Source organism: Vanessa atalanta, chromosome 19 (genome assembly GCF_905147765.1).
Source record: "Vanessa atalanta chromosome 19, ilVanAtal1.2, whole genome shotgun sequence".
Taxonomy (NCBI): Eukaryota; Metazoa; Arthropoda; class Insecta; order Lepidoptera; family Nymphalidae; genus Vanessa; species Vanessa atalanta.
Genome location: NC_061889.1, coordinates 5,440,781 through 5,499,171, shown reverse-complemented (window position 1 = coordinate 5,499,171; position 58,391 = coordinate 5,440,781). Strand labels below are relative to the sequence as shown.

The window sequence follows — 58,391 nt, the reverse complement described above, 5'->3', positions numbered from 1 at the left end:
GACTCTATTGATCTACAAAAAGATATAATTTCCTGAGATGCGAAGGTTACGACCGTGGATTCACAGACCGCTGATCCGTATTCAATTGTATAAATCAATTCAATCGTATAAATTGTATAGATAATGTGAAAAGATTCTACGACTATTTAAAAAAAAAAACATTTATCGCTTTACGTTTTAACATTAAAGCTTGAAACTGAAAAACGATTATTTTTATCTGTTTGATTAAACTATCATTATACAAAAAATATTATATTACATAGCATCAGGTTATTAATTAATACCTATAATCATAGATGAAAGTACAGATAATCTTTTTGGTCGAAGTATCCAACCTGGCAAAGCCTTCTTACCTTCCTTCATGGACCAAGATATTTCGATTCTATAGTAAAAATGTTGCAGATATTTACCAATTAAATGATAATGATTTAAATTGTATGTTAATTTAATTAATAAATAAGTACCCAATGTTAATTAGTCAACGCAAGATTACAATTGTAATTAATTACATTACATTATACCTACCCATATTATTTTATTTTATAAATACTTCACTGCCGAGTTTCATGTCGGTTCTTCTAGGTAAATCTTCAGTGCAAAAATTAGTGTAATGCTTCCACATTGGTAAAAAATATTTTAAAATGAATATTCCGAAGTGCTTGTAAGAGCTTACTAGAATAAAGTTTGTTACGGTTTAGAAATGTATATTTCTTGTGGTATATAATGGTTTGGTAATACGTGACACTTATTTTTGTAACGATTCCCAAACGAACAGAACGTTGTGAAACAATAGTAGGCTTGAATTATATTATATAAATTTAAGGTGCACTATAAACAGTAATTGAATCTCGTGAAATGATGAAATTAAAGGCCGATCTCCTGTTTGTACAGCTCTTGTAAAGTATTTTGCAACATCTTACCATTGAACGAGTAACAGCGAGACAAGTGAGACGTACTCACGAATTGCACACGCGAATTTATTGTGAATAGAAGCATGTGGATAAAAATTACTCTTTTGACTGTGTTCCTAGTGATTATAACCGTTGGTTCATTTAGGTCGACTACACCACTTATAAAGAATGTAAGTACATTAGTTACTTTAGAATGTGTGTTAAGGTTGAGTAAGTACTATAATCAGTACCAAGTTTATAACGATATTGAAGCTTTCACAGTAACTTCTCGACCTTGTCACACGTTCGTTAAGATCATATTTGAGAAACATTCAGATGTTTTTATATAGTTTAAGTTTTGTTTTAATTATTATTATTTCGTACATATTATAAATCTCATTGGTTGAAAATTTTCTGCTTCCAAGATCCTTGGTTCAAATCCAATATGTAAAAAGTTGTTTCTTTGTAAAACCACGTAAAGTATGTATATAGATACGTTGATACAGAGCCTGAAATATTTCCGGTTATGTCGGTTTTCTTTTTTTGTATCCTGTATGTGGTAGTGCTTTTGGCCCTATTGGCCTTTACAGCGTCACCGGACGTTGGGGCGCGTACTAGACTTAGCCGTTTGAAGTTTGAGCCCTTTCGACCTCTAGAGTGATAATCGTCCTGAGGATGTCTGTCTCCTACGAGATCGCACCTCGTCTCAGAACTTAGTCGGCGAGGACCGTCAAATTAATGTCACATAATATTATAAAGGGCAGGAAATAGACAGTGCACCTGTGTTTGCGCAAACATTTGGGATTGTGCCCCAATATATCCTGCAGGGAAGGCAATTCTCATTTACAAATGGACACCGTAATACGACGACAACAACAATTGACGACAATCGTCATGTAACGACATCATACCATACGAGTGTCTTGTTTTATGAATCTTGACAAAATTTATGTTTTATAGGTTTATCGTGGTGGGGAACACTTTGAAGGTCCACACTTTGCAAAGGATGAAGGAGCTCTGTATTGGGTAGACATTTCACAGCAAAAGGTTTATAGACTTGACGTGGACACAGGAAATATCACTAGAAAGAACATAGGTATTTTAATTTGATAATATTTTAATATGTAGGTATTCTATCAGGTACATTACCTATGTTTTATGTCGCACAAATATGTTGATATGTATTTATATACTTGGAAATATTATTAACATTATGTCCTTAAATATATACAAATGAATTAAAAATAATTACTGTATAAAGCTTGACCATGTCCACATGGTCAAGTTTTATACAGTAATTATTTTAATTTAGCATTGTCCTGTTGTATTGCAAATTCCTTTGGGCAAAAATCGAACCAGCCCTCCTGTCACCAGTGGAGACAATAAGGCGAGGTGTTATATTTTAATTAATTATTTAAGCCTGTGTGGCAAAATGTATATTGAGTCCCTCTTGGGTCTAGTGGCTACTTTATTAGTTAAAAAGCCAGAAATCGTGTTCGATTTACGTCATTATCGGATTATGAGAGCGAGGGAATAGAAAGTGCACTTGTGTTGGTGCACATACACAACAAGTTTAAATAACATGGTCTGCGCCGTTGGCTAGTCTCGATGGTCTCCTTGTATTAGAATTTTTCCTAATCATAAATTCATATATCACAAGTAACAGAAAAATTGTCTAGATTAATGATTGCTTTATATATATTTTATACATATCCAGTCATTAAAAATAACCACCGTAAATACAAAGAGAAAAAACTATCTTTATCGCAAAAATACTTTATTTTATCTATTGCGGTTAAGTTCAGTTATTAACTATTACAATCATATAATAGTTTTGTAAAACTTATTTGCGTACGTTAATTTAAAAATAAATTAAAATTGACGTTTTGACAATATACTGGCATTTATAAAAACGATATATACTTACAAATAGAAATTTACTTTGCTCAAATAGGTATACCGTAAATAAAAGATACTTTAATTTCTTACATAGGTTTAAAGTGTCTTTGAATTTTAAACGCTTTGTAATTATCTGGTACATAAAAAAGTATATATATTTCAATATTTTTATATACATTTATATATAAATAGAATTTAGGTAGAATACAATTTATCGACATTATGTTTCTTGTCTTTACCTACTAACCTACTTATGTACGTAGTACAGAAGTAGTACATACATTATTATTAATAAGGATTTATTTCTCTCCACCTATTCGTATGCGTGCGTCAAATCTTACAAATGAATCGTATCCAAGTACAAATTGAATGAACTGATATTTTACACACACTATGGTGTATAATGATAATACAATCTAATACATAAGCTTACTTTTTTTTTGCTTTATTAACTAAAATATATGAACGCTAGCTTTAATTTTTTTTTATTATTAGATTTATTTTTATTTAATCATAAGCAATATGATTACAGGATATGGTCCAGTTAGTCTTGTAATAAGAGTAAAAGATTATCCCAAGTTAGTGTTAGTGACGTCTAGAACAGAAGTATACTTTCTGTCGTGGGATGCGAAGGATGAAGATACGTCATTAAGACTACTTAGTGCTGTAGATATCGGCTTTCCTGACAATAGATGTAATGATGGAAAAGTTGATGCTAAAGGAAGACTTTGGCTTGGTAAGATATATATATTTTTATCTATAGTACAAAATGTAAACAACGGCAGAAATTAAAATGTTTTTTTTTTAATTATAAAATAAATTATGATGCAGTAATAATATATAAGCAGTATAAATATAGTACAATAACATAGTGTACCTAGATTATATCTATACTAATAATATAAAAAGGTAAATGTTTGTACGTGCTAATCTTCGGAACGCAGTAACCATGTAATATTTTTTCACTGTTAGAACGCTACATTATTCCTGAGCGCTATATATTATTTTATAGCGAGTAAAAATTATTTTTACATCATATCATTTTCTTTATTACAAAATATCAGCCGTGCTTAACTGGTGCAGGTCGCTTGTATAGAATAATGTAGATGGATAGACGATAAAAAGATAAAAGAAGATACTCATTATTTTTTTGTTGTTATTTTAACATACTTTTCCTTATCATATCTCATGTATGTGCATAAATATTTGTTTTCAATTAAATACATTTTATCAACGTATTTCTAATCGATAAAAATTCGACTGAGAGTGACGAGAAAAAGCTTTAAAATACAAAACTAGTTTTAACAATAAGATTTTTATTAAATCGATTTTTTTATGATAGGAACAATGGGTAAAGAAGAAATGGGAACAGTGGACAAAGATCAAGGATCACTGTATATGATAACAGAGAATGATTACATTAATCCTGAAACGAAAGTACGGCCCGTGTCAGTATCAAACGGTATAGCTTGGACTGCAGATAATAAATTCATGTTTTATATCGACTCGGCTACAAGAAACATTGATGTATTCAATTTCGATTTAGAAACTGGCACTATTAGTAAGTAATTTAATTTAATGTTTCTAGAATGTACGTTAACTTGTTTCTTTATTTGATGCAAAATTAGTTTTTAACGACTTGGTTGTCAAACTTAAAAGGGCTACTTTTAATTTTATTTATCAATAATATTTTTTTAATGTTATTTATCAATAATAATTGCTCCCTTCATTTTGAAGTATGGATTATATATTTTAAAAGGAAAGCGTAGCCAATATGTATCTTAACAAAATGACGAAACCAAACTACAAACACACCAATATAAATTACTAATGTAACACAACTTGTGTGGTAATTAATAATAACTGTCATTGAAGTGGTAAAATTTAAATATTTAAAATAACGAAAAAGGAATTTAATTTATTATTATAACATACATATATATTTCAGAAAATAGAAGAGTATTGTTCAGTTTCCAAGCAAACAATGTCACTGGTGTTCCTGATGGCATGACTATCGATAGAGATGGAAATCTATGGGTAGCGTGTTATGGTGGTGGACTGGTAATATCATAATTAAATAATACATTTTAAGTAAATATAAGAGTTTGTCACAATTTGCTAATATCAGGATCTTTCAGTCCAAGAAATATTATAATATAGTCATATATATTATAAAAAAAATATATATATTTACGTAGCATTTAAATTTATTATTATTATTTTGTAGGTCATCAAAATAGATTCAAGAGCTGGTAAATTAATGGAACAGCACAAGATACCAGCCAGTCAGGTGACTTCAGTGATGTGGGGAGGATACGACTATTCAATTCTTTATGTGACCACAGCTAATCGTGATCTCAATCCAGTTCAAAAGGCTCAGGAGCCGGAAGCTGGATCTTTATTTGCCATATACAATACAGGAGCAACAGGATTTCCTGAGAACCAATTTGTCTTCGGTAATGCTGATAAATATTAAGCTATGTCTAAATATATTTATTTAATTTACCATTAAAAAGTTACTGTTATATAGTAAATTACGTACAGTTACTAATTTGACTGAAAAACGATAAGTTGTATTAAAATAATAAAGAATAAAAAAAAAGTAATAAAAATTTTTTTTTACCATTTATATAATACCTTAATAAATATAATTTCGTCTAAGTATATGTATATGTGTTTTAAGAAACTTTAAATAGTTATTCATAAAACAATTGTGTTGTTATCAAATTAGAAATAAAATGAAATCGAATAAAAAACCATACAAAACTTTAATAATAATTTATTGAACATCTATATCTAAAACAGTTTCAATTTAAAGTAACGGAAGCATGACGCCATTTTTAATACCACGACTACATTCCATGAACATCAATTTTATTATTTCATAGTTTATTTTGTATATTTTGAATACGATATCTAACTAAACGTTTTTAAAACAAATCATATATAGTTTTATCTATTTGACAAAATATATTTGAATATTTAAATTACAATAGCAAGCTAAAGCATGGACTAATTTACCGTCGCTAAGGACGAAATTAATTTCACTAAACAATAGCGGAATTAAGTATATTATTGGAATTAAACGGAATTTTGAATTAACATAATTTAAACGTATAAATGACTAGCTAATGTTTTGTCTTTTATTGGCACTTCCCGTAGCAACAGATTATAAATATACGTAACAACATATTATTAATTTAATATCATTTTGAAATGCATACAAATACGTATGTAGTCATTACACAGAAAGTTACGCAAAGCCTAATAAACATGACAAAACATTAAATTTAATTGCTTATATGAGTAATATGGTAAACATGAGCAAACTGATAATAAAAATATATTTTACAGATAACATATAATTTATTTGACGTAAGCTATTCTCCTTTGCCAGAGTTCGGTTAAGTTATGAAACGAATAAAATGTACTTTTATATGAGGATTTTACCATTGCCAACGGGATAAATTAAGAAGTCATTTCTGCTATATTATTCTTTAGTTTTTATAACCATGATTTGTTATTAATGGACACAATAATCGACTTCATAATAAACTTTTGAATTGACACGGATTACTATCTAGAGGAAGATGTCTAATCAACACTTACAATACTTACGATTACGTCTGATATAATTTTATTATTATTATTGTCAAATCGGTAATTGAACGACATTGAAACCGAGAACGTACGTATAATTACACATCGATACATATATAAGACCACATAAATGTCACACATTTAGTAGAACCACATTAGCTTTGAAGCTATCTTAATATATTTAATAATATCAATTATACTGCAATCTGGAGTTGCCAGTAAAAAAAATTACATTATTTTTATGTTTTTATTTAAACTTTTAATATGTTCATTAATATAGGTTCCATTGTGATTTAGTATAATTATGTCATTGGACAAAAACTAGAAGGGTTTATGTCAAATAGGAACGGTATGAATACGCGATCAAACGTATACGCGATCATACCTACATAGTATATGTCATCATGATATTCAATATATTGATACCCTTCGGATAAGCTCTTTTACTATTAGATACACGTATTCGTTTTAATACCTTTAATTTCATCGACATAGATGTCAATTACGACGAGATAATTTTATATTTATTTATATATCCGATATTGAATTCATTTTTGTTATACAATTAAAAACAAACAATGTATATTGTAGTCTGTTTTTCACGGCAGTATAATTTAACGATGCCAAAGGCGTTATCTATTCTAATAAAAATAATAACTCTTTATAAAAATTAAATGCACACAATTTATCAAAAAACCAAAGCTAGCTGGGGACTAAGCGTTATATATCATCCGGTGAAAAAAACCAGTACATGCTGAGTATAAACCTATAATATCAACAAGTATTAGCTAAGTAACTAAAGTCCTGAGTTACAATAATGTATCCATTTATGTTTTATTTTAACAAATAAACAGATGATTTGGTTGATTATTGTTAATTTTTGATTGTAATATATACCTCTTAAAATCTTAATATTTTGTTATATGTTAGAGAGGATTGAATAAAGCTGCCATTTCTATAATACATCCTATTAACGTTCAAAAATAAGAACCATTACATACAAGTCCGATTATTAATATTAAATCACTTCGGACGTTAATAATATTATTGTGAGATCAGAAAACATTTAGAAACTGTAACTCAGAAGTGATAGACATTGTTTTTTTTTATAAATGGCTGTTTTGAAAGATACATTATTGTACTGCCAGTTCAAATAATAAATGTCACTTTAAAGCTTTTGAACTCCTACTGACATACAAAAATAAATTCCTATCAACATTAATATAACAAGCATTATATATATATCGTTTTAAATACTAGACACACAGATTTTTTTAGAAATTTTGCTATTTATTTAAATTTACGAGTTTTCAAAATTACCATGGATATTTAAACTTACGGACAATTTATTCAAACAGACAAATAGTTTTTGTCTATTGAGATAAATAATATACTGCCTACAAAATTGACAAGTAAATTAAACATAAATATTCATAAGTTAAAACAATAATCGCACAGCACAAATATTAAAGTTAATTTTTAATAATAAAATATTATAATTAAAACTGAGTCATGTTCAACGTGACTACACAAAAGTAATTTTCTATAATTTAACCTAAAAATTTGCTAATTAAAAAATATAACACATTCTTAATTTAAATTAAACAAAAATAGTGTCTTTGTCCTTCGAAGTACATAATAATTAAACTTGAGACATGGAGCAATGTGACCAAATTAAAATTACACGCACTATTTTATACTAACTAAAAATAAAAATAAACTCATTTCAAAAATGGAACCATTTTGCTAGAACATTCATTTGGTATTCAGACATTTTTGTCGAGTACATTTAATTTATCAGCCAAACTCTCTTTATATGTCCATCTCAAAACACTACAACTCTACGAATATTTTAGCTTTATATATGCCTGCCTTTATATATGTTTTTTTTTTAAATGCTAAGCAATACAAAATATAAATGTGCGTCTTTTAAAAATAAATGTTTTCTTATTGTTGTGTGGGGGTACGGATGCGAAATTATTACAGGCGGGGCAAGAATGGTTTTCATACTGCTGTTTGTTTTTATTTGATGCCGAGGTAGTTTTCGGCTAAACCTATGTAGTAAATAGATTGAGCTATGCCGAACAGCGGCGCAATTACTATCATTCGACAAGCTCCACCCTTAAAGAATGCCGTTGGACCTTCCTGCATCATAGTTTTCCTGAAAAATAAAATCAAGTATTTTTAAATAACTATAAATCGATATGATTAATAACTAACATAACATAATAACTAACTCTATTATTTATTAATATAAGCAAATCATGACAAAAAATTGTCAGCCTAACACTTAAGACTAATAAATGTTTTAATACATAAATGATTATTAATGTATGTAAAAAAATATTATATCTTGATGGTAGGGCTTTGTGCAAGCCCGCCTGGGTAGGTTCCATCAGATATTCTATGGCAAAACAACAATACTTAGTATCGTTGTGTGTTGTGTTGTGTGTACACCGTATAACTTATTCCAGTAGACGCAGCGCGATTCAGAGAAAGGTTCAGTTTATAATATTATTATTTATGTAGCTGCGTTTCGCAGTTTCACCACAGATTAAGAGTAGGCTAGATACGAAATGTTTATAAGATATTATGAAAACCGAGCGTGTCATCTTTTTATACCTACGATGATGTCATCGAAACCATATATGAACATCATAATAAATATTTTAAAATGACTACTGCTATTGGAAGAATAAAATTACTTTCCAATGGTAGGCAATACCTCCATTGTCTCGATTTAAAAGACTAAAAAGTGTGTAGTTTATAATGGCACAGTTACACAACTACAGAAGTTGCGGGTCAAGTTTTTGGACAGCTCAAACATCAGAACGCTTGGTCAGAAGGCTTGTAGTATCCAGCCTACTCCGAATCGACGTTTCACTCGCTTTTGCTATTGACTATTGCCGTGACAAGCGTGAATTTCTTGTTCTTGTATAAGTAAAGTGTAAAATAAACTCACGTGACGCAATCTACTATAGAAGTGTACTGTCGCTCGTTGGAGCCCTTTGTGATGGTCTGCATGCGAGTCTTCACCACGTCCATGGGGTTGACAGATAACGCAGCAGTGGAACCAGCAGCGCAGCCGGAGAGGAAAGACCACCTAAGAACAAGTAGAATTATTTAATATAATATATACACTCATAAAAAACTAATTAATATATTGTCAGTTCATGCCAGTATAGTAGATTATGTTATATTATGAAGCCATACCACGTTAACGCTTCATTGTACTCTAAGCCTAATTTTAAGCTAAAATTTGTAATACTTTTAGGTAGAACTTGTACGCCATGCTTTTTTATTCTGTTCTTTTTTTTCGACTATCTGAAAATACAAGCATTTTTGTGGAACAAATCGTTCGACACTCGTTATTTATCCGACACGTTCGATTAACGCCCACGCGATTAGGCCGCCGGTGCGAGCGCTATGACCATCATTTTCCTTCTTGCCTTTACGTAATTAGACCCCTGAAGTACCGCCATACTGGTACAAATGAACTAGTATTTTGTGTCATCATCTCCCGGTCTAATAGTGACATCCTGACGGATTTCGGCCGCAGCGGCAATTTTTAAGGGCGACGAGCCAACTACGCACGATATATCATAGTGCACAAGTGTGTGCGCAAACACAGCAGTAAACTATAGTCCCTCTCATAATCCGAAGGGACGGCAAACACGACCGGAAAGACTTCTGGCATGAACAACAGCTTTACGTGCTTTCCGGGACACTAACGTGTGCATCTTTTCATTTCCAGACTGGGCTGATACTGAGAATTTTTCTGACAGAAAACCCAATATATATATGTATATATATACAGCAAAATCAAAATATACTTTATTGAAGAAGGCTTTTTCAATCACTTTTGAGTCGTCATTTAACAAATTATATTAAGTGAAGCTACTACCGGTTCGGAATGCAGATTCTACCGAAAAGAACCCCCAAGAAATTCAGTAGTTTCTCTTTTTCAACATTTAAAAATACAAAGTCATGTTAGTTAAATACAATTATATATGTATATAATATTTATCCTGTCTGGAAGTCAACAAGTACTATTAACGAGATTTTAATTTAAAATAAGGATATTCATAAACAGTTTTAGTTTAAAACCGTGAGAATGAGATATAATCACGCAAAAGGGGGATATGATTAGAAATAATTTTAACGTAAGTATGTTCTATAATTACCAGAATGGAGGCGGATCATTAGGTTTCTCTCTAGGTCCGAGGTCGCTGAGTGTAGCGAATAACGGGAAGTACACGATACTGAATGATACGTCCCTAGCGGCGGTCGCGGTCACCCCCTTGTACAAGCCGAAGATGCCGCGCTCTTTTAAAAGCTGGCGCGTTAGCTGCATCGCTGTTATGCGCTCGAATTTGCGACCCTCTGAAAATAAATATGGATAATTTTAATAATTTTAGAAGTAATTTTAAACACTTATAACAGATTTGTACTTATATTACGAGAATCAATCATAAATAAAACAATGAAGAAAAACGTAAAAGAAACATCAATCACACTATGTCATTTCCATGTCATCGCCCCAAATGACGACTATCTATCAGCGGTAAAAGTAAATTATATAGAATGTCATATTATTATCATGATTTATGTGATTACGCAACCAAATTCGATTGCGCCTACCACCACAAACTTCAATCGGGGAATCCCCACTACTAAGCACTAGGACTAGGACTATTAGACATCATGACATCTCTCTCACCAGCTTTAGCTTGAGCTGCGACCCTCCCCGCGTCCTGCATCTGAATCTTCAGCAGCTCCATGGGAGTAGTGATGACGATTTGACATGCGCCTGCCATACCGCCAGCAGCCATTTGCCGCATTATTGGTAATGATCTGTACATGGAAATGACTAAGTATAAAAGTTTATCCCGCTAAAGTAACAATTAAAACCACCGTTACTGTATAAAATCTCCTCTAAAGAAGACGCTTACGTTTTATATTATGAAACCTAGTTCTTTCAGTCTTTTGCGCAAATATTATTTTATACATTTTTATTCTTTCGTGCATCGGTGTATAAAAAGTTATATTTGCTTAATGTTATCGACATTGAAAAACAACAAAAAATAGATCACGACGATTATCTTTTCATTGCAGGTATTTTTTTTCGATTTCATACCGATCAAATACCTACATTAAAGTTCAAACGATAAGCATCTTAATACTTAACCTTACAGTGATGAAATGTTTGAATGATTGTTAATAAAGTTTTATTCATTAATATCGGTTCGGAAATGTTTCATTAGTGACCAAAATCAGGAAGACTCAGGAATGTTTGGAGTTGTTTTGTTTTGGCCTTGCTTCAGTTTTGTTGCGAATTTTTCAAATTATTTTATAAAGTCAAATTAAAAAATTTAAAAAATCGTTGATATTTGCTCCAATTTATATCCAAGACGTCCGTTTCAGTTATACCTCGACTTTCATTTCAATACCGCACATGTTTAACATTTTTTTTCGTCTATTTATCCAAGCTGACGTATTTATCTTTTCTTTGTCCAAATCCTCTTCCCAGTCAGCCGGGGTCGAGTCTCTTTGTACATCAGCGTCAGAAATCTGTTCTGGCTTTACTGTTTACTCAGATTTTCTTTCTGGGCCTCCTTTTGCATGTTTGACCACGAGGTTGCAGGCGGTCGGTTTGGGATATTTAATGCTTTCTTGACGGGATGGTCGTACGTCTCAAGATGTTGCCGTACCAGCGTAGTCGATAATCCTTCAGTTTTTCGGCAATTGGTGTTATCTTGAACGATCCCCTGACAAACTCGTCCTTTACTTTATCCAGCCGGGTTGTATCGCAATGTAATAACCACGAATACGTCACATATTTATAGTTGAAAGAAATCATATTATAGATTTTTCAATCAATTAAGTCAATTTTTGTTAATAAATCACGTCGAATTCTTAAATCAGTCGTTTATTTTTAATAAGAAATAAGCAAGGAAATTCGAAATACGTAACTGCTATAAAACTAATTGTGTTATTTATTTTTAATATCTCATTTACTCTAATTTTGTTATCTAACGTGATATTTAATTCATCCTTGCTTTCTCTATGACAGCAAATTATATAATTTTAGTCGTTTCCTTAAGCTCGCTCTCTTAATATTTGTTGAATTTCGATGGCGGGAGGAGTAAAGAAAAATAAACGACTTTGGCATTGAATAGACATGTAATTTTTTTGGATCTAATTAATAATAACAATAATATCTATATAATAGTAATAAACATGGATCCCTGAAAAGAATGCGCGAAATTGTTACCGAAGTACAATTCAGCTAATATACTTATTTTAACTGTAATATCAATTCATTTGAATGGTATAATAAATAAATAAATATCAATCAAGAGCTGTACTCTACATGCTATTGAAATGTACATGGTAGATTGGATGTGGTGTCTCCCATTATACTTAATATGGGATTTCCCACTTTATCAGTTATTACTCAATACAGGCGCCGAATAATCTTGATATGCGAGAGGACTGATAATATATAACGCTATTCTTACACACTCGAAATTACTCTCGCATTCTTGTTATCTATATTTAGGCGGCAACACGATTTTAGATTTAACACTCGCTTTTATCATTCATATCAATTGCTAGGTGATGAAGCATAATTAAACGATTATGCGAAACTAAAAAAATTGATTATTACATTAAGAAGAATAGATGTATTTTCTCACTAAAGTACGCCACCTTCGCGCCATATTAATTAAAAAAAGAAACCTTAACAAAAATAATCTAATTTGTATTACTTTTAGCTGTCTCACGCACCCTACGACTATGTAACGGAATACCAAAATATTTAGAGGCAATAATCACAACTGGAGAACTCCTGCTGATGGAATTGGACGTACGATTAACGCTGAAGTATCAGCTGATATTCTACCTACAATTAGACGCTCAAGTACTAGTGGATAATGTTTTTTTATTTATAATTGTTAACATTTATTCATCTTCTATAATACATTTGTTGTTTTATTTTAAGATTTCGTTACACTCAAAATTAGTTCGTATTACTTTGAAAATTGAATTCCTGCCAGATTAAGATTACAATTAACACGATGTTCTTCAGTATTTTAATAGAAACGAGGACGAAACTCAAAAATAAAATGGTACAAATTATTGTTTCTAATGCAATAGTTCAAATCAAATCAATATCGAAACCAAACCAAAGACCGAAGCGTGAACAAAAAATGACATTGGAAACGCGATATGTGACTTCATTGAATGTCAATAAAGTTATCATTATAAACATTAAATCAATTCATTATTTTATTAATTTTATCCATAAAAAATGTGAAATAAATACTTGAAATGTTTTTCTAATATATTTTTTATTATACTCTTCTATCATATGGGTTAAGTTCTAATATTATAAAAGCCCAGGGATTCTATTCCGATTCAATTTCGATTATTCCTCACAAAAATAAAACTCAGGGCCTATCAAGTTTGAAAAATGAATTATATATACTCTATTCCAACCATTATAGAAAAAAAAACAAATAAACAACATTTGACAGCAAATTGATGCAATATCATTGGTTGAGCTTGATTAATTTATATTCACTAAGGATTTGCGAAAAAAATGGCGTTATGAAAGTCGACGAAACGGTTATCAGAATTTTGGATGTAAAATTAAAATGTAAATAAGTAGTTAAGTGCAATAGTGTTGTATTATAAATAAATATATATTAATCGTTAACTCTTAGTAGTGCACAACATAGCTGAGTTATTAGCAAATCGCATGAAATACGTAAATCTAAGGTTTGTTTATCTTTTTTCATAATTCCAATAGGCTATAGGTTATCATACGATCCCGATTATATTCCGACCGAATTTCGACCGCACTGCGTCTGTTTGAAATCGTTGGGTTCGTAGGGTAGGAAAACGATTGAATTCTGATTCGATTTGTGTGTAGTAAAATTGGCGCCAGGTCTTGTATGTTACCAACTTTTGTAAGGTAATTAAATATTGTACCCATCAATATCATAATCAGCCTGTATTAGGCCACTGCTGGACATAGGACTCCCTTCTTCGGCCCGAGCCCGATCTTCGGCCCTTCTCATCCACTTCTTACTACCTTCCGTACATGCGCCGATTCGCGTTCCCACTCTAGAACCTTCTTGCCCCAACTTCTATCGGAACTTCGAAAGATGTGACCGGCCCACTGCCACTTCAGCTGGCTAATCCCAGAGGATTGCGGCTGTTCCACAAATTTAAAGTCACTCAGCGGGCTATGAAGAGAGCTAAACGTGATCCGACAGAGAACGAAGGTGATAGACATAGCTTCTGAGCTAAGTGAGTGACTTTAAATTTGTGGAACAGCCGCACGGTAAGTGTCCACGTTTCGGCTGCGTGGGTTATGATCGGTAGGACGTACTGGTTGAAGACTTTCATCTTTAGACACTAGGGTATTGGCAACGTGAAGACTCGACGTAATTTCCCAAACGCAGCCCAGCCCAACTGAATCCTTCCATTGGCTTCCCTCTCGAAGTTGTTTTTACCCAACTGCATAGTTTGTCCGAGGTATACGTGCTCTTGAACAACTTCAAGTGGCTCCGGACTAACAAGATCGTTAATCATGACCTTGGTTTTATCCAAGTTATCCGGAGGAGAAGCGTCAGCCAAGCTGTGCAGCATCTGTTGCAAGCCCTGCAATGCAATAACTCTAGAACAGCCCAGATTTCGATAGAGTCTATAGCCTTTTCATAGTCCACAAATGCCAAGCATAGGGGCCAATTATACTCCTCGGCCTTCAGTATACTCTGCCTCAATGTGTAGACGTGATCTATGGCGCTAAATCCTCCTCGAATCCGACCTGCTATACTGGCTGAAATTCGTCGTATTCGTCGAGAAATATTGTACCCATACTTATTTAAGTTCTTGCATAACGATAATAAATTCAAGATTATAACAAAAATGTGAATATATATTCAAAACCATAGTGGGTACAAAATGTATCTTCATGAATGGGCATAATGCCAAATGCAAAAAAACTCCAAATTATTGTCACATGCAGATATTTTTAATTTAATGATAAACATTTTGCTTATAATTTACAATAAACTAGCCGGGATTGTATTTCCAATCAGTGAACCATCCGACTTTTACACTTTGTTCAAGTATTTGATTTCATGAATATGTACTCTTGTTTACTCGTTGCAAGAGAAATTAATATTCACTTAAGATACCATAGGGCTTATAGTCTTATGTCCACTATATAATTATCTTAGGGGATGTCAATGAAGTTCCATGCTTCATTGAACTAATCACGCTAATCCCAGCTTTTTAGGCTCTGCGGTATAATTATGTGAAACTTTCAAATCAAAGCAGGCTAACTATTCTTAAACACCATATTTTTTTATTTAAAAAATATTACCCACTTTAGATTTTTTCTACAATATACATATTTTTTTTATGTTAATAACTAACAAATACATACATAGTATATGTTAGTGATAAAAAAATTTGAAGTTTCTTAGATATTGTTATTAATAAAAGAAGTTCACAAACTACAAGGTATACCCACAAGAAGTGTTTTTGATAGTAATCCTAAGCTACATGAGGGCAGAGGGAGTCAGAGGCGAGCAACGTAATATTTCAATAATGATATCATTTGGCACGACCAAAATACTTATACCATGAAAACAAACGAATATAGAACAATTGATAATCTTATTCATTACTTATTTTTAGCACAGACTCTTGACCTTAATGGTAAATACGTCTAAAGTTCGCGAAATTGAAGAGTTGTCAACAAAAAAAGGGAACCATATTTTCATTTCAAACAGCCTACAATAAGATAGACACATTTCAAGCCTATTTAAAAATATTTTTCATCTCTGCCCTCAAAATGGCAAATATCGACTTGCGTGTCTTGTAAAAATATTCGAAAGAGATGAATCATTATGTAGTGTACTCAAATTGGCGGTTTTTTATTCACCCCCTAGCCGTTTCTTTTTCAGGCGCATGTTTTAATACTAATATATCGACGATGTCTGCCGTTGTGGCCTTAATTGACTGTATTCAATCGGTCCTCGACCTTGCTTCAATAGACCGTGCCGCTGATAAATCGTGTTTTGTAAAAACTGAGAGGATTCCTTAAACGGATTTTATCACACATTATGATTTAAGCGGATTTCCTTTGCTTGATCAATAATGATGTCTAAATACGATGTTTATTTTTCTCCATTATTAAAGTTATCTTCTCGATGTTTTTTTGAATACTCAAAAAAGAATAAGGTCATATGCACAAAACGAGATATAAACGTGAACTAAAACGTGAAGTATGTATAATTGTATATACTTCAAGTTCGTTTCCAATAAGATGGTACTAAGTAAATATACCTACCCCCATCTCTACACCGCATTCCGCAGATATTTTAACCTCTCACGTTCCACCCGAAAACGCCCCTCCAACTTCGTTAGGGAGTCAAGACAAAGCTACGTAAGACTAGCTTTTTTGGGTGCACTTCAAGTTGGGTGCACATAAGTTTTATTGGCATGCTCTCATATTATTATAATACGAAGATAGTCCGAACTCTAATTTTAAATATCGCATAGGTTCATATTAAATAATACACAATACATACCCATCAGGAAGAGCGAGATGGTAACGGAACAAATCGTTCGCCGCCAACTTGATTGCCTTCTCAGGAGTGATTAGAATGATGTTGACCGCGGACCCTCGGTACATACCGAAGTAACCCTCCGCTCTGTATGTCTGTTTGAAGCAATCCAACCTGTAAGGTGAAAATATTTAAGATCACGATACGAACACGACTAAAACATTACGTTAATCTTTAATGTCTAGTTATTGACAAATGATTTATTAACTACGACTAGGTGATCTTAGTTTAGTGACATATGATCATTATATTGTCCTACCCGCTATGATAATTTAATTCTTGCTTACACAAGTGCAACTGCTATTTAACAATCTTCTTCACTCACAATGCGATGTGACACGACTGAAAATAGTTCAAGCTCAGAACCAACGACTAAGTATTTTCCAAGGCAAGAGAGTATTTTAACTGCTAACTTCCAAACTGACTGGATTGTATCTGAGAATTTCTTGAAAGAAAAACTCCAATAAGGGCCCCAGATCCTTGGCATTTGATAGCCACTAGAAAAACGTAGGCTTTTGCCCATCTACATTTGTAAAAATGTTTTTCTACGCTGAGCAGTTTTACTTGGAGCCAATACGTGGGACAATTAGTTCATGCTTATACCATAAATGCAAGTTAATTAAAAATACTTATAAAAATAATAATTACATGTTCTTATATTGTCGTTCGCCATTGGGTCCTACGGTCTGATTCTGTAGTCGCGTCTTCACCAAGTCTAGGGGAAAAACTACCGATACACCGATAATTCCGGCAATGCCTCCATTTATAATTTTTGGTAGCAAACTGAAAACAAACGTCTTGTTTTAGAAATGACCATTAAAAGATGGAAATAGTACCTACCTTAATATAATCACAATAAGATTTTTTTATTTGTTTAAGGATTTCGAGAATAATGCTAGCAAACTAAGTTGGCCGTTCTCAAGGCATGCTCTCCAACACAATCGCATAAACCAATGAAAAATAATCATATTGTTTTAAAATAAATTTTCTACTTAAATCAAATGTGTTTATTTCGTTTCAAATCACTGTGAGAAAAAACTGTATGCTTTGGACAGAATCCAAAGTGTTTAAAAGACATTTTTCGGATGTCATTATTCTTAAGAATTTAGGGTTTCATAGGAAAACCAATAATAATTTACTAAAACCTAATACTAATTTATTAAAACCGTTGTCAGTATTGTTTTTTGCGGTAGAATATCTCCTTCGTTTCTATGTGGTCTTGGTCTTGTCTCGCAGTCTAGTGTTTTTAATGAAGTCCTCGTAAGGCGAAGGGGGGCACCCATCTTACCACCCTCACCGCCTTTCATATTACTAGTCACATTACATCACATCTTACTAGATCTACTATTCCAGCGCCAAAAATCCTTTAGAGGGATGTTTTATAACATAAAAGCGATACTGTACGATGTTTGACGAAATACGGTTTCTACTCTTCAGAAGTTTAAAACAAGAAGTTTAAAACATATTCTTGTTCAAATTATGATATTCAAATCTCACAAATACAGCGTAGGACATATTTGCGGTTGTTAGAATACATTAATAACATTGACAAGCGCGTGTGTGTACGTGTTGTGAGTGTGTGTATCAGGTGGCATAGTAGAGATATTAGATATGAGAGGAAAATTATACTATATAATTATAATGACTTCGATTTTTCGTAAAATATTGCGAGGTGACAAATATTACAAATATTCGCCGTGGCTTTGCACGGTTAGAGTATTTTTAATCTTTTTTAAATGTTTCCTGGTGTATTTTAAGAGGATCTAAAATTGGTTAAAATCTGTTAGATAGTCCGATAGTATATGATGGTATGCCTGAATTCAGTTTCCGATATTAAGAAGTTTATAAAAAATAATAATTGAATAAGTAAAAATAAATCCAATCTATTTTTATTCGCACTGAATTTTGACTTATCATAAAACATTCTTGGAAATAATTCATTGCAAATAAAACAAGATGGCACTATGCTATAAATTAAAATATTGTCATTTAGCAATCAGCATTGTTGTTTTTAATTGCCACTAAATAAATACACATTAGATGAATTTTTTTCAACGCGCAAATATAGAGACCTAACTACAATAACACATCACGCTACGAGCCACACTTACACCCCTCCCTCCTCAGCCAGCAGACAGTTAGTATGTAACATGCAAATAATACATTTTATGTATTAAACCATAATAATTGAAATAGGTACTCAAAATATTATGATCAATTAAAAGGATTTCAAAAGAAACTCATGTCGAACATTTTCATCTTTCTTAGATTTATTTTCGATGCAATATTTGCTGTTGTATTGTATAATATATTTTTTTTATTTTAAATATACGCATAATTAAAAAAAGATCGTCGAACTAAATTTGTTATTATTATATATTATTATTTAGATAGTCGAAGTTCCTTTTACTCTTTTGTGAGTTCCTTTTAGAACAAATATTAATCAATAATTAATTCACTTATATGTAATCATAATTCAACCATATCAGTAAATAGATAAACTATGCTTATAGTAATATGTTAAATATTTATTGTACCTATGATAATTAATTAAATTCAAATCCGAAGCTTACGCATTTTTTCTATGGTAATAATATTATCACAAAAAATTCTTAAAAGTTGCCTAATAATTTAATTTTACACAGTTTTACGGTCACGTCCTTTGGCGGAGCGCAACAAAAATGTCTGGTTTTAATTTAATTATCAACACTTACTACTTAAATCAAACACAAATGAACCTTAAAAATTCCATGCCTTTTTAAATAGGTTAATAGTAATAGTAACCATTACAGTCAAGTATAAAATCCTATCAAATCACTGTCATATATAATCTCTTATAGTAATCAAGTGTATCAATCTATACCAATCAAAGATAAATGTTGCCTTGCTTGTTTAAATATAAGAAAAGATTCACATTTAAAATAAATGTAACAGCGAATCCTTTCTAAGTTTGTACCTGTTTCACACAAAGAGTGAGAACAGATATATAAAAAAAAAATTATACCCTAACCAGCAAAGCCACGGGGAATACTTGTCAAGTATTTGATATATAACAATAATATCATATTTCAAATTTTTTAAATGTCATTGCTAACATTTATCTGGAAAAATCCCAACACACTTGTACATATTTACTGTTTAGATTTAAATATATTTGACTGACAAATAAAAATATGAAATGTAACATTTTGCGAGCGACATTGTTACATAATGTATTGACACTGTGTTATTTTAAGGACATTGAAGAAAACAATGGTAATTACTGAAGTCAAACTGCCTATTTACGAAATTAAACTTTATTTTGTTACTAATAGGGAGTAATTTATGTTAATTTAAATGACCTTTTTAATCTATTACAAGCTCATTCATTACAATTTGTAATACATGTGTTACTACTCTATTCAGTGAACATAATAATTTAGTAATCTATATCTTTTTAAGAATAATCACCATTGAATATTATTTACATAATTGACTTGTTAATGTAAATTCATAACGTAACTAGCCAATATATTATCACCCAAGTTAACAAAACTATGATAAATGTAATTTTTTAATAGTATATATTTACAGCATAATTAGTGCCGCATTAACTGTGACTAGTGCCTGTGACCAACTTGAATTGTTTAAATGACTATGTTTATTATCATAGTTGAAATGTGTGTACTGTCTAAATATTATTCTGCCTGTACGTATGTACTATACTTCTTGTATATAGGGGTTTCTTAGCCCAGTTATTAGTTGTATAAAGTTAGTTGGTCCTTATCTAAATCAGTCTTTAATTGACCAGTCTAGACAGCCTTACCTTACATATAAATATTTATAAATAGTCTACATCTTTATCAAATAACATAGGATTACATATAAATACAGATATAATATATATAAAGATCGGTAAATATAATATAACATGTCAGTCTGCATTATTCTGTGAAACTGGTTTTTTTATTTACATATCTTCTTATATACTTGGTTATAAGGTGGTAATTTACTTTTGATATAAATGATTAACATACCTACTAACCTTTAAATGAAATAGTATTAATACATATTAGGATTACTTTAAAGTGGAGTTATTAAAGTATAACTAATTGTTTATACTTTTCATTAAGGACTTTTTTTAATTGTTGCACAATTAAACAAAACCCATTTAAAATTGTGAGGAGAAAGAACAATAGCCTTAGAGTCAGGATTGAACCAATAACATTGACATTAGTATGTACCCTTGAATTCAAACTCAAATATTTCTATATTTTAGTGTTAAACAATATCCTTAACAAAAAAGAAAAATTTGGGATAATGATAAAGTATATACGTATATCATTTTAATATACTATGATGATTAACATTAAAATATAATGAGCAAAAGAACTCTAAGCAGTATTTAATTTGAATAATATTTAAAGAGAATGTTTAATTTATATCACACAGTTAAATCGCATTTATATTCAAAATTGTATAAACACTCACTTAAACATAATCTATACTTACTTAAATTGTTGCGGGGGTGGTGCATTGGTTTTGGAACTCATTCTTAATTTTTTTAAAACCTGAATAAAAAAAAAATTAAAAAAAATCATGTATTCCAGAAAGCAGCAGCATTACATAAATACATTTCGTTCTTCGTATTTTATAAATAGGTAGGTAAAATTTCCATTATAATTTCAAAACTATGAAAACGGGCTAGATAACTAAGGACTTTTACACATATAAATACGATAGAAGTAGGAAGTTTTTTTAGGTGACTGTGCACTGTTCAATGTAAATATATTCAATAAATGTTACTTATTATTTTCTAGAAAATATTTTAAGAAATTAATAAGTTGATAAACCTTACTGATTTATGCAATTATTAATTGATACTTTTGCTAAAAAAATAACTTTTTACAAAATATATTTTGTACTCGCCTAAAACGCATAACTTTAACAATATGAATATCTTTAAAAAATTAACAAGATAGAGACAATTTCATTCACGAAAAAACGGAATCTGTCTTTCTTTGGCATTATTTAGGAATACTGATTGTGGTATGTTTAATAAAGAGACATAATAATAAAAGATATGATCAGTTTTTTTGACAAGACAAATTGATTTTTTTTAAAAACATTAATTTTAAACTCAAAACAAAATGTTTTTTAGTTTTTACGTAATCTAGACGGTAAAAAAAATTCATACGTACCTCTTCTCAAATACTACACACACAATTTTAAATGCTGCAAATAATTTTGATCAGAAAAATGGCATAGCGAATTTGGTCTTTAAAAATTCTAATTATTGAACAACCTCAATCGATAGCAAGACAACCGGAAGAGGTTTTGCTGCAATTCCTATTGACATGAAAATGTCACTATAGAAGTAAAGAAGTATTGCCAGTACATTTTACGACAATACCTTTTTAGGTATTGCCCTAAAATTAATAAGCTGACATATGTAATATTATTATTTTGTATGTCAGTGGCTCTCACATAAAATACAAACTCATCATATCGATTATTTTGTATTTTTATGACAATACTTTATTATTTTCATATTTATCGGACGAAAACCGGTGTATTAAACCTGGTATGGACGTTAGCTATTTTCACATTTATATAAAATGTGTCACTTATGTGGCTATTCTATTTTACTCGAAAGTTTATTACGACTATTACAGAAATTGCGCAGGATAAAATAAAGTCTAATATTATAATAAATAGATTGACATTGTATACCTTACAGAACACATTTGATTTAGGTTTATATGCTCTATTTTTGTCACTTCAAATATAATGCAACTCTGTTGATATGTTCCAAATAAAATAATATAACTCAGATTGAGTTCAATGATCACTGTACATATTAGTTTATGAGCGTATTTTTCTGTTTATTTATACATTTTTCTTCTTTTTTAGTTTGAATATTTAACTAACACGAATAAGAAAATACTTCGCAGTTTGCTTTAATTAATCAATATCGGAATATTTAGTTTCAGACTTTTCTAAATACATTTTTAATGCTTACCAATCAGAATAACCAATCAAGTGTGCATAATAAGATTATCAGTGTTCTTCAGAGTACTCTGGACAGTTAGGTTAGCGAATACCATTTAGCTAAGTTTTGCCCAATTGACTTTATCTTATTGTAGCTGTTATCGCTTCTATCATCATGAAGAAAAAATAAAACGACGCCGAAGACATACACTATCCTTCTACTTACATCTTAAATGACTGCTATGAGAAATTATATTCTTTTCATTTAATTTCAGTAAATGAAAGCTTGGAATAAAAGTAGAAACTCCAAAAACTAATATTTTCTTTCATAATATTTACTATTTCATCATTCAGACTGCTACAATTCTTTCGATCAATAAAGCAAAGGAAATAGATTTGAATCAATCAAAAACATATTACATTCCTTCAATTGTACAGAATACGAATTATAAGTTGTAGACGGTGTACTTAGAATTAGTAATGTTAGATTATTTTTAATGTAATATATATTAGATAAGTTCTAGGAAAGTAAAAGACCTGTTTTTAAATTGTTTTTATCCACTTACGGCCATCTCCTAGGAGGACAATCCCTTTCTTTTATTATATGACTTCCGCTATGTATCAGTATATAATGATTGACTTGAAGTCTGTTACCAACAAAAACAATACATCGATCGTCAAAATATCATCACTTACAATGTCTCCAAAACTATTGGTGAGGATATATCTTTAAAATATAATTGTAATTTTATGTGGTGCGCCTGTAAGAAAAATATTAACATATTATATATTTAATACTTTTGCTTTTTTCAATTCTAAAAATTGTTTTATAAATGTTATAAAATTCGTGACAACCAGTAAATAATTAAATTTAAGAATCGCAGCACATATGAAATAAAAAACTATAATAAATTTATAATGTTTAGGTATTTTTTACGGCATTATTTGCTGTTTGTGCTGCGGACAAGCATACTGAGAAAAGAAGTGCAGCTGGTTGGGATGTGACTGGACTTATCCCTGGCCTAGTACAAGTAGCTGGCGTGTCCATGCCGAGCAGCGGTATAACTTTTTAAACTAAATTGAATTATTCATTATTATTTATTCGTAACTATTTTGTATCTTATATGTGAAATTGTCTCAAGGTTGGTCATCAGAATCCAGTTCTGATGTTGCTGGCGCTATAGCGGCTGCGAAGGCTGCAGCGTCGGCTGTCATGGCAGCCCAGAAGCAAGTCGCAGCTGCTAAACATGCAGCACTGGAACAACAAAGTGCCGCTAGTGCTAAAGAGGCAGAAGCAGCACACGCCGCACATAAAAGGTGTGCCTAAATAATATAGGTGTATTATTAAGTATACAAATCTTTAAAGAAACAAACACATTCTATTTAATTTGATATTAAAATGTTATATATAGATTTAGTTCGATGTTGCAATCGCACACACGCGGATAACTCATGGATTAACTCATGGATAATCAGAAAAATCAAACTGAACCATTAATGAAATTAATGGGTATCTTTAAATTATTGTGAAGCAAAGGTCATAACTAAGAAACAAGCGCGGGTTATAGAATATCTTGAGTATCATTTCAAGGTCACGGTTTTCTTTTTAATCATCTTGTATTTCTCTCGCTGATTGTTTACATTGTCGATCATGTTAGACTGATTAATATCTCTAAAATATAATCGTGGTTCTTGCATTCAGTCATTTATACTATGGTATTGTTTTGATTTAATATCTAAATGTAATTTTAGTGAAGAAGCTTCAAGATTAGCTCGAGCCCAAGCTCTTGAATCAGCACAAGCGGCTGTACACTCTCAGGCTCAACTCGCAGCAGCAAAGGCTCGCGCCGCCGCTGCGCAGAAAATTTCAGCAGCCCGAGAAGCTGCTGCGGCTATGGCAATTCAACGAGCTGCCCAGAACCAGGCTGCTAAGCTCCAAAATGCTGGTAAGGTTTTTTTATGGACTTGTTTTACAACTTTTTCAAATTGATTTTTTAAAACTGTTGCTGAATAAAAGTTATAAGAATTTGTTTATTTATTAATAGTATTTGTTAATCATTAATTATTTTTGTAAACTTTATATAAAATATGAAGTTGTATATATATGTCCACTAAGTACCACCTTTGTTTGGAAAAACATATTAAGCAAATATTCTTGAATAAAATTTTTAATCAACAGATTTGGAAGCTTTAAAGCTCTCAGTAATACAAAGTTCAGGGGCCGCTGGTGCAGCTGGCGCAGCTCAACACGCCGCTACAGCTGCAGCTGCTGCACTGCGTCCAGCTGTATGGAATCCTACCTGGAAAGCTGGCTGGACTCCATCTGCTGCAACTTGGACATGGTCATAAAATTATTATTAAACAACAAATAATATATGCTTCATACAGCTGAGCACGTTTTGCTTTTATTTGATTTTATTATTTTTCAATAAATGTTTATTCCATACAAATAAATTAATTTAGAACAAAACATTTTTTCTTTTATATAAAATTGCCTAAAACCCGACTGGGATACGTATTTGTATAGTGATATTTCTACTCCAAGTCTAATTACGTTCCAATGAACTGTATTATGATAATGATTTCATACATATTACCTTTTAATATTAGTTTGATAATGTAATTATACTAATAATTTTAGAAATAACCTACAAGTAGTGATTACATATCTCCTTATATGCTAGAAAATTGATTGGTACTCAATACGGCTGCGCCGTTTCCTTGGCAACTAGGGATGAAGCTCCATCTGTCGTTACTTCGCAGCTTCCGACAGATGTTACGTAATAATGTTTTCTTATTTTCTGAGTGGAATAAGTTCCATAAAATGTGAGTGAAGTAGAAAAATATTTAACCAAAATGGATGACATACGGTAAGTAATAATTCGTAAAAGAATAACGAAATTAATTTAATGTTTTCTTATTGTTGAATAAGGACAATAATAGTACGAATAAAAAATATTTATGTATTTAACAAGTACAGTTAACGTTAATATAACATTAGATTTTATTTTTTAAATATCTATTGTAAATTTTAGTAGCAGGTTCTGTCAATTTTATTCAATATACTCATAGTTTAATTTTGACTTCAAACTAAATTTCAATGAAAAAATGACAGTATCATTATTTTCCACAGAAAAATGTCTTTCATCTATGTCATATTAGCGGTGAGCTGTCTTAACCAAGTAGCTGGTCAAATAGACCGACGACGATTCTCGAATCCTACTTATTATAATGTTGGAGGTGTGCTCTCTAGCAACGAATCCGTCACGTTCTTCAAGGATACCATTTCGGTACTATAATAATCTTTTAATATATTTCCAAACTACAACTGTTATGTTATTAAATAAATATTTTCAAACTTTCTAAAAATATTATTAACATTGACAATCAGATAGTTGTGATTTAAATTATAAGAATACATTAATTTTTCCATCACTTGGAATTATTGATTGTATTTCTGATAGTCTTAATAATTAAGCTTTTTAACTCACGCAATTTAGCATTACAATATAGGTATAGGATAATACTTTGGCATTCCAGAATCTAAATTTCAAAGACAAATATGTACCCCGTGGTGTAACCTATCATGACTATTCAATTCTTATGGATCCAAATCCAATAAAAACGGCGCTGAATGTGTGCAAAGACCTCATAGCTCATCGAGTAAGTACCTTCTGTGTATAGAAAAAAATAGCTTATTTCATAAGTTTTTAATTATTTATTAGTGATAATAATACAAATATATTTAATAGGTATACGCAGTTGTCGTGTCTCATCCGTTAACTGGTGATTTGTCACCAGCTGCCGTTTCCTATACAAGTGGCTTCTACCACATTCCGGTAATCGGTATATCATCCAGAGATTCAGCATTTTCCGATAAGAATATTCACGTATCATTTTTGCGGACAGTGCCACCTTATTCCCATCAAGCGGATGTGTGGGTAGACGTTCTTAAACACTTTAATTATATGAAAGTTATTGTGATACATAGCTCCGATACTGACGGAAGAGCCATTTTGGGAAGGTATATTAAAATACTTCCAAAGAACATTACATGTTTTAAGTAATATAATTTATTACATAATAATTGTTTCAATTAGGTTCCAAACAACTTCTCAAAGTATTGATGAAGATGTGGACAGAAAGGTCGTCGTGGAGCAAGTCATAGAATTTGAACCTGGCCTCGATTCTTTTAGTGATAAACTGATAGAGGTTAAGAGTGCGCAAGCAAGAGTATTTCTCATGTATGCCAGGTAAGTTTAATTCTCTATAAATTTTAATTAGTTTAATGGATTTACGGTAATCATTTTATAATATGATGTATAAGAAATAAAAATAAGTTTAGGTATGTATTATAAGTATACGTATGTGTCATTTAATTATCATTGATTTGTATAAATTTTAGTAAGACCGATGCAGAAATAATATTTCGTGATGCCACCTATTTGAACATGACGACAACAGGTTACGTGTGGATGGTTACAGAACAAGCCCTGGATGCAGCTAATGCACCCGAGGGCTTACTTGGACTGAGACTGGTCAATGCTACCAATGAACATGCCCATATTCAGGATTCAATGTATGACGGATAATAAACTATTTATTTTATTTTAAACTAGCTAATGGCATCTGTTGCCATGTCTCTTTAATTATTTAATATTCGATTAGACGTCATTTGCTCGCCATCTATTGTATTGTTTAGTACCATGCTAAAAATCTTGACGTAGAAAGTTTTAACTTATGTGGATCAATGATACGTGGACGCATAGAATAAAAAAAAGACACTATATTTGTGTAGCGATCCCCTTTTATAAAGTGTGATTTGCAATTCTATAATTTTGTAAAATATTTCAACAAAAGTATACAAAATAAAAAATAAAAACTAAAATCCCCAAGTAAAATTTATATCGAAAATAATAATAAGCTCTTTTAAAAAACTAATTAAATGCGTTTTTCAATTTATGACTTTTTTTAGTTATGTCCTCGCATCAGCGATACGCGACATGAACACATCAGAAGAAATTCACGCTCCTCCTTCTGATTGTGACAATTCTGGTTCTATCTGGAAAACCGGACAGCTCCTATTTGATTACACCAGAAAGCAGAGTTTAGAGAATGGAGCTACGGGACATGTCGCGTTTGACGATCACGGTGACAGAGTACATGCAGAATATGACATGGTGAATGTGAGAGCTCAGGGGGAACATGTAGCTGTTGGAAAATACTTTTATTCCAAAGTAAGTTTTAAGCGTAACAATGCTTAATCATTACAGCCAAGCATGCATTATAAACAATATTCCATTCCACTCTTTTGTTACAGGAAACTCAAAAAATGCGTTTAGAACTCAAAGAAAATGAAATTATTTGGATGGGTCGTAGTTCATCAAAACCAGAAGGGTTTATGATTCCTACACATCTCAAAGTAATTATTTAAAAAAAAATTATAAGGATCATTAAAGTGTTTAGTGAACACGATATCTTTGTAATAGTACTTCGTGTAATATTTTGTTATTGTTTAAGGTTTTAACAATTGAGGAAAAACCGTTTGTGTACGCTCGCCGTGTTGACGATGAACTTGAATGTACAGTGGAAGAAGTACTGTGTCCACATTATAATGCTAGCGATGAAGCAGGTGAACCTATGCAATTTATTATTTTATTGATTACATTTAAACAAACAGACCGAGATATTTAATCCCTTTACCTATATTTTAAGTTTAAAATAACGCTTTGCTTCAGGAATATGTGCAATAAAAGTTCATCCATTCATTTCATCATCTCTTTAAAATTTGATCAGGTAGTTACTTCATAATTTATATTTTAGAACAAAAATATAGCTTTTTACTAACTTTTACTTTCAATTACGTCATTCAACGGTAGATTGTCTTAACTGTTACGTGTTTTCATCATTTTCTAGATCAACTTTATTGCTGCAAGGGCTTTTGTATGGACCTGTTACGGTACTTATCGAAAGCAATCAATTTTACTTACTCGCTAGCTCTATCTCCTGATGGACAGTTCGGAAATTATATAATTCGAAACTTTACACAACCAGGAGCTAAAAAAGAGTGGACGGGATTAATAGGTATATTTTCAACAATTTTTATCACACTAATCTGACTAAATCTTCTATTATTGAAAAAAAAATGTCAATCGAATAAAACGTCTAAGATGTTATTAATGTAACTAAAATGAAATTTTCTGAAGGTAATGTTTTGAAATTTTAATTTGATATTTAAATTATTTTGATAGGCGAATTAGTGTACGAAAGAGCTGATATGATTGTAGCTCCTTTGACGATTAACCCAGAACGAGCTGAATTTATAGAATTTAGTAAGCCGTTTAAATATCAAGGCATCACAATTTTAGAGAAAAAGGTGAGACACAATTTAAAATATTGCTATAAATTAAAAAATTAAAGAAGATATATAAAATGTTGCTATATTTTTTTACAGCCATCACGCTCCTCAACACTCGTATCGTTTTTGCAACCATTTTCAAACACACTTTGGATATTAGTTATGGTTTCAGTACACGTAGTTGCTTTAGTACTATATCTTTTGGACAGATTTTCTCCTTTTGGGAGATTTAAGCTAGCGAACATCGATGGTACCGAAGAAGATGCCTTGAATCTGTCTAGTGCTATTTGGTTTGCGTGGGGCGTATTACTTAATAGCGGAATTGGAGAAGGTAACATTTAATGAACTATACAGGAAAAGCTTCTTGTTGACGTATTTTTATAGGAGCATATAAAATGAAGACTAAAAATAGTTTGTAAAGATATCAAATTTGATTTAGGAGTCTTTTGTCTATTATTTAAAGCTTACTAACGATATATATGTACATCTTTAGTAGTCATAGGATATCTGACTTATTTCAGAATACTTATTTGAACCAAAGTACCGCTACTATTATATTGAATAAGTTAAATTTAGTATGATATTTGACAATTTCATGACTTAAGGTACTCCAAGAAGTTTCTCTGCTCGTGTCCTCGGTATGGTTTGGGCTGGTTTTGCAATGATCATCGTCGCTTCGTATACAGCTAACCTGGCAGCTTTCCTTGTACTCGAAAGACCTAAAACAAAGCTAACTGGAATCAATGATGCCAGGGTAATTATTCTCTGTTTATTTATGATTCGATTTTATTGTCTTGAAAAAATTGGTACCCAAATATGCAAATATTTTTTTCATGTTTTAACATTATTCTATTTGAAAGATACGTTAAAGTAATCCAACTATTGCAAAGACGTATTTTAGCTTCGTAATACAATGGAAAATCTAACCTGTGCTACAGTGAAGGGATCTGCTGTAGATATGTATTTTCGGAGGCAAGTCGAATTATCGAACATGTACCGCACGATGGAAGCGAATAATTACGACAATGCTGAACAAGCCATACAAGACGTTAAAAATGGGTAAATAGAAAATATAAATAACAACAAATTTAATTAACCTTAAGTTTATAATTGTTAGATTAAGTTTGATGTACGAGCAAGTAAATATTATCAGATATTATCAGATATCAGATATGAAGAAGTAGAAACAAATTAAATTGATTCTATTAATGGTAAAGATAACTTATATAAGTTTGATTTTGTGCATACATTTCATGTTTAAAATACAATATTATTAAAAAATGAACATTAATATAATTGTGATATTCATATTTTCATTCCTAATTTGCAAATTGATTGGTAAATTGCTTTAATGACACGAATATCCATTGGTGTTTTAGACTGCTTTTAGGCGAATAGTATTTTAATGAGTATTAAGTTCGCATTACCTAACATGTTATTCAGTAGGCAAAGACACGCCAAATTAATGAATACGTATGTAAGGTAGAGTACAAATTAAGTTCAAAGTTTTCCATAAGCGGTACAACCTAAATTTTGTAAATGTATGGGGTAACATATTTATCTTAAAATAATATACTTACACGATTCTTATTTGTTAATTCTCTTTGGGAAATGTTAGAATCCCCTTATGTTGTGCGCCAATGTCACTTAACTGTGACCTCTATAATACCCACTTTTACAGGATAAGGTTTAGCTTTAATGTATTAATTGTATTATTCGTAATTTTTCTTAATCACAAAAAAGGTTATATCCAAATATTTGTATCAAAATAAATAATTGTTCTAGTGTGTTTATAAAATAGACATCTAAATACTCAACAAATTGTCTTTAAAGGAAACTAATGGCCTTTATCTGGGACTCCTCGAGATTAGAATTCGAAGCTGCTCAGGATTGCGAACTAGTAACAGCTGGTGAACTATTTGGACGATCTGGATACGGTGTAGGGCTGCAGAAGGGATCTCCATGGGCCGATTTAGTCACACTAGCTATATTGGACTTTCACGAAAGTAATAAAATAAATAGTTATTAATTAATATCAGTGCTATCTTTATTGTAAAATGAGGAAATCAGTAAATAACAATACTGCTAATTCTTTAACAGGTGGAATAATGGAATCTTTGGATAATCAATGGATACTTCGCAATAACATGCTTAACTGTGAGGAAAACGAAAAAACCCCGAACACATTAGGTTTGAAAAACATGGCAGGAGTGTTCATATTGGTCTTAGCGGGCATTATCGGAGGAATAGTCCTTATCGTGATTGAGGTGGTGTACAAACGTCACCAGATCAAAAAGCAGAAGAGGATGGAGATCGCACGTCACGCAGCTGACAGGTGGCGCGGCGCTGTTGAGGTAAACCGAGCAAAGATACATGCCATGGACCACATCGACATCAAACGACAAATTGAAACAAAAATGTAACCCGCGCTTCCCCTTCTTGATAACGATTCACTTACAAGTATTGTTAACGACCAATATTCTTACCAATAAAAATATTTATCTTTCGTTTAGATGCTTAATTTGATAGTTGCCCCAACCGGATTGTCATCGTGGTTGTAAGTAGAAATGCGATTTTGTGATACTAATGGAATGTGCCGGTTTTTGATTATAATTATGTTACAGAAACGAAAGTCATTGCGGGCGTCTATTTTGCCATCACAGCGTCGAGCGAAGTCGAATGGCGTGAAGGAGACGGGAAGCATCAGCTTGGCGGTTGATAGGGGCGTGCGACGTCGCGACGAGCCACGTGTACCGCGCTACATGCCTGCCTACACACCAGACGTATCTCATCTTGTAGTTTAAGCTTGTTCACGTATAAGATATAAGATTCATGTGTATTAAAACTTAGTTAGAGTCAAATCTCATATCACGTCTTCAGTCTTCACCTAAACTCTGTTTCTTCACGAAAAAACTACAAAATAATGGCCTGATGAATGAATGGTTTTTAGCGATTACCTGTTGCTAAAATTAATATTATTAATCTAATTAACATCATTTATTAGAATAATCATTACTGAAGGCATTCGGCCCCAAAAGGCCCCAATTAGAAATCAATAAAGATTGTACTTTATATTTTTCGCAAGTTCGGAGTACGTATTAAACCTATTTTAAGTGCTTACTTTATAAAGTAAGTAAAAATTATATAAAGAATATATATAGTATAACTATTCGTATGACATTAACGGTTAGATAACTTGATGGGTACTTAATATTGTCTATGAATAATTGTTTATATTTCGTCGTATCTAATGTATTTCATGGCAATGAAAAAAAATGAGTATAGTAAGTCTTGCTCCTTCTTCCTTTGGTGCCTAGATGGTGGGCTAGAACTGGGAGGACGCGCACAAAGAACACGTCGACGACTGAGAAGAGCAGTTCCTCGTCTGTGAACAATCTGACCACAGGTGCATTTGTGTGGTGAAGTACCACCTGTCTCAGCAACAGCCGAAGTGACTTCTGACCGATGCCCATGTCTCAGGCGCAGAAGTTATCATCCGTGGTTCCATAATTGCCACCGCGGGCATGTTTGCATGGTCCGGTGCCTTTTTCCGACCCGTCTTCTTCCCCGTCTTAATATTCTTCTTCTTGCGCCACCTCTTACAACCCTGTCGGGAAAAAAATCGGCTCTGGAGGCGGTAAGTATCGCTCCATGAGACCCGCAACTCACTTGAAAATCCCAACGTTACAGGCCCTTGCCGTATTTAAGGAGACAGGAACAGAGAGGCGGGTGGGGCTCTCGGCACAACCGCCGTTGCGCCGAATCCATGTTTCTTACCTTCTTTGTGCTCCACGCATGTCTATCGATCCACACTCCTGCATCTTAAGACGCTGAGGTTGGTGATTTTGGGGCATTCTGACGCTCCATCCTCAGCAAATCGTCATCAATCTCTGCTGCAGTCGTGGAACAACGAGTCTGTTCTCATAGACACACGAAGACCGCGGACGAGGCTTTAAATTGCGAGATCAATCCGCAACCTTTTCAATCGCCAGCAAATAATTGGAAACACAGGCAACTAGTTCGTCCGTTTGACGTGCTTGCATTTCAACCCTAAGTTCTTCAGTTTCAGGGAGAATCTTCTTTCCGCCTGTGGCAGCTGGCACGACAGAGTAAGTAGTAATAAATTATCCTCAGTATCCCTTTTAGAAGCATCTCTAGTTTCCGATTCTCTTATTGATGAGTGGCTCAGATAACTCATGTCTGAGTCCTTATCTCTATCTCCCACCTCGGCCGCACTTAGGTCCGAGCTCTTCCCGCCGGTCTAGAAATTGTGGCTTGCGACTTGTCTCTCCCCGTTCGTGTCTTCGGCACACTTGGAGGCGGCAGTGCTCGAAACTGATTACGGCCGATATTGGCCCACTGGTTCCGCCTCTATTTCTTTGAACAATCTCGAGACTGCGAGATTTTCTGGAGCCTCCTCGAGTCTTGTCGCCTGTAAGGGCGAATGGGTGGTATATGGTACCCGCTGGCTGAACTTGCGCCGGCTGCGAAGCAACTACTGCGCCCTCAGCATTGCTTCCTTAGCCAACCTCAACCAATTCGTCGTTACGCATATAGGTTATATAATTTTATTAAAAAATGCTTTATTAATTTTATGTATGATAAAATTAAACTTTTTAATGAAATTATACAATATGTACTCATGTAAAAACGAGTGCGTAGTGCTCTCGTTTTTACATTTTTACTTTATATTTTAAGTGGAAGAAAGGATATAATTTCTTGTCTACTTCAAGACATTTTATGCAGACATCGTATAATTTCTGTTGAGCCAGGGACAAAATGACAATTTTGATAGATACAAATTATACATACGTATAATATACACAATATATAAATATATATATATATAAAAAATAAATTGTACTTTATTCAGTAGGTTAGCTAGAACTTCGTGTATTATGATGTTTTAGATTATTAAAGAACACCAAATAAACAACGATTAAGAGAGTAAATGTTTTAGTTAATTTTATTACCTTTTTTCGTTCAAAGCTTATGTCATATCTTCTCTCACTTCTGTTTTTTTTAAATCCTAGAAATTATAACAGTTATACCTTATTACAGGTACCTACCATTTCTAATAGACAGCTAACTAATATTGATACCGCTCGTGGAGTATATTTTGGTTATTGTCATAGTATTATGTCATATGGCATATTACTTTGGGGTAATGCTGTAGATATTGAATCTGTTTTTATTTTGCAAAAGAGAGCAATCCGGTCTATTTATAATCTTGGACCTAGAGAATCTCTTCGGGATGTTATTAACAAAGAAGGAATACTCACTGTTACGTCACAATATATTTACAACAATATTATATATATTCACAGTAACATTGATCACTTTGATAAAATCAGAGATAATCACTGTATGTGCACAAGAAGTAAGGATAAGCTTATAACGCCAAGTTTCCGACTCCGTAAAGTCAATAAATCCTTCTTGGGGCAACGTATCTGTTTCTATAATAAAATTCCACATACCTACATTTATAACTTTACCGTTTCATAAATTCAAATCATTTATAAAAAATACATTGGTAAAGAAGGCATATTATTCGATACAAGTTAATAATACAAGTTAATGAGTTAATGCTTGTTGACTTCCAGGCAGGATATATTACATACCTATATAATTATATTTAACTACCATGACTGTATTTTTAGATGTTGAAAAAAAAATACTACTGAGTTTGCCGATTCTTCTCGGTAGAATTTACATTCCGAACCGGTGGTAGCTTCACTTAATATAGTTCAATTAATGTACTTAGTTTGTTAAATGACGATTCAAAAGTGCTTGTAAAAGCCTACTTGAATAAAGTATATTTTGATTTGACTGATTATAATTAGTACAAACAATTACATGTCAATGAATTAATATGAAGATTTTTTTACTTTATATGTTAATATTTATACATATCATGTCATCTTTATCGCAGACATACATACTTTTTACAGACAGACATACTTGAATCTGTGATAAAGTTATAACGCGTAAATCACAAGATTCATATTTTCATCATATTTATAAAGAGTAGATATATAATGTTCTTCCACTTCCGTCTTAGATTGTTTTAAACTAACAAACTAAATTATTTAAAATAAGTACCTACTGGACGGTGGCGGTGACCTGATGATGATATTTCAAAAATACCGAACAAATAAAAAAGTTACTTTAAACTATATTAACAGTATAAAATACCTACTCTATATGACACAAAATGGTGGGCCTGTGGGTCTCTTACGCGGCATTACAGAATCGCTCGAGCATATTACTAACTGCCTACCTCGTGTAACAAATATGTATATATATATTATTGAATTGGTATTTTAATTAAAAGAAAGTAAAAAAATCTTGAACATAAAGAAGTTTTATAATTTCTTGTAATATGTTAATCTGAATATATGCACTTGCGATAGAATGCGTAATCAGGCGAACTTGTGATGGAGTCCTAAGCGCCTTTTATTTTTTTTAACATAATTTTTAAATTTACCTATAGACAGAATCGAATAATTAATAGCCAAACCATTTGACTAAACTGAGCTTTGAACCAGCGATCTACTGGTGTGAATGAAATCTTTCGTTCATTTATATGAACAAGCTTTAAACACTTTTTTAAAATAATCACAATACTTTTATGTATAAAAAAAATTTAATGTTTTAATCTAACTAATATGATTAATTTTATTATAATCTATTCGATATCTACAGTAGAATAGGTACAGGATATAAATTTTATGATCTAAATTTAGTTTGAATTAAGAAGTAGGTACACTTACTCGTAGACACCTTCTGTTTTCTGTTTTTTAATATAATATAAACATGTTATATTGCCTACTTGTCGTAATTATTTAATTCAATTCAATACGCTATTCGACTAGTTTCCTCCTCTACTAAATAATATAAAATCCATTTTGTATTATTTAGTATAGGTTAAGGAACCCAGTAAAAGTAGTTTTTTTTTATTTCAAGTACATATTTGCTGAAAAATATAAAATTAAAAATGCCATATTTAAAATGAAAATGCTTCTTTGACAATATGGCGCTGCAATGGGGTCGTCGACGTCACTTGCCTGTATTGTAATCTGTGGCGCATATAACCCACATACAGCAGGCAAACGAGGTTAACAAGCAAGTGACGTCATCATAAAGCCGACCAATCGGGAGCGTTTTGTGTCACGTGAAAAACGTTTAAAAAAAAAACATTTTTATTTATGTATTTTTGTATAAATTAATTATTATTTTCAACTTTCGTAAATAGCCTATTTTCAAATAGCCTATTCTTGATTGAGGGCAATTTGAAAAGTCAAAACAACGCCAGTTGTCATTTTCATTGTCAATTTCACATGATATGATGATAGTCATTATTAGAAGTAGATTTGTATTTTACTATTTTATAGTCTAAAGTCTATGCATAAGCTATTATATACTATCCAATATTGAAAGTGTCATTTAAATATCAGTTGTACATTTAATCAAAAATTGTTGTTCTAATTTCTTGAAAAAGGTCAAAGTAAAATAATTTCCTTTTAATCATGACTAAACCAGTAACACATGTTCTGTTTGATATGGATGGCTTATTATTAAGTATGTTATTGTTATTTATAAATAGAAGAAAAATAACTATCTCAACTGAAGTTACGATTTTATTCATACAATGAATGATTTTCAGATACTGAGGATTTATACACGGTAGCATTTCAGAACATTGTTTCACAATATGGTAAAGATTACACATTTAATTTAAAATTAAAATTAATGGGATCTCAAGCCCATGAGACAGCACAAACAATTGTTTCTGAGCTGGAATTACCAATAACGCCAGAAGAATTCATACATGAAAGTAAAAAACAGTTTGAAGTGTTGTTTCCAGATACAAATGTTATGCCAGGTAACAAATTATAAAAAAAATAATAATATGTTCATTATACATAGATGTTATATGCACTTGCACAAATAACTTTTAGATACTTAGTATAGTCTACATTAGTCACATTCCGTTAATTTATGTGTATAGTGTTGTCTTAGATTTTCGCGATTATTACACATTGAAATAAAACTAGCCTCGTGGTCACGCACACTGCAAAGTGCTCGAAACGTCGGGATGTTAAAATAAAATAATTAATATACGCGATTAAATCCGTTAAAAACTAGTTTTATTTCAATTATGTGTATAGTTTATTGAAAATAAAAATTAAATATATTAATAATAATTTCAGGTGCAAAGAGACTTATTGAGCATTTACATAATAAAGGTATACCACTAGGACTGGCAACCAGTTCAAGTGAAGAAAGCTATCATTTGAAAGTTGATAAGCACCACCAAGCATTATTTTCTTTACTTCCATACAAAACATTTGGCTCTTCAGATCCCAATGTTAAAAAGGGAAAGCCACACCCAGACATATTTTTAGTAGCTGCTTCAAAATTTCCAGAAAAACCTCAAGCTGAGCAGGTATTTAGAACTTTTTAATGAAACCATCACCATAAGCTTAAAAAATATATATTTATCTTCTTCTATAATTCTATATAATTTTGTCATCATTTGTTAAAATAATCATTTTAATTCTAGTGCCTAGTCTTTGAGGATGCTGTTAATGGTGTAAAGGCAGCAAGGGCAGCTGGCATGCAAGTTGTTATGGTTCCTGATCCCCGAGTAGACAAGAGTCTGACAGAAGAAGCCACTATTGTCTTACAAAGCTTAGAGCACTTTAAACCAGAAATATTTGGACTACCACCTTTTGAAGATTAAACAATAAACCAAAATAAGCTTAGAAAAATTAGATAGAATTTATAATGACTCCATAACTTTATAAATGGTATTGGAAAGGTTACATAGAGATATTATATGTATATTTTGTGAAATCAATAAACAAGTAGACAATCTAACTTTATGAGATTTACACAAAAAAATTAGTAAAAAAATATACTTTTGTTCAGGGTTGTTGTTTTAAAAACCCCATACCTCCGATTGATCTGATTTTTTTATCTTCGAGATTATTTCGTTGTTTATTACAAAAATTGTAATATTTTGAACCATAGTTTATTGCCAAATGATAATGAAGCACTATATGTGAATATAACAAGGATGCTAGAGATATGTCGTTTCAGATCTGGATATAGATACGGATATATAAAAAATATTTTATCGGTTTCACATACGTATACGAAATTATTTCGGTTAGTTTCGGTTACGGATATTAGATTGTAAAAGATAGGCTATTATTTAGTATTGGGTATAATAATAGAAAAAATCTAATATTAAAATAAAATTAGCTACTCTCTTTATCTATGCAAAAACAAATAGATAGATATAGATTTTTATTTCAGATATCTGATAGTTTCGGTTACGGAGCCCCATTACATCCCTGATATATAATTTATTTATGCACTTACTATATACTGTACCAGTTTAGAATATGGACTTGAAAGTCAATATATTTGTTGTTTTTTCTAGGTTATTTTATAGTATTTCGCAAGGTGAGGTTTAATTAAAAAAAGCTTTGTTAGCTTTTCGGTATTAGGTATCACCACAATAACTTATAACTAGGGGAATAAATAAAAGACTATACTTTTAACACATCTATATATTTACATAAGAATTTTAACAGTGCCATAATGGGAGACATACATAGCAAATTTTAGCAATTTATATTCGAAAGCGAGCCAAAACAAAATATTTGCCAGGACAAAACAAAGTAGGAATGTGATGGGCGACTGCAAGATTACAGTATGACACTACACTGCAACCAGTCAAATCTTTACATCGATTTAAGTAGGCACAGCATAGGATGCTGCTGTCAAACCAAAATCTTACAGTCATCAATAATTCCTAAAACTTTATTTATTAATACATTTAATAATTAAAAATATTTCAATATTGATCTGTAATTTAACATTTTAAAACATAAAATAAAATTCAGTTGTTGAACTATAAAGCCTCAGCAAATCTAGTGCTGATAATACTGCATGTAGAAGGAAGGTTATAAGATGCTTCAGTTTTAAAAATCTATGTATAGAATATAGATTATGTATATAGTAAAGTATTCTTAATACATTGTTTCAAATCCTATACTACATCCTCTAAATACATAGACATTGGGCTATGAATGAATTGCTATAATAAAATTTTTTTTTTTTGAGAACTATTAGGCGAAACTAATGTACAGTAACAATTGAAATGATTCATTTATAAGATACAGGACCAGGCATCAGTAAAATCACATGACCACACATATTTAACACGTTCTGGCGACTTAACTGTGTCATTAATCAGAATATATTCTAAACAGCGATAAAATTGTACGCATTATTATATAATATATAATTAATTAGGCAAAGGAAAACACTTATTGTAACATTATTTTAGTTCTAAGAAAATTTAAATAAATTGTTAGTTATAACAAGTGGATATAGAGGTCTCCAATAAACTGTTTAATCAGTGAATTTACGGTTAGGGTTGCGTCCAAACAGAGCTGTACGGATCTCTGGCAGCAGCTGCTGGGCAATGAGCTCTAAGCGAGACTCCAGGGTGTTGCAAATCTACAAAACACACAGAAAATAGATAAGATAAGAGTAAAACTAGATCTCTTTGATGAATGTATATCATCATTATGTGACAAAATAATCAATTTCTAATTACCTTAATGCGACCCTTGGCTGCAATGAGCTCAATACCTCCACAAGTGTCTGCAGACAGATAATTGTCTGGATCCACTTTGAGCTGTGTATCCTTCTTTATCTTGGCTTTGTAGTCCTGCTGAGCCCTACCAAAGAGAGATTCCACAAGGCTCTTGTCTGCCTGTCTGACACGGATGATCACTGCAGGTTCTATGAGCTATAAAAAGTAATATATGATTCAACAAGTACTTACAATTCCATCTTTATGAAATTTATTAAATAATGTTAAAATTAACAAGACAATATTTTTATTGAATAAATAATTAAAATATCAGGTAATTAATGTAATTAATGACATACATACTCCACATTTCATATATTTATCAGTTATGAAGAGCAATACTACTATAAAATATACTATAAATCTGGTTGAAGTATTAATTTACTTAATAAATAAGTGTTTTAATAATTAACAATTACACAAAGTATTATTTACTTGATTAAATTTAATGGAATTTTTATTTTACCTGGAAGAGAGCCTGAACAATGAGTGTTACAAGAAGATCAGAGTACAGCTTTGTGTCACTTGGGACCTCAGCCAGACGCTTGCGGGCCTCGTCAAGTACATTGCGTACATGGTCTTCACGTACTTTGAGTACCTTCAGACGAGCTTGGTTCAGCATGTTCGAAGAATTGCTGCAAATTAGATCTCAATGAATATAACCAATTTGAAAATTATAATAATTAGGCAGAATATATTAGTATATACCAGTTAATTAAAAATTATGTAAAACAGTCACACGCCATTTCTTACAATGAATGGTTACATGTCATGATTTTTGTGCTTTTTTTGAGATGTTTAGGCCGTGTTTTTAGCTACATATTGTTTAGTACATATTAGGAAGTTTACTTCCTAAAATGAATTCTTAAACATATGTCATAAATTTTTCATCTACATAGATGACTTGTTATCTCTAAGATAAGATTAAAGAGTTCTAAATCTATGGAATATAGAATAGTAACCACCATGAGAGGAATCTATATATTACTAGTTGCACTACAATTTTCTATTGATATTCTTATTAGGCATTAATAATCAATTTATCTCAATTATTCATAGATTTTAAAAAACTATAATTAATTGAAATCTCATTTCATCTATATCAAATAAACATAAAACCTTCTTTATAGAAGAGGATAAAAACAAATTCAAACATAGATTTCCCTTATATAATAAATGAATGCTTGCATGTGACTAAACGAAGCATGTAACCTCATACCAAAAGGGATGAAATTAGTTGCTTTTTGAGAAAAAAATTAAAATTGATGACCGAGGAAACCAGTTATGACTAAGAATTTGTATTAGTATTGATTAGCAAGTCTAAATCCACAGTATTAACTAATCTAATTTCAAATTTTTTGTTGCTTTGACATCAGTCTCATAATTTAATAATTACTTTAATTTGCACTTAGAACATATTGAAGTGGATGGTATTCACAATCATCTAAACCTACATCTTTTTTTGAAGTTCAACTTGTTTTTCCTTCTTTTCATAGTATTCCATGATCTTAAGCCGCTGTTGTTGAACAAGACGGCCTTTTTCAATATTGAACTCCTCTTCAGCCTTTGCATCGATTTCTTCGGCCTTTTCATTAGCCTCTTGTTCGATGAAGGCCATCATATGTTTGATCTAATAAGAAAAAAAAAAACAAAATTTGACTAAAATACACCTCGTATAGGTCATATTTATAAAAATAAAGTAGTATTTTCTAGAATTAAAGATAGCATAAAACATCGGAACCCGTGGATCAATCATTCTGACAAATTTCATGTCTAATTACGACGTGTAAAAATGTATAAAATACTGTTTACTTTATTGATATTTATACCTGTTTTTGAACATCTGCATCGCTGAGCGCCATGGCTGATAGTTATTTTTTAACACCACTAACACGAAAAACGGCCGATATTGAGCCAGAAATTAAAAAACTGGCTAGTTGAAGTAAGTCGACGCCTATCAGACGTGCTTTTGCATTGAACAATCATATGATCATTAATGTTGCCATTGCTGACATGTAATCTCCATTAAAAACCATAGACAATCGATTTTTTTCAACTATCATACTAAAATATATAAAATATAAGAATATTTTTCATATTCACAAGATCCATTTATAGTAGATACTATGTTTACTGTGGATCGATGCAAGGAATAGTTTATTTAAGCCAGACTGGCTAGATACTTGGATAGGCATAGTTATTTTTTACGAGCCTTTTTATTTGCTTAGCTGCTTTTCTCTAATAAACAATTTATAAAATTTACGTTTAGAATGTTACTAATTTTTAACTGTAATAACTAAAATAAACTTGATTCTTATTGCATATTTTTTATTATTTTAATTAGCATCGTTGTACTTACATAATATGTATAGCATTTATTATTTGGAGGTACTTCTAAAACTTAAAAAAAAGTCTAAGCAATTCTACGGTAACGTATACTTTATACGGTAGGTGTTAATTTAATGGTTAACTTTTATTTCAAATTAATGAAATTTAAAACTAAGAGGAAGAAGTTTACAATGTTAATAAAACAATATGAAAAAGCGATTAAATAAAAGTAATACTCCTCCTAAGGTTCGTAAATAGGATCAATTTGCATAATAATTATGTTAAAATATATTTTAGTTTGTTCCAATTTCCGTTTTATATGACAGTATAATTTAGTGATTAAAATGCAACATGCTGTCGAATTTACCCTAATTTGAAATTATATTCTTTAATACAATAACCCTTAGATCGTGATCATTTTGATTTAATCAATGCAATTCCTTAATATTGTAAAAATGCTTTTACTTTAAAAATAGAAACTTCATAAAGACATATAAAAATCAATAGAACCTATCATTATTAGAAGTCATATTGTATTACATACGTTTAATGTAGATTTTGGTAAATAATTAGGTAGTGTATTTGGTAAAATTAACTGTTTCCGCTTTTAACAATATGGCCGCCAGTTGTTTAGGGTAATGTGGCGTTCGACAAATCCGAGTGAAATTGTTATAATTTATTTTAGCTACGTAAAGATGTACACAGTTTTAAGCATTTTATAGCAGTGTTTCATGGAAAGGCTGTATTAAAAATACTTAATAGTTGGTGAATAAAATTCTAAATGCAGAGAAATTGAACAGTCAACAAACTTTTGTTTATTTCGTCGAGTGAATTTATTTATTTCGCTTGAAAAAACTTGATTATGAAACAACCTTTTGGTTATTAAAATAGTGAAACAAGGACTGAATTTAATATATTAGGTAAATACCATTTATTTATAAAGAACTGAAATTAGAACGTCTTCCAGTCGCCATTGTTTGACAGACGAATAAATAACCATCTTGATGTATGTATACCTACTTTATTTGTTATTATTGACTGCTCTTATCATAATTATCTCTATTAGAAAGACATTCTGAGGTTTTCTCATCAGGAATGACTTAAATAGTGTCTACAAGCTTATTCAGCTCATAGCTACCATCAATTTGAAGCTGGAACTGGATGATATCGATGCTAACTTTTTCATCTTCTTTACACATTAGAGGTTAATTTTAATAAATAAAATATCATGTGTATTGAATAAGTCACGAATGATAGTATAATTGACGTAATACTTCAAAATGAATTTAATTATGGTGATATTTAAGTGACATTTAATATATTTTTTCATATTTGTTAGGTCAGAATTAATGTGTGAAGAAATTTTAAAGTTTCGAGTATTGGAAACAAACAGACTAACCAATATGAAATGTTAGTATTGTAGAAATAGTAACAGTGATGTTACTATTTATTATAATCATGTACAGTAGTGGAATTAATATATTATTGCAACATTTATAATGCTTTATTAGTATTAAGATAACTGACAAGTAACCTTTGTTTGTTATCAAACATGTTAATAATAATTTTTGAAGTGATATGTAGAGTGCATATACTCAGTTTTAGGTTAAATATTATTTAGCTTTAATTAAATTAATGTAATAATATCAAATTACAGGTTATGGCAAACTTGAATTTCCAACAAGCGCCTAGAAGCCTAGCTAGTGGCGGTGTTGGAGGCAGAGTTGGTTCAGGATTGGTCGGTGGTGTATCAGGGCATGTGACACCAACATTTGGTGGTGCCCTGTCACCTGGACGGGGTTCCACGGCTATGCCTGGAGGAGCTCCTCCCTCCATGGCCTCTAGATCTACATTATTTGGACAAAGAGCATTTGCTGACCGTAGAGTACCAATGGCAACACCACTGTCACAAGCCAACTCAAATTCAATGGTGAGACAATTACTTGTTTTTATGAAGGTTTGTAGTAGTTAGTTACTTACTTCTAGTAAACTAGGCTAACTAATGGTATGTTATTATTGTTACCTTATTATCAAAACTTTACAGTGAAAAGTCTGATTAAATATATAAAATCTGATCAATTTTAAAATAAGTAAAAAAATGTGTTCTTTTTTTTTAAAATAAGATTCTTAACATCAAGTAAATGTGGATCTCTAAAATGAAAGCTAAGCAACATTATATTGGTTTAGATCATCAACTCATTCTAGTTATTCTGTAATTCAGCAATTTAGCAAGTAAACATGTATGTTATGAATAAAATGACTTCATTTTAAAAAGGCAATTAGGACATGCAGAATATATATTTGTATTAGCAAAAACATTTTTTGAGTTAGCAGCTTTGTTGAAGATTTTGTTTCGTGTGCAAATTATAAAAGAAAAACATGCTTGCTAAATGTACAGCTAATTTTAAAATTTAAAATGTCTATTCCATTTATACGAAGATAATTGCTTTGTAATGTTTCATACCTATAAATTGTGAGTTTATTTTACTTTTGTATATAAATGATTAGATTTAGATTTGTTGTTTGCATTTAACATATATTTGAATTTACAAGTTCTGACAGTATTTAATAAAATTTAAAATACAGAAATAATTGTACAAAATTCAATAATATGAATATTGTAAATTATTTAATTTCCTATACTATATCAATTCCTTCAAAATGTAATTATATAATAATCGTTTTGAATAAATAAACATTATAAATCGCCAATATGTTTATTTAACGAAATCAAAACTACGATAGTGACACGGTCGGTGTGGTATGTATAGTCGAGTATGGCGAATCTGTCGAGGTTCAACGCGGGGAACTACCATTCGGTGTTCGGCGAGGGCGGGGACACGTCGACGCCGCCGCTGTTGGACCTCAGCGAGTTCCCGTCGCTGACGGCGCGGGGCGCCGGCGACCAGGCGCCCGCCGCCGCGCCGCCGCCGCCCGGCTCTAAGCCTTACGGTGAGTCCGAGCTGCATGTCGTATTTAGTAGCACAAGTTAACTGAAGCCCGGCTCTAAACTTTACAATCAAAACTAAGTATACCCTGAAACGTAGCTTAGGAAATAAATACTTTTCCATTATGGGTCCATAATAAAAGATAGTCGATAGTCATTATGACTACTTTTGGTGTGAACACATTTATGTACATATTTTTTACAAATAACTCCCCTTCACATGAGACAAAAATAATATGTATCTATTGTACACGTTAAACACATCAGAATATATCACCACGACAAACTCAAAATCACATTCCTCCACTAGTGGGTATGGTGAAGCAGCCTACCTCTGAGCAGTCTGAGTTCACGATGTCGTCCGAGGACTTCCCCGCGCTCCCGGGCACGTCTGCGGGCACGCATGCGCCCGCGCCGCCCGCGGACTACGCGCATGCACCCGACAAACCATCACGGAAAGGCATACAGACATCACCGGATGGTAAGCCTATATATTTTTCTGTGTATTTTGGGTGGAAAAGTTACCGTTATAAGCTTTGCTCACATAGTAACGTTTTGTGGTTACCTGGAATTACATTAATTTGAATGGTTTTCATCTTACAACACAATGCTACTAATGTGGAACACAATTTTTATATAAAACAATGAGAAAAATATTTACAAATGCTTAATGTTGCCCCATAGAATACTCAATTATTAATTATATCTTTATTTTAATCTGAAATTTAAAAGTTAGTTAAACATTATTTCACGGCTATTTTATTATTTGCAAGTATGTGCTAGAAATATATTAACAGCTATTGGTGTTAAAAAATTAAGCTCCCCACATAATGCTAATTCAACCATTAAAATAATCTTATTCTAGTTTCTTTTAGAAATATGACGTACTTGGTGTCAATTTAATGGTTAATTTTTTTTATAGAATATGCATGTGTTTATAATTTACAATTAAATCATGTAGTTGACAAATAGATTTTTTAATAACAACATGCAATTTCTTTTTTCCCCCAAGTCATCAGTCAAGGAGCACATACGGAATACTATGGTGTGTATAAATATTTATACTGGATAAGACATTGTACAGTACTTTTCATTCATCCTTTTTCTTGTAGCCTGTAATTTGATAATATTAATTGTGAACTTTATATCTATGTTAGCATTGTTTAAGGTAGAATATGTAGTATTGATTTATCTGTATATTAATCAATCTTATTGTTAGTAAGACTTTTTATATAGCTACATAAAAATGTTTAGTTTAATAGTTCCTGTTTTATGCATATAAGATTAATAAGTAATTATACGAACTAGAATGTTGAAATAATTAAAAAAAAGTTTGTTTTTGTATTTTGTGTGACTGGGTGCTTGAAAACTATTGAACTGTGTTACGTTGTTCTTTGGTGTAAAGTTTAGAGCTCTGGGGTTAAATAGGCTAGTGAAAAACAACTCGCCCATTTAATTGAAGTGAATTAGCAAATAGCATAAAAGTATATAAGATATTAATCAAAAATCATAATCCACCTTTAAATTTATTTATTTCACTAAATATCACTTGACTACTTGAACTGTTCAAAGCAGCACGCTCTATGTTGCTGGGAATATATAATTAATGAGTACTATGTTTTCAGGCAAAGTGACGAACATACCAGAGACAATGATACCAAACCAGTTTGGTATAGTGGGACTTCTGACCTTCATCAGGGCAGCAGAATCCGACCCTAGTCTGGTGTCGTTAGCGTTGGGGCAAGATCTCACTGCATTAGGCCTCAATCTCAACTCACCGGACAATTTATACCTTACTTTTGCTGGCCCGTGGGCGGATACGCCTTGCAGGTGAGATTCTCTAAGTTTTAAAAGTAAACTTAAATATGAAGTAACCAATGACATATAAAAATTGTATCAAAAATACATTCCAAAGATTATAAATATACATAAGATATCTTCATAAATAATTGCTTCTATTCTATTCACCACGAGAAAAAGCTCTCAATCTATTTTTTATATATGATCAATAATAATTACATTACTTTCTTGGGTTGTAAGTAATTGTCGTTGGTTCTTCCAAATTGGTGTGTTCATGATCAATGTATAAAGGAATGATTTAGTGTGGAATTGTGTGTGTGTCATACATATCTACTTTGAGGACTCTTGGTCACACCTGAATGTTATTTTCATCAAAATTTTTTTTTAAATTATTTAGACCACAAGACATGGACTACCACGTGCCCCCCGAGTATCTGATAAACGGTTCTATCAGAGAAAAGCTGGCACCATTACGACTTAGTCGATATAAAGAGGATCTGTTATTCTACCTTTTTTACTGCTTCGTGGGCGACGTTCTGCAAATAGCAGCCGCGGCCGAATTGTAAGTGTATCTTAATTAATTTATTAATAAGAATTCGATTTTTTATGTGAACCACATGTTATATATCTGAAATGAGATTAATATTATCTTTGCTTTAAAATTCCACTCTATGGGCTACCTCTATCTTAGGTTACATTCAAGTCTTAAATTAATGGATGTTTATAGCGTATTCCAATGAAGGAATAGCTCCGTCGATATTTATTATGAATATCATAGATTTTCCAACCCTCGACCATTGATATCTCGTCAATTCGATCTACAAAGTTGTTTATTTGTGTTTTGTCTTTATGTGGTTGGAATAGATAATATATGTTGTATTGTTTTCCACTATAGATACTATTACCTTGTTATTAATTATTAATTACAATTCTAATTATATTAAAATTAATTTTTAATATTAATTTAATATCAAAAAACCTCTAAATATTATTGAATATTTACTAGAGTGTCCTCCGACACTGATCCTGCTCTAACAGCCTTCTGGCATACTGTCAAATATATGTATAATATAATATATGTATAGCGTATTTCAATGGAAGGAATAAACAAACCTTAGATTTTTCGTATTTCATGCGATTTGTTAATAACTCAGCTATATTCTGCAAGAGTAAGAGTTTATCCTTATTTATAACACAACACTATTACACTTAACTACTTATTTCCACTTATTTTACTTCAAAATCATTTTTTTTCGGAAATTCATTACAAAATTTAGAGAAATATTTTTGGAGAAAGAACGGTGACGAAAATGGTGCTCAGTGAGGCAAATATGAAACGTAACTAACATGACGACTGTATTTAGTTGGAAGATAACTTTCGGTTATCGCTTAACAAAAACGAATTGTTGTATCAGATACAACCGTGAATGGCGGTATCACATGGAGGAGAAGGTGTGGATCTCTCAAGCGCCCGGCATGCCCATGGTGGAGAAGACATCCACCTACGAGCGCGGCACCTACTACTTCTTCGACGCGCACAATTGGCGCAAGGTAAACGATTTGAGATTATTATTATTATTTATTAATATTAGTATAAACTCATATAATATCAGAGCTGAACTAAGCAAAATAAATAAATAACAAATAAGGTATTTTTAAGTAAACAATAGTGACTTCAAAATCGAAAATATCGTCATAATTTGGTTTTTAGATTTCTGTGTTTACTGTGTTGTCTACCGCCTTTAATCTGTAATAAGCTTAAGCTGCAAATACTTCCTACTAATATAGGTTTCATTTACGCCTTGGATATCATTTGACTATTAAACCCGTTGACTATTATTAGTATAATGATAGTGAATTAATAACTCCATAGTTAAATTCAACCTTTATATTTTGCAGGTGGCGAAAGAATTCCACTTAGACTACAGCAAGCTCGAGGGCCGACCGCAGCTGCCGCCGCACGTGCTCACGTAGCGGACCCGCGCCTCACCTATTGTAGTTTTGTTATATAAAAGTACAAGTTAAACTAACGTATTTTTATTTAAACCTGTTCATTATGAACGCGCCTTTAGCGAGCAAACTTTCAGATTCTTATATCTACAATGAACGGTGGTATAGTTTATTTTTATTATTCTAAAAAATATGATGTAGTTCTGTTGACTGTACTTTCGCCTCGACAGTCACATGATTAAGGAAAGAAATGTATTTTTGAAGTCACCCGTATATGCGACAGATGTGCTGTTTCGTTGTATGCGCTAAAAGTTTTTATTGTTATAAAAATAAAACGAAAGGTTTTCGATGGGTTTTCTAATAGTTGCTCAGCACTTGCTGCATATCAGCTATATAATAGTGTAGAAACCCAATCTCGAAGCGGCAGCCGAGGCAAGTCCCGACGTGGTGCTGCAATTGGTATTACCAAGGTTTTCGTTAACATGCTGCCTTTGACATGCAAGATCCATTTTGATGTATATAAAGCACCTCAACAACAAAACTAACGAAACTAGACTTTTAGGGCTGATAATTAATACGGTTTATTTAAAAATGAATACTTTCACTGAACTTCTTATTAACTCCAAGGTGAAGATATCAATACTTACTATCAACATTCATATAATAGCCAGGTAGAAAATTAAAAAAAGCTTGTAAGTATTTTTTTATTCATAAACATATATATCAATTTTGTTGATATACTTATTGTTTATAATATGTAAAACATTTGGATCGAATTAAAGCTAAAAGTTCTTGATTTCATTGCTTCAGACTTAAGTCAAAGAGTTTTTATTCATGGAATAGTCTTCTGAATCTGTGCTAAAAATTAATGTACCATAAGGTTCAATTTTAGGTCTTTTTCTATTTGTAGTATATATAAATGATCTTTCTTATTATATTTAAGTATTTGTGATATTGTACAAAAAATAACTAATTATGACTATGTAAGCAGTACATTATCACGGATATACGATAACTAAATACTAAATGTGTAGTTTTCACGTTACCCCATGATTAGAAACATTAGATTAGAAGCTTCAGTGTAATTTTGATTAGAAAATTTTGACATACGTATTGCTTGTCTAGTATGATTTAGTTGTATCTGGGCTGCTCCTACCTAACGTAGGAGGGTCGGAAACACCATTCCTATACGCCTGTACGCCAGTGTTCTGCGCTCCATTTGAGTTTATATATTTTATTGATTTGATTAACATAGCTTAGTTGGAAAAGAGTAACTATTGAGATTCTTGCCAGTTCTTTTCAGCAGAATCTACATTCCAAACCGGTGATGCATTTAATACGATTATGTAACATGACGATCTGAATCGTCGAGTTTGGAAAAAACTACTAGAATCTATAAATATTACAAAACAAAGTTCGTTTCTGTTTAAGGTATATTCTATTTCAATCGATTATAAAATTAATAAAAATTTACTTACGATTCAGTATTAATCTTTATTCAGATATAATATGTAAGTTACTTTGGGTACTTGATATACATTAAAAAAAAATTTCTTTGGTCTTTTACACTATCATTCGAATGAATATTTAAGAACACATGAACTTTTGCTGCAAAAACAGGTGCAACTGTCTGTAACAATGCAACTTGACCTTAATATAAATTTACCCAAATTTAAATCTATATATATCTAATTCTATATAATTGCACTCCTCATTTCTTTATATGGTTATAGTGTATTTCATTAGAAGGAGCAGTGGTTCAATAAAACAAATTGGTAAAATATCAGGCATAATAAACTCTTTATTGTTCATATTCAGCATTGTTATGTACATAACTAATAACACAGTTGTGGTGTTCTTGTTCACTATGTAGCAGATTGACAGAAAGTAATTCTAGCTTATAACGCTACTAAAATAATTAAAAAAATTGATAATAAACTCTCTGTGCAAATCTGACTACTAAATATAAAGCAGATTTTTATATCAAGGTAAGTTAGTACTTGTACTCTAAATGATCAAATGTCTGATCATCACCTGGATCTCTACAATGGAATTAATTTCGTTTTAGACCTAGATAATAGTTTCTTAGAATCTAGTATAGCACTGCAGTTAGAATAATGTGAGAATATTATTTTTGTGTGTATTAAAACTGAAATGCCTTGAGAAATTATATAATACTAATCAGTCTAAATCTTCAGTGCTAATCGAAGGGGGTTCATCTTTTTTCTGCTCAGTGGGTGATGAATTGTCTTTCATTGTTGCTTCTTCATCATTCTTTCCGGGAACCCACAAACCAGCATCTACACATCTCTTCATGTAATAAACAGCCTCCTGTTCTGGCATTTTAGCAATGGTTGCTTGAAGCAATGGAACATCTTGTGCATCAAAGCATTTTTTCAATTCCTGAAATAGTTTTATTTAATACATTTTTAGTAAATGAATTGTTTTAATTATTATTTCACTATGCAGTGGGAAATATGTTACCTATTATTTAATCCTTATAATTATTTAATAATTTATCAACTAGTGTCAATATTTAAAATACTAATTATAATACATACATCAGGGAGCTCTTCATAAACTTCAACGGGGTCTAACCCTCCTGGTCCAAGCCTTGCCTTTCTTTCCTCCTCTTCCTGCTCACGAATTGCCTCTTGAATCTTCTCTGCCGCTCTCTTCTTAATTCTGGCTTTAAATTGTTCCAGCTCATCATCAAAGGAGTCTTTGTATGTTTTTTCAGCCACTTGAATTCTGTTTTAAAAATAAGTAATTTGAATGCAAAAATGAGACAGAGATAGATAAAAGTAAATCAAATAATAAATAAATTTAAATAATAAAATAAATATTAAAACATAGTTGATAGAGATGTTTTTCACAGAAGTGTCTTTTTATCGTTAATCATAATATAGATCAAGATATATCATATCATAGTGTATAAGAGCCGAGTTGGCCTAGAACCACTACGCCAACTCTGCTCTTATGCATGCAACTTAATCAATAATTGCAGGTTCAAATCCAGGCAAGCACTGTATTTCTATATTCTTAATTTGTATTTATAATTCATCTCATACTTGACTGTGAAGGAAAACATTGTGAGGAAGGCATCTAATATCAATGAAATTCAGCCACACATGTAATTCACATTGGAACAGTATTGTGGCATTAGATCCAAACCTTTTTCTCAAAGGGGGGGCGGAGGCTTTAGGCCAGCAGTGGGTCATTTATAGGCTGTTATTTTTATAATGTAATATATACTTTTTTGCATACTAAAAAATATATATTATTGTAGGTTTATTTAATGCTTGGATAAGATCATGAGGAAACATGAACACGTGTAGAAAAAACTGTCACATGAGTACCAATCAATCTGCTTTAGAGCACTGTGGGGGAATAAGCTCTAAACATTGTCCTAAAAAAGAGAGAGAGTAGGTTTGGCTAAGTTTAGCCCAATGATGAGATATTTATAGGCTTTTATTTTTTCATAAGAGTTAAGAAGTAGTTTTCATTTGTTTGATAATATATTTATTACAAATAAAATTATGTAATTATTTATTAATCTAAAAAAAGTATTAGGAATTATTTAGTATAATAAAGTGAAAATGCATACCTGGAGAAAAACGAGCCCACACAGGCTCTTGGATCAACATCCAATTGCTTAGACAACTCCAATATATACTGCATACAGATAGTTTGGTGCGCTACATGAGCCATTAGGTCATGTTTCTAAAAGAAAACACATGAGTAAATAAAAATAAACTATGCAAAGAAAAATACTAGAAAAACAATGTTGTAGTTCTTAACTTTGAATTATAATCGAAAGTTTCTTAATACTAATAGCAGAAGCCACTATCATATATATTATACTACATACCTCTTCCATTTCCAAGTTTATACACCAAATAACAAGATAGTTAGCTGTTTCTTCACATACTAATTGACTATGTGTCTGAAGGAACTGCTTCGAGTCATCATAACGTCGCAACATACCAAACTGCTTCAAAAAACTCTCATTATCCTTTATAAACTTTTTCATTTTTGCTTCCTTCTCTTCTTCAGTTAGGTTTTCGTCCTTCGGCCGTGTAGCTTTTGCGTTTATTATTGTTTTAGTAAAACCTGGTTCACTGATAGTGTCTACATTCCAGGGAGTTTTCTTCTCTTTCTTTTTCAAATCATCTTCTTTTGCTTTAATCTCTCTTTCCTCTTTTTCGAGATCCGCGAGAGCCTTCTTCAAAGAGTCAAGGTCAGTGCTGTTTGTAGATGCTTCCGCGATTTTCTTTTTTGTTTCAGCTAGTTTTCTAATATTTTCGGCTTTTCGTTGCTCGTGTTCCTCTTTCTCGCGCCTTCTTTCCTCCATACGTTCCACTCGGGCTTGGTGCCGCCAGCGGAACAAAGACGGAGTGTCGATGTTCGGATGAGTTTCATCTTCATCATCTGATATCTAAAAATGACATTATTTCTCAGTCAAAAGCGCTATCTACTTCTATATAGATTAATATATTTTCAGAATAATAAAAGCAAAATATTGAGATAGGTTTGTTGTCTTTTACTCGATAGTTTTCAATGAAAGTTACACTTATTTTTATACAAACACAATTAAATGTTGTACTAACCTCAATATCTTTCCATTTACTGTAGTCCACCATTATTGATGTAGAACTTCTTATTAAATACTCAAATATTAAATAATTCTTAGTTAAAACAAAATAAAGCGGCAGGAAAAGGCGTTTTCTAGATTGGTCAGGAATGCCATAAAATATTTATTTGACAATTGACATTCGGTTTATCCGGAATATTCTGTTGAGTGCTGGCGCACAGATGTCAGATATTAGAGTCATCTCGAGTGTTGAAATGGAACGTTAAAATCCTTTATCCGATTTTGATCTTCTTTTTCAATTATTTTTTTGCAATATTTAACGAATAACTTTTAATAAAATCATGACAAAAGGTATTTTTTTCTATAATTGGATAGTTAAACAATATTTAGAACATATGTAATCTTTAAAAGTTGGCAACTAGTTAGGTGCTATATAATGAAACATCATTATGTTTTTGTTATTATTAGTGAAAATAAATGAGATACATTATTTCTATAACTTTACTAAACCAATGATTAAAGAAGATGAGATTATAATCTAATCAGCTTTGAGTTTTTATTTACTTGCAATTTGACTTTGTCATCTTCTCATCTTGCAATATGTGATGTGCACTTCATCGATATGGTATTACTAATGATACCTTAGGCTTGAACTTGGACTAAAATTAAATATATTTTATATAGGATGTTTAACCATTCAATCACTATTAACTCTAAAATACCTGATTATTCTCAAAATCGCATTAAAAAAAATACATAATAGTGTTTTGCACAGGATAAAATGTATAAATAAAAGTATCAGCATATATTATTACATGTACATGTAATTACACGTGATTGTGAACATATTGAGCGATATTATATTTTTGTATTAATATAGTTAAGTAAGTTAGCTCTAAATTACTAATATGTATATAATATAACTATATTAAAAATTTCCGACGGATTCGAAAACCTTCTTGTTTTTTTGCAGGCAATACAAGTTTATGAAACTACTTGGAATGACTGGAGAATGACATAAAAAGTGGTCCAATCAGCTGGAAATTCGATTGGTATATAGACCCGTCACTTATATTTTGTTATGCTTTCTTGCTACCGATTACATACTTTTTTTTTGAAAATTTTAAACTATATCCGTAAATTACCTAAGTGTCTTTTTTAAAAGTTTTGACCAAAAACATTTGTAAGAGCGAGATAGTAATGTTTTAAAAAGTATTTTTTTGTAGCGACGAAGGAATGGAAATTTATGAAATAGGAGGAAAAGAGGGTTAAAACAAAAGAGGACATAAAACGCTGATAATTTTTGTACATTACTGCATGTATAATATCTATATATATTAGATGTTAAATCTTGTATTGAAAATCGAAATGTTATACACATATATCAGATTTATTTAATTTAAATTAACTAAGATACTAGATAATACTGGTGTATCGCTAGGTACTCTATCGTTAGGTAGGCTTACTCTTTATTTGACATTTCTAAAGATAATGTTAAAATAATTGTAGACGACATATACATAATTAAAAAAGTGGTTCAGTGTTTCTTTTTTCTTTTAGCTAGAGTCGTCAGTATCGTAGTAGCTAGAGTTGTAGTCATTTTAGTTGTTTCAGCTACGAACGTCTCATTTACTGGAATTGTAACGTCATCTGTTTCCATTTGTCTTTGGTTGTCATCTGGAATGCTAATTTGGAATTGTAGTAGTACAACGAGATACGTCACCATCGTCGCTAAAAGCTGTAAAAATAAGAACACATTTTATGATCTTTAATCTAAGCTATATTCCGCAAAAGTTATATATCAATCATATTACTGATTTGAAAAGATGTCTGTTGACATCAAAGAAACCACCAAGGCTTATTTGAGATGGATTCATTTCGGTTGCACGCAGAAACATGTTCACTTCGGTTTGAGCGTCCGTATTCATCCATGAAAGTTCCACCATCAATAATTTCTTTTGAAAATTTGTTCGCACCTGCGTGTGAAAGTCAATAAGATAAAATTGACTATATAATAATTAATAGGAAATTAAAGATTTAATGTATTAATTATTTTATGAACACAATAACCATGAACATGTTCGCTCGTGTTAATTGTTTATTCGTCCATGTTTTTATTGTGATTTCACAAAACATCTGACGTACTAATGTAGTTAGTACACAATATAATTTATTATAATTATGTATATTATTCGATCAACTTTGAATTTACTCTCATTGGACAGCTATTTTTGTGCGCTATCTCTAATAAAAGAAAGAGTAGGACGTATCTAAATTATTGCGCGATAAAACATTTTTTCCAAATTAGATTTGTATAAGTTTTAACAAATAAACAACTACGACATAAATTGTATAAATTATGTCGATTAAGAAGTTTTGATTGCGCATCATAATATAAAATATGGGATATTTTACTGTCCAGATGAATAATAACGGATCTGAGTTTTGACAGTCTTGAAATAGAGACTGATATGCTGTTTTCAAATGTTTTTTGGCAAAAATACAAAAACTAGTTTTATGTTATTAAAATTAAATGTATATAATTTGTACGAATTTATCAAGAAAGTCCAGATATTATTATTTTTGTTGTATTTTTGGTTACTTACATTATGAGAGGCATAGTGGGCTTCGTCACAGATAAAAAATAGAAGAAAAATACTACAGCAGGCTGTTACTGCCAAGCCTATGTCTTTAGTACCAAAACCTTCTGATATTTGACTAAGAAGGCCATATATCGATAAGGTTATAATAAGAAAGAGGTACAGATTCACAAATGTAAATGTGTAGCAATTAGCGATGCCAGTATCGCGTGCAAGTTTGCTTAATCGCAACCAAAGTGCGCGATATTCTGCTACTTTTCCTGCTGGTCCAACATGACGAAGGGCCTAGAAACATAGAGTTTTTCAATACTTCTAATTACATTGTTTTTAATAAAAAATATATTTTTGTTTGATGTGTACTTACTTGTTGAAAATCTTCAGCAAGAATGCTAGCGCATACACTTAATATTTCACATAAGAGATACCAATATCCTCCGAGGATATAAGTTAAAATTTCGAGAAAAATGTATGGTAATATTTGCATAAGTTTAAAATGTACCATAGTCATATGAGTAATGATCACGGAACTCGTTGATAGTATAGGAATGATTACAGCTATTGCTAGTGCTTTCCTGTATAATTTCACAGGCAGGATGCGGCCAGATAGTTTTTTATAGCATACCTGAAACAGATAACGAGATTAGAACACATTTTTTATTTTAACGGCTTAATTAAAATAAATCTTTCAGTTCAATTTAATATATGTTATAATTAGATCGTTCTTGTTTTTTATACACATATTTCGTGTAGCGTATAGAGAAAAATAAATATAGGTAATAAAGATACGTACCTCAAAATCAACCCATCCATTTAGAATACCGGCTATCTTCCTTGTTTCATACCATATTATGGGAACGACTAACATGGGAAAAAGATAGACGGTAAAAAGATATTCAATGACGGCTTCCTCGAATTTACCTTCAGCAGTACGCAATATTTGGACTTTGTTTAGAGACAGATAAAGCACGTAACCAACGAGGCAGACGTAGCAAATAATTGAGTACAACATTGAAGGTGATGCGATTTGAAAATGATTAAGACCTGGAGAAGGCCTCGTCAGCGGCAGAACACCCATCATACGCAAAACCGTAAATACTGGTTTAATATTTTCGTAAATAATATCCTTATTGATTTGTGGGGCAATCAAATTATCATGTATCGGTACTATAGAGTTACTGGACGTAGATATAAAATGCGGCGTCTGTGGTGGCGTAACGTCGAGAAATATAATTTTATTTTTCGGTTTATCCGCAATTTGTGTCGCAAAACCATTAGGGATAGACATTGTTTTGGGGTAAAGAGTATTACTCTTGAATAAAGACATTTCGGAAATTTATCAGACGTATTTTTGGGTTACTTATTGTAAGCTCGCGATAATGGACAATGGAAGTGACCAAAACGAAATGAATTGTACGGGAAGGAAAGTCGTAATGGTCGGCACCTGGCTAGGTTTGCTTGTAATATTTCATACTTGACAAGTTGATTGTACTACCTAAGCGTTTTAATGACCGGTTTAAACTTGCGTTCTTCACCTTGAGCGTTACCTTGTAAAAGAACTTGAAGGTGATGTATATTTACTATTTGTTTATTACAATTGAGAAAGTTTTCAATTATACTTCATATAAATAATAAATGATGTTTTCGTGAAATTCATTTTCGAATTATTTTTGAATTGATGTAATATAATTAGCCAAGATCCTGAAATTAATTATTATTTTATTAATATATTCTCGAAAAAATGGCTTCTATATTGTTATCGAAATATTTATTTTAGCTTTGGCAGTAAAATTAAAGAGGATATAAGAGATGGCCCAGTGGTTAGAACGCGTGCATCTTAACCGATGATTTCAGGTTCAAACCCAGGCAGGCACCACTGAAATTTCATGTGCTTAATTTGTGTTTATAATTCATCTCGTGCTCGGCGGTGAAGGAAAACATCGTGAGGAAACCTGCATGTGTCTAATTTCAACGAAATTCAGCCACATGTGTATTCCGCCAACCCGCATTGGAGCAGCGTGGTGGAATATGCTCCAAACCTTCTCCTCAAAGGGAGAGGAGGCCTTTATCCCAGCAGTGGGACATTTACGGGCTGCTTATGTTATGTTATGTTATAAGAAGTGAAGTCGAATAACGT

At 31.6% G+C, this 58,391-nt stretch overlaps 9 protein-coding genes across 14 annotated transcripts; 5 read left to right on the top strand and 4 right to left on the bottom strand.

Moving 5' to 3' along the window:
• The first annotated feature begins 940 nt into the window (after positions 1-940).
• Positions 941-5,383, top strand: LOC125071386 (regucalcin-like). The gene is made up of 6 exons (XM_047681606.1): positions 941-1,081; positions 1,851-1,986; positions 3,322-3,525; positions 4,132-4,350; positions 4,738-4,850; positions 5,017-5,383. The coding sequence occupies exons 1-6, from the start codon at positions 995-997 to the stop codon at positions 5,263-5,265; spliced, it is 1,008 nt and encodes a 335-aa protein (XP_047537562.1). The 5' UTR covers positions 941-994; the 3' UTR covers positions 5,266-5,383.
• A 2,787-nt stretch (positions 5,384-8,170) lies between these two features.
• LOC125071395 (mitochondrial glutamate carrier 1-like) lies at positions 8,171-22,365 on the bottom strand. The gene is made up of 8 exons (XM_047681618.1): positions 22,216-22,365; positions 21,527-21,585; positions 17,684-17,818; positions 17,000-17,149; positions 11,110-11,243; positions 10,574-10,772; positions 9,352-9,492; positions 8,171-8,550 (listed from the first exon to the last, which is right to left on the bottom strand). Exons 2-8 carry the CDS (start codon positions 21,565-21,567, stop codon positions 8,412-8,414), a joined length of 939 nt encoding a protein of 312 aa, XP_047537574.1. The 5' UTR covers positions 21,568-21,585; positions 22,216-22,365; the 3' UTR covers positions 8,171-8,411.
• A 1,337-nt stretch (positions 22,366-23,702) lies between these two features.
• LOC125071575 (antifreeze protein Maxi-like) lies at positions 23,703-25,354 on the top strand. The gene is made up of 5 exons (XM_047681895.1): positions 23,703-23,720; positions 23,932-24,064; positions 24,148-24,322; positions 24,758-24,951; positions 25,185-25,354. Exons 1-5 carry the CDS (start codon positions 23,703-23,705, stop codon positions 25,352-25,354), a joined length of 690 nt encoding a protein of 229 aa, XP_047537851.1.
• A 419-nt stretch (positions 25,355-25,773) lies between these two features.
• Positions 25,774-32,345, top strand: LOC125071429 (glutamate [NMDA] receptor subunit 1). Its single transcript, XM_047681673.1, has 17 exons — positions 25,774-25,875; positions 26,139-26,295; positions 26,546-26,668; positions 26,758-27,029; positions 27,106-27,258; positions 27,411-27,584; positions 27,981-28,242; positions 28,326-28,427; positions 28,526-28,637; positions 28,922-29,089; positions 29,257-29,381; positions 29,460-29,694; positions 29,969-30,117; positions 30,265-30,422; positions 31,197-31,369; positions 31,464-31,717; positions 31,988-32,345. The coding sequence occupies exons 1-17, from the start codon at positions 25,862-25,864 to the stop codon at positions 32,165-32,167; spliced, it is 2,811 nt and encodes a 936-aa protein (XP_047537629.1). The 5' UTR covers positions 25,774-25,861; the 3' UTR covers positions 32,168-32,345.
• Positions 32,346-36,694: 4,349 nt separating this feature from the next.
• Positions 36,695-38,296, top strand: LOC125071368 (pseudouridine-5'-phosphatase-like). Its single transcript, XM_047681585.1, has 4 exons — positions 36,695-36,944; positions 37,030-37,248; positions 37,577-37,812; positions 37,930-38,296. Exons 1-4 carry the CDS (start codon positions 36,893-36,895, stop codon positions 38,107-38,109), a joined length of 687 nt encoding a protein of 228 aa, XP_047537541.1. The 5' UTR covers positions 36,695-36,892; the 3' UTR covers positions 38,110-38,296.
• Positions 38,297-38,926: 630 nt separating this feature from the next.
• On the bottom strand, positions 38,927-42,029 carry LOC125071412 (V-type proton ATPase subunit E). Its single transcript, XM_047681644.1, has 5 exons — positions 41,868-42,029; positions 41,493-41,668; positions 40,505-40,673; positions 40,000-40,194; positions 38,927-39,899 (listed from the first exon to the last, which is right to left on the bottom strand). The coding sequence occupies exons 1-5, from the start codon at positions 41,898-41,900 to the stop codon at positions 39,792-39,794; spliced, it is 681 nt and encodes a 226-aa protein (XP_047537600.1). The 5' UTR covers positions 41,901-42,029; the 3' UTR covers positions 38,927-39,791.
• A 453-nt stretch (positions 42,030-42,482) lies between these two features.
• On the top strand, positions 42,483-49,139 carry LOC125071474 (regulator of gene activity). 6 transcript variants are annotated; one of them, XM_047681733.1, is made up of 9 exons: positions 42,483-42,612; positions 44,024-44,296; positions 45,138-45,318; positions 45,624-45,794; positions 46,326-46,358; positions 46,939-47,143; positions 47,511-47,675; positions 48,529-48,664; positions 49,013-49,139. In XM_047681733.1, the coding sequence occupies exons 1-9, from the start codon at positions 42,574-42,576 to the stop codon at positions 49,085-49,087; spliced, it is 1,278 nt and encodes a 425-aa protein (XP_047537689.1). In that variant the 5' UTR covers positions 42,483-42,573; the 3' UTR covers positions 49,088-49,139. The 6 variants fall into 6 exon arrangements, with proteins under 6 accessions (XP_047537689.1, XP_047537694.1, XP_047537690.1 ...); XM_047681735.1 differs by lacking the exon at positions 42,483-42,612 and adding an exon at positions 42,973-43,286; XM_047681736.1 differs by lacking the exon at positions 42,483-42,612 and adding an exon at positions 42,973-43,372.
• A 1,700-nt stretch (positions 49,140-50,839) lies between these two features.
• LOC125071281 (hsp90 co-chaperone Cdc37) lies at positions 50,840-53,866 on the bottom strand. Its single transcript, XM_047681455.1, has 5 exons — positions 53,674-53,866; positions 52,935-53,501; positions 52,671-52,786; positions 51,625-51,814; positions 50,840-51,466 (listed from the first exon to the last, which is right to left on the bottom strand). The coding sequence occupies exons 1-5, from the start codon at positions 53,704-53,706 to the stop codon at positions 51,245-51,247; spliced, it is 1,128 nt and encodes a 375-aa protein (XP_047537411.1). The 5' UTR covers positions 53,707-53,866; the 3' UTR covers positions 50,840-51,244.
• A 1,239-nt stretch (positions 53,867-55,105) lies between these two features.
• Positions 55,106-57,581, bottom strand: LOC125071394 (gustatory and odorant receptor 24). Its single transcript, XM_047681617.1, has 5 exons — positions 57,048-57,581; positions 56,622-56,879; positions 56,264-56,542; positions 55,472-55,633; positions 55,106-55,395 (listed from the first exon to the last, which is right to left on the bottom strand). The coding sequence occupies exons 1-5, from the start codon at positions 57,579-57,581 to the stop codon at positions 55,195-55,197; spliced, it is 1,434 nt and encodes a 477-aa protein (XP_047537573.1). The 3' UTR covers positions 55,106-55,194.
• Between the last annotated feature and the right edge of the window lie 810 nt (positions 57,582-58,391).

Coding starts and splice junctions, on each gene's coding strand:
- LOC125071386 (XM_047681606.1), top strand. CDS start 995: ATGTGGATAAAAATTACTCTTTTGACTGTGTTCCTAGTGATTATAACC. Junction 4,351..4,737: donor TTTAGAAACTGGCACTATTA/GTAAGTAATTTA, acceptor TATATATTTCAG/AAAATAGAAGAGTATTGTTC. Junction 4,851..5,016: donor CGTGTTATGGTGGTGGACTG/GTAATATCATAA, acceptor ATTATTTTGTAG/GTCATCAAAATAGATTCAAG.
- LOC125071395 (XM_047681618.1), bottom strand. CDS start 21,567: ATGAGTTCCAAAACCAATGCACCACCCCCGCAACAATTTAA. Junction 17,819..21,526: donor CCACCCCCGCAACAATTTAA/GTAAGTATAGAT, acceptor GTTTGTTTTCAG/TTTGCTACCAAAAATTATAA. Junction 10,773..11,109: donor CGCAGCTCAAGCTAAAGCTG/GTGAGAGAGATG, acceptor ATTTATTTTCAG/AGGGTCGCAAATTCGAGCGC.
- LOC125071575 (XM_047681895.1), top strand. Junction 24,065..24,147: donor CGTGTCCATGCCGAGCAGCG/GTATAACTTTTT, acceptor AATTGTCTCAAG/GTTGGTCATCAGAATCCAGT. Junction 24,323..24,757: donor GCACACGCCGCACATAAAAG/GTGTGCCTAAAT, acceptor ATGTAATTTTAG/TGAAGAAGCTTCAAGATTAG.
- LOC125071429 (XM_047681673.1), top strand. Junction 28,428..28,525: donor TGATTCCTACACATCTCAAA/GTAATTATTTAA, acceptor TTATTGTTTAAG/GTTTTAACAATTGAGGAAAA. Junction 30,118..30,264: donor CTGGAATCAATGATGCCAGG/GTAATTATTCTC, acceptor GACGTATTTTAG/CTTCGTAATACAATGGAAAA.
- LOC125071368 (XM_047681585.1), top strand. CDS start 36,893: ATGACTAAACCAGTAACACATGTTCTGTTTGATATGGATGGCTTATTA. Junction 37,249..37,576: donor AGATACAAATGTTATGCCAG/GTAACAAATTAT, acceptor TAATAATTTCAG/GTGCAAAGAGACTTATTGAG. Junction 37,813..37,929: donor AAAAACCTCAAGCTGAGCAG/GTATTTAGAACT, acceptor TTTTAATTCTAG/TGCCTAGTCTTTGAGGATGC.
- LOC125071412 (XM_047681644.1), bottom strand. CDS start 41,900: ATGGCGCTCAGCGATGCAGATGTTCAAAAACAG. Junction 41,669..41,867: donor ATGCAGATGTTCAAAAACAG/GTATAAATATCA, acceptor TTTTCTTATTAG/ATCAAACATATGATGGCCTT. Junction 40,195..40,504: donor TTGTTCAGGCTCTCTTCCAG/GTAAAATAAAAA, acceptor TACTTTTTATAG/CTCATAGAACCTGCAGTGAT.
- LOC125071474 (XM_047681733.1), top strand. CDS start 42,574: ATGAAAAAGCGATTAAATAAAAGTAATACTCCTCCTAAG. Junction 47,144..47,510: donor TGGGCGGATACGCCTTGCAG/GTGAGATTCTCT, acceptor TAAATTATTTAG/ACCACAAGACATGGACTACC. Junction 47,676..48,528: donor ATAGCAGCCGCGGCCGAATT/GTAAGTGTATCT, acceptor TTGTTGTATCAG/ATACAACCGTGAATGGCGGT.
- LOC125071281 (XM_047681455.1), bottom strand. CDS start 53,706: ATGGTGGACTACAGTAAATGGAAAGATATTGAG. Junction 53,502..53,673: donor GTAAATGGAAAGATATTGAG/GTTAGTACAACA, acceptor TGTCATTTTTAG/ATATCAGATGATGAAGATGA. Junction 51,467..51,624: donor TTTATGAAGAGCTCCCTGAT/GTATGTATTATA, acceptor AAACTATTTCAG/GAATTGAAAAAATGCTTTGA.
- LOC125071394 (XM_047681617.1), bottom strand. CDS start 57,581: ATGTCTTTATTCAAGAGTAATACTCTTTACCCCAAAACAATGTCTATC. Junction 56,880..57,047: donor ATGGATGGGTTGATTTTGAG/GTACGTATCTTT, acceptor TATCTGTTTCAG/GTATGCTATAAAAAACTATC. Junction 55,634..56,263: donor CCCACTATGCCTCTCATAAT/GTAAGTAACCAA, acceptor TTTCACACGCAG/GTGCGAACAAATTTTCAAAA.